Here is a 66,015-nt window from a genome sequence, read left to right as displayed (position 1 = left end):
GCAATTCTCCTGCCTCAGCCTCCTGAGTAGCTGGGATTACAGGCATGTACCACCATGCCCAGCTGATTTTTTGTATTTTTAGTAGAGACGGGGTTTCACCATGTTGACCAGGATGGTCTCGATCTCTTGACCTTGTGATCCACCCGCCTCGGCCTCCCAAAGTGCTGGGATTACAGGCGTGAGCCACCGCGCCCAGCTTTTTTTTTTTTTTTTAAACCAGTGGGAGAACAGTTTACCATGGGACTCTTGAGTCTACCTGGGACTTTTAGAATTCAGCAAAGGTGCAAAGCAGGGGATTTTTTTTTTTTTTTTTGGACAGAGTTTCGCTGTGTTGCCAGGTGCCAGGCTGGAGTGCAGTGGTGCGATCTCGGCTCACTGCAACCTCCACCTCTGGGGTTCAAGCAATTCTCATGCCTCAGCCACCCGAATAACTGGGACTACAGGCGCTTGCCACCACACCCAGCTAATTTTTGTATTTCTTTGGTAGATACGGGAGTTTCACCATGTTGGCCAGGATGGTCTCGATCTCTTGACCTCGTGATCCACCCACCTTGGACTCCCAAAGTGCTGGGATTACAAGTGTGAGCCACCACGCCCAGCCTAAAGCAGGGGATTTTAAAGATTTTTGACTCATACCTGTAATCCCAGCACTTTAGGATGCCCAGACTGGAGGATCTCTTGAGGCCAGGAGTTCAAGATCAGCCTAGGCAACATATCAAGAGCCTATCTCTACAAAAAATAAAAAACAATTAGCTGGGTGTGTTGGAGCATGCCTGTAGCCTCAGCGACTTAGGAGGCTGAGGTGGAAGGATCACTTGAGCCCAGGAGTTGGAGGCTGCAGTGAGCTATGACTGTGCCACTGCACTCCAGCCTGGGCAGCAAAGTGAGAGCCTGTCATTAAATTTGTATTTGTTTGTTTATTTATTTAGACAGGGTTTTGCTCTGTCTCCCAGGCTGGAGTGCAGTGGCACTATCTCAGCTCCCTGCAACCTCTGCCTCTCAGGTTCAAGTGTTTCTCCTGCCTCAGCCTCCCTAGAAGCTGGGATTACAGGTGCAGGCCATCACGCCTGGCTAATTTTTTTGTTTGTATTTTCGGTAGAGATGGGGTTTCACCATGTTGGCCAGACTGGTCTTGAACTCCTGACCTCAGGTGATCTGCACACTTTGGCCTTCCAAAGTGTTGGCATTACAGGTGTGAGCCACCGTGTCTGGCCAAAAACATTTTTTTTAAAAGAAAAAGTTTTTTTAATTCTCCAACTGACCCTGAAGGTAGCAAGCAGAATAGAGGGTATCTCATTTCCGTGTTTCCACAAAGCCACTGAAACAGGAATTTCATAAGGGTTCCTTCTGTCACCTATTTTCCATTTCTCTCCTTTGTCCCCAAACTTGCCCCTGTGCAGCAGCCAGCTCCTGTCACCATCTCTCTTTCAGAGGACTCCTGATGGATTTGACTCAGTGCCGCTGAAGACATCCTCAGGAGGCCCAGACATGGACCCGTGAAAGGCATCGCCTGCCTCGCCTGCCTCCTCACCTTGCATAGCACCTTTGCAAGTCTGCGGCGATTTGGGTGCCAGCGTCCTGCAACACCCACTGCTGGAAATCTCTTCATCGTGGCCTTATCAGAAGATGTTTGAATTTCAGATCTTTTTTTTATAGAGTACCCAAGCTCTCCTTTCTGCTTGCCTCAAACCTGCCAAATATACCCACACTTTGTTTGTAAATATGCCCTTGCTTGTATCTTGTTTCCCAAAATGGCCCATCCGCCAGAGCCATAGCTTCATCTGCTCATAATTCCTATAGCCCTGGAATGAAATTATTTCTGTCTTCTTAAGTATAGAAACTACTTCCTCTGTACTCTAACTTAAGGGCAGAAACAGCTTGGATATTTTTTCACATGCCCGGAGCTCATGATCTCTTTAGGAGAGAAGCTGGGTGAGGAGAGTATCGGGGTTCCCCAGGGGACAATCTTCATGGCAGCCTGGATCCATTTCTCCTGGATAATCAGCTCAACGGGAGTAAAATGGGTAATCTGAGGGCAAGGTGAGTAAGGCTTGGGGAAGAAAAGCTTTGAAAAGCACAGAGAGGCAACAAGGAACCGTTTTGTTTTTGAAACGGCCTCTCTGTCACCTAGGCTGGAGTGCAGCGGTGCAATCACTGTTCACTGCAGCCTCAAATCTCTTGGGCTTAAGTGATCCTCCCACCTCAACCTCTCAAGCAGCTAGGACTACAAGTGTGTACCACCCGGCCCACTAATTTTTATATTTTTTGTAGAGGCAGGGTTTCATCATGTTGCCCAGGCTGGTCTCCAACTCCTGGGCTCAAGTAGTCTGTCTGCCTCAGCCTCCCAAAGCACTGGGACTGCAGGCATAAGCCACTGCACTCAGCCTTTTATTTGTTTTTTAAACCAGGTAGCTCATTCCTTGTTTTAAGTAAATGATAAATATACTCACTAAAGCCAACGAAAAAAGTTCATCAAGAAAATGGCCGAAGCCTTGGTGGAAGCATCCTCCCTATTTATTTTAAACCTCCCACTATCACTCTATGACCCTGAAAAGAAGCCAGGTCAGCCCCGAACCCAGATGTTCCATCCTTTTCCTCTATTGGATTTACCCACAGAGATGGCAAACCCCTGTCAGTGAGGAAAATTCCCCATCTTTGAGTGCCTCCATCCTGGAAGTTTAGGTCATATTATGGAACAGGGGTCTCTTATTTGAAAAGAGCACAGGGAGGCCAAGATTTTTTTTTTTTTTTTTTTTTTTTTGAGATGGAGTTTCGCTCTTGTTACCCAGGCTGGAGTGCAATGGCGCGATCTCGGCTCACCGCAACCTCCGTCTCCTGGGTTCAGGCAATTCTCCTGCCTCAGCCTCCTGAGTAGCTGGGATTACAGGCATGCGCCACCATGCCCAGCTAATTTTTTGTAGTTTTAGTAGAGACGGGGTTTCACCATGTTGACCAGGATGGTCTCGATCTCTTGACCTTGTGATCCACCCGCCTCAGCCTCCCAAAGTGCTGGGATTACAGGCTTGAGCCACCGCGCCCGGCCTGAGGAGGCCAAGATTTTAATGGGGCACTTTTAGGGGATCCAGCCCACAATGACAGTGGCCTGAGGTAGCTGTGATGTCTGCTTCTAAGCTTAACCCATCTGCTCAGGCACAGAATAAATGTCTAGGCTAGCCGAAAATAGAACTAAATCCCAGGCCCATACCCCAGCAGCAGAATCAGACCAGTTTTCAAGGAAGGAAGGCTAGGAGAGTTTAAAGATGCTCACTGGGCCCAGCACGGTGGCTCACACCTGGAAACCCACGGCAGGATGGTCCCTTGAGCTCAGGAGTTCAAGACCAGCCTGGGCAACATAGTGAGACCCTGTCTCTAAAAAATTAAAAAATAGGCCGGGCGCGGTGGCTCAAGCCTGTAATCCCAGCACTTTGGGAGGCCGAGGCGGGTGGATCACGAGGTCAAGAGATCGAGACCATCCTGGTCAACACGGTGAAACCCCGTCTCTACTAAAAATACAAAACATTAGCTGGGCATGGTGGCGCGTGCCTGTAATCCCAGCTACGCAGGAAGCTGAGGCAGGAGAATTGCCTGAACCCAGGAGGCAGAGGTTGCGGTGAGCCGAGATCAGGCCATTGCACTCCAGCCTGGGTAACGAGAGCGAAACTCCGTCCCCAAAAAAAAAAAAAAAATTAAAAAATAAACAAGGTGTTCATCAAGCTGGGATACTTCTCACTGTCAAGCCCTTTCTTTTTTTTTTTTTTTCATTCTCATTTCTTTTTGTTCTAAAAAACTAAAGAGACTTCTGGTTCCATTTCTGGCAACATCCCTTCTGAAAAGTGAGTAGAGTAGGTGTCTTCTGTGCCCATTTTTCCTCAATTTTCTGTCAACTATTATCAATGAACTTTTAAGTACCTAGAACGGGTAAAACCAGAGCAAGACTTTAAATTACCTTCTTTTTTCTTCTACTGGTAATTCTGCCTCCATCACTATCAGGATAGGGTGACCTTCCCTTGGTCAAGCCCCAGTTGACCATGATTTGTGCCTGTGCCCTTTCTCCAGTGGCCATTTGGTGACCAGATGGTAGATACAGAAAGGGGATGGCATTTGCAAGTGATTTGTCTGCCACAAAATGGGTTGCTCATCTGATTAGCTACTGCTGCCCTGGCGATGGCTTTCTAAGAGTCAATGAGAACAAGAGCCATACTGTGGCCTCTGGCCATCAACAGTGTTGGTGATGGCAGGGAGTCCCTTTGGTCTAATAAATCCAGTTTTTCCTTAGGTATCCTAATTCTCCCTCCTTTTGTAGGAGTCAGGCTCTCAGAACCTGTGTCCATGTTGGAATTCCCCCTGTGTGGATGCAGATATGCAGCTCCTGAGCTCCAGCCTAAAATCTGCTGTAGCTCCAGCAATACCCAGACATGTGCCATCTCACTGAACAGCTTTCTTTTGTGACAAAGGCCACACACAGCCCTTAGACTATTCTGGGAACAGTAGGAAAAAGTGCATATGCTTTTGACTTCTTTATTCTGACTCCACTAATTTTAGCCATAATACTTTAAGTAGCTCCTTTTTTTTTTTTTTTTTTTTTGACAGAGTTTAACTCTTGTCACCCAGGCTATGGTGCAATGACACAATCTTGGCTCACCGCAACCTCTACCTCCTGAGTTCAAGCGATTCTCCTGCCTCAGCCTCCCGAGTAGTTGGGACTGCAGGTGCCCGCCACCATGCCTGGCTAATTTTTGTATTTTTAGTAGAGATGGAATTTCACCATGCTGGCCAGGCTAGTCTCGAACTCCTGACCTCAGGTCATCTGCCCGCCTCCACCTCCCAAAGTGCTGGGATTATGAGTTTGAGCCACCACACCCGGCAAGGAGCTCCTTTTTACTACCTCTTACTGTGCTGACTTCTACAGGTCTGCCCCGTGACCTGTCAGGAACTCCTGAGTTATGCTACCGGGGATACCTGTTGCTCCCCTAGCAAGTTGGACATGTCATATATTTTTAACAGCTTTATTGAGATCTAATTCACGTATCAAACAATTCAACTTTAAAACATAGGATTCAGCCGGGCGCGGTGGCTCAAGCCTGTAATCCCAGCACTTTGGGAGGCCGAGGCGGGTGAATCACGAGGTCAAGAGATCGAGACCATCCTGGTCAACATGGTGAAACCCCGTCTCTACTAAAAAAAAAATACAAAAATTAGCTGGGCATGGTGGCGCGCGCCTGTAGTCCCAGCTACTCGGGAGGCTGAGGCAGGAGAATTGCCTGAACCCAGGAGGTGGAGGTTGCGGTGAGCCGAGATCGCGACATTGCACTCCAGCCTGGGTAACAAGAGTGAAACTCCGTCTCAAAAAAAAAAAAAAAAAAAAAACATAGGATTCAATGGCTTTTAGCATACAGAGTTGTGCACCCATTTGAGAATAAAGACATGTTTAATTTCCTTTTCTTTTTTTTTTTTTTTTTTTTTGAGACAGAGTCTTGCTCTGTTGCCCAGGCTGGAGTGCAGTGGCACGATCTCAGCTCACTGCAGCCTCCCCGTCCTGGGGTTCAAGTGATCCTCCCTCCTCAGCCTCCCCGGTAGCTGAGATTACAAGTGTGCGCCACCACGCCCAACTAATTTTTGTGGTTTTAGTAGAGACAGGGTTTCACCATGTTGGCCATGCTGGTCTCGAACTTCTGGGCTCAAGTTATCCACCCACCTCGGCCTCCCAAAGTGCTGGGATTACAGGCATGAGCCACCGCATCTGGCCTACATGTTCAGTTTTCTCTGAACAAAGGCATTAGTCCTTGACCCAGGGCTATAGTGGTCTGTCTAGGCTGTTGCTAGAGGGGGTGAGATAAAATGTTTAAATCTCATTTGGCTACTCTGAGTCCTGGAACACGCAGTAACTCTCATCCCATAGTCATCACCTGTTTCTGGCTGGGAATACAAATGAAGATTGTGGTGTATTCAAGCAGCAGGGATTTTTTTTTTTTTATGCCAACAAACATTTTTTTGTCTGACTACATTAAAGATAAGACTGACTATATTTACACAACAGAGAGTTTGTAACAGATTTTTTCAGCTTTGTGAAATTGAATTTATGTCTCTTCAGGACCGGTTGGATTTCCTTTTTACTCTGTATTCCAAGCGGTAATAGTTTGTTAGGGGATGGGTATTGCATGTCACTTTTTTTTTTTTTTTTTTTTTTTGTAAAAAAAAAACATACCTTACAAGTTGTTTTTCTTGAACATGGGTCTGGTGACTGGAGGAGTGAGTGGGAAATGTAAGTGTCCTGGAAGCTTAAACTGAAGAGGAGGAGGATTCCACATTCGCAGAGAGGCAGAGAAAAGAGCACAGACTTCCCAACGAGATAGTCATAGACTAGAAGCCTCTCACTACTTGTTGAGGAATCAGTCACTGACCAAAGCCTCAGTTTCCACAGGATACCTAACCCCCAAGATTGAATGAGGTCAAAAGAGATAACTCATAAGCCACTTCGCATGTTACTTCCCTTCCCTTCTGCTCAGGTTTCTTTCGGGGAGCATGAGGACAGCCACATAATAATAAATCCACAAATAGAAGTAAAATTAGCTTCTTTGGGTATGAGGTAGATTATGACAAACTAGATGTGCAAAAAATCCTAGACAATAAATATCAAGGGCCTACCCTTTCCCTGGGTTGCTGGATTTTTGCTTTCTTTTTCTTTTCTTTCCTTTTTCTTTCTTTTTTTTTTTTTTTTTTTTTTGTCTCACTGTGTTGACCAGGCTGGAGTACAGTGGCACAATCTCAGCTCACTGTAGCTTCAACCTCCCGGGCTCAAGTGATTCTCTCACCTCAGCCTCCTGAGCAGCTGGGACTACAGGCATGCACCATCATACCTAGCTAATTTTTGTATTTTTTGGAGAGACAGGGTTTCACCATGTTGCTGGTCTCAAACTCCTGGGTTCTAGAGATTGCCCTCCTTGGCCTCCAAAGTGCTGGGATTACAGGTTGAGGCCAATGTGGATATTTCTGCTTCAGTACTTCATTCTAGTTGAGGGCACTTGATCCCCAAAAAGAAGTCTCTCAGGTATTAATAGACGAGTTGGGAACGTCACAGACTTTTCAGAACGAATGGCACTAATGCCAGATGTTCTTCATCAGGGTCCTTAGGTAATGTCTAGCTTTCAAATAGGCCTCTCCCTGCCAGTGCTTCCTATGCCAGTATGAACCCCCTGCTCTGTGGCCAGAGCCCTTTTTCTTTGTTCATGAAAAGTTTTCTGGTAAAAGCCAGAAAACCTGCTAAACAAATTCTAAAAGACGGTGTGGCAGCTCATGCCTGTAATCCCAGCACTTTGGGAGGGCCAGAAGGAGGACAGCTTGAGGCCAGGAGGCTGAGGTTACAGTGAGCTATGATCGTGGATTGCACAACTGCCCTCCAGCCTGGGTGACAGAAGCATACCCTGTCTTAAAAATAAATAAATAAATAAATAAATAAATAAAAATTCTACAAGAGCTGGAACACTCAAAGCCATTTTTCTAACACATCTGACAGCACTCGAATGTGCCATCTCTGATGGCTCTTTATTGCTGTCAGGCAGGAGCAATTGGCAGCAGGTACCCACCTACACTCCAAGGCTGATTGTTTATGGCCCACATCTACTTTGACTGGGTGGTACCCGGGTTGTACTAGTAGTTAAATATTTTGAACACTGCCCCTGCTTATAGCATAAAGTCAAAACTCTAAGAAGGAAAGTAGAAAGGAAAACACATTCATTTGGCAACTCTGTGTCAAGCCTGGACTTAATGCTTTCACAGCATTGCCTTTTTTTCATTTTTATTACAGCCCTACTATCCCCATTACAATAGAAAAAGAAACTGTGCCTCCAACAGATTGAGTAAAGTGGCCTACAAGGTCCCTAGCAGCCCACACTGCCCACCCTCCCAACAGTGTTTCTACTACAACCACACTGAGCTTTTGACGGGCTCTCCATCATAAGCACTTTCATGCCTCCAGCTTTGGTGTGTGCTCCCTCTCTGTCCCTCTGTATCCTTTTCACCTCACAGATCCCACTTAGCCTTCCACGTCACCCCACTGTGGGATGTAACAGGGAATAAACAATCCCATGGGAGTACTGCTATTAATCTTCATTAATTCAACTGTACAATGCAACAAACAAGGAACAGACACTGTGCAATGCAACAAACAAGTAACAGACACAAGCTTGTGCAAGGCAACAAACAAGAAACAGACACTGTACAATGCAACAAACTTGCAACCGACACAATCAAGTTTGAAACTGCAGGGCAATGCAACAAACAAGCAACAGGCACAAGCTTGAAATTGCAGGGCAGGGAGAGCCCTGAGTAATGATCTGGAAATATTTTTAAGGGTTTCCCAATCACTGACGAAGAAGTAAAATACATTATCAGCTGACCAGGCAAGAACAAACTTACTTGTCTAAATCTTAAAGAAGACAATTGATGAACACGGAAGCACAGAGCAACAGTGAATATTAAGAGATAGAGAAACTGATTTAGGGTTGCAATACAAAACTTTGTGAATAATTTAAGAGCTATTCAAGGGGAATTCGGAATATAAACTAATTTTGTCTCGGTGCCAAAGTTAACAATCCCACATAAAATGCAATTCCCTATCCAAGTAGTTCAGACTTAATAGTAATTTCACTTTCCACAGTTGCAGTTACCCAAAGTTAACTTAAGTCAAAAAATATTAAATGAAAAATTCAAAATAAACTATTCGTAAATTTTAGATTGTGTGCCATTATGGGTGGCATAATGAAATCTTGTGCCATCTCACTCCTTCCCACCCGGGACATGAATCATCCCTTTGTCCAGAGTATCCACGCTGTCTACACTATCCACCCATTACTCACTTAGCTGCCGTCTCAGTTACCAGATCGAAAAAACACAGAATATGTAGGGAAGACAGTATATGTAGGGATCCGTACTATCTGTGGATTCAGGCATCCACTGGGGACTACTGAATGATACAGTATGGTGGGAGAATTGATATCTTACCCCAACTCTATCAGATGGAGAGGCTGGATCAAAGTCCCCCCAGGTCCTGGCAGCTTTCCCTGACCCACGCTATTTTTAAACGATTCCTGCTTAGTTGCTGAAGGATAACAACATGGACTTCCTTTGTTACTGTGTCTCTCTGATAGAAGGGAGTGGGTAAGCCAGAGCTGGAGATTGGGTGGTCAGTTCCTCCTGAAACGGTATCATCAATACTACTGTACTGTGGGAAACCAGAAGGGTGCCTAACCAATTTGCGGGGAGGGGTAAAAAGGATGCCAGAGAAGGCTTCCAGGAGAAAGGAGGAATTAGCTAGGTTGGAGAAACAGAGAAGAGAAAGGGAGTTCCAGGAAGAAGGAACTTGTGCAAAGAAAGGCTCAGAGGCAAGGAAAGGGAGCCACAAGTAGTTTGGAATGGGGAATTTGAGGGGAGGGTGTTAAGAGATAAAGAGGGCCAGCTGAGGTGGCTCACGCCTGTAATCCCAGCACTTCCAGCACCTTAAGAGGCTAAAGTGGGAGGACTGCTCCACCCCAGGAGTTTGAGACCAGCTTGGACAACATGGCAAAGCCCTGTATCTACCAAAACAAAAACAAAAATCAGTTGGGCGTGGTGGCACACACCTGTAGTCTCAGCTACTCAGGAGGCTGAGGTGGCAGGATCCCTTGAAGCTGGAAAGGTCGAAGCTGCAGTGAGCCATGGTTGTACCACTGTTCTGCAGCTTGGGGAACAGAGTGGGACACACACACACACACACACACACACACACACACGAGATAAAGAGGGAATATGTTAGAGAAGCTGGGAGAGGGGACAGATCATAAATGGCATTGCCACCCGCGTTTGGATTCCCCTGAGGGTAACAGGTATCCACAGAATACCTCTAGCAAGGGAGTGACAGGATTAGAATTGTTCATTGAACACTGAGAAATCCTACTCAAAAAAAAAGAAAGGAAAGAAAGAAAGAAAAATAAATAAATAAATAAATAAAAAGAAAGAAAGAAAGAATCCAAGACAGGGGAATACAAAGGGCTGCTGTAGTGAGGCCTAAGAGAACCCTTCCAAGTTAGCCAGCTCCAAATTGGGAAAATTGAGGTAGGCAGCTTTGGTGGGGTGCCCCGCACCCTCTTTTCTTGCTCCCTCTCTGCAGTCATTCTTTCCCCCTAGGCTGCCTGCTAGCTGTTCAGGATCCCCAAGGCAGTATCTTCACCCAGGACTCTGCTTGCTGACCTGCAACAAGCTTCCACCTTCTCAGCCTACTCCCCCGGAACCCACTCACTCAGGGGGGATATACAAGCACTTACCATGGGTAAGGCAGTGTGCTAGGTCCCGTGGGGAGAAAAAAAGCAAATACCCAATGGTCTCTGCCCTATAAGATCAGGCCCCATAGCATAGTCAGGGCTCTCACTGCCTGTTTTCCGCTAAGGAATGCTAGTAAAAGGGCAAAGCCCAAACATTAGGCTATCTTAGGTATTTACCTGTGTCCTGGTTTTGATTACATCACTTACCTTCTCTGGGCCTGTTTCCTTACATAGAAAATGAAAGGGTTAGTCTGGCTGGCTTCTTTTCCAGTCGGGGCTTCTTGAGCCCTTCAGTCCTCAGAGGCAGTACCCAAGAACATTCTTGGTAGTTGGGTTAACAGAAATCTCATATCCAAAGGTGGCGAGGCTTCACACCATCACTCCATAACTAAAGTTTTTGCATTGATTTGTTATTGCATTAGCTTCTGGCAGGAGTTACCTAGTGCAGCAACACTGCTTATTTCCTGCTGATCAGAATTTTTAGTTGGCAGCCATATAGATCTGACTAATAAAAAAGCCAAATGAATTATTATTTTTAAAAATTACGTTAGTTGAAAAAAAATATTTTAAAACATGAGGGACAAATTGATGAAAAGATCAGGAATCATTAACAGATAGCTAAAGTTCCCCTCCAACTCTAAAAATCCTATGATTCTGAGCTGATGAAGTATGCTATTATGTTAATTTATTATACTCATCAGGTAACATGAAATTTTTTTTTGAGATGGAGTCTCACTCTGTCACCCAGGCTGGAGTGCAGTGGCTTGATCTTGGCTCACTGCAACCTCTGCCTCCTAGGTTCAAGCCATTTTCATGCCTCAGCCTCCCAGGTAGCTGGGATTACAGGCATGTGCCACCCCACCCAGCTAATTTTTGTATTTTTAGTAGAGATGGGGTTTCACCATGTTGGCCAGCTGGTCTCGAACCCCTGACCTCAGGTAATCCACCCACCTCAGCCTCCCAAAGTGTTAGGATTACAGCACCTGGCCACATGAACATTTTAAAGGGAGATGTTTGTAATCTAATAAGACTAACTGTGAAAATTCATGAATAAATTTGGAGAAACTAGAAAACCAGGATCACTCATCGAATGACACTGATGACCTCCTTAAAGGGTTGACCCAGGGCCACTGGGACCACTTCAGCCCCAGAAACACCTGTCACTGTTTTTGAAACTTAATGGACAATACACTTTAGCAGTGCCTTCAATGACATGAAAGCAGGCAGCACCCCCATCACAGACCTTCCCCTCAGGAGGTTTCAGAGAACCCAACACTTTGAGGAGAGTCTTCTTAGATGTTTTCCTCGAGACTGCAGCTCCTCACCCTTCCTTTCCACTGGTTTTAAATGTAACACTGTAGGCAGGTTGAACCAAGGGGAGCAAACCCAGGCAAGCCCCTTTCCACTGCCTCCCTTAGGGTCTCTACTTACCTCTATCACTGTTTTAGCCCTGAACTACACTTCAGGGTTGGCTTGGCAGAGGCTTTTTGGGGAGCAGGGATAGTGTAAGAGGCCAAAAAAAGAAATCAAAAAAACCAACCCTGTTTTTCTCCTTTTAGTCACACATTCAACACAGAACATTTCTGTGACCAGATACAGGGGTGAGGGGCCCTGGGGGGTAAGTTCCTCACACACCAAGCGATTGTCCAGTGGACATTGGCTCAGCATTCTATAATTCAATTCGATTCTGATTCCGACACTAGCTATCCGGAGATAGTGTCAGATTCCACAGGGTAAGGGCTTGATCCCACTAGACTGCCACCCTTCAGATGCCAATTGCAAGTAGTAGATTTCACCTATACTTCTGACTCACCACTTACAGACTGAGGCTCCTACTACTCCCTCCTTGGGTCTGATTAATTTGCTGAGAAGGCTCACAGACCTCAAGGAAACCTTTACCAGTTTATTATAAAGGCTAGTACAAAAGATACAAATGAACAGACAGATGAAGAGATGGATAGGGCAAGGTGTTGGGGTGCAGAGCTTCCATGCCTTCTCTGGGCAAGACACCCTCTTGGCATTTCCACATGTTCAGCAACCCTGAAGCCCATCAACTCTTGTTGTTCAGTGTTTGTAGAGCTTGATGTCCAGCACCTCCCCTCCCCCTTTCCTGGAGGTTGGAGAGTAGGGATAAAAGTTCTGATCCTCCAATCACTTGGTCTCTCTGGTGGCTGCCCCATTCTCAGGTTATCTAGGGCCCCCATCCTAAATCACCTCCTTATTATAAACTCAGGTGTTGTCAAAGGGGGCTTATTCAGGAAATCCAAGGGTTTTAGAGGCTATGACAGGAACGAAGGACCAAAGGCCAATTATATTTCATATTATAGATAATATGATAGCTATGTCACACCCTCATCTCAGAAGTCCATGATGGTGTAATAAGATCAAGAAGGTCTTAGCACATCTAGCTCTGAGTAGGCATTGGGAGTGAGGCTTTAAAGTTTCTGCAAAGTGGAAGGATTGGGGGTGGGGGTGGGGAAACAGACCATCTGTTCCCAAATCCTTCAGATAATCTCGTTATCAGTGAGATTCTTTGATAACTTTGGCTTCAGTCAGCAACCAGCATGTTTCATTGTAAAGGCCTGAACATTATAAAATCAAAGTATGATACAAATCGTTCTTCAAGCCGCTTTCAAATTGACCCAAGACATGACCTCAACACCTTATACTGCATTCAAATCTGCTAAATGTCCCTTCGCAAGTTTTCTCTTTTCTCTCTGAAAGGCAACCGCACTTTCCCAACCCTATGCTCTTAAGAGTTGGTAAAGGGAGAATTTGGTTTATCCAATAATCAGATTAAGAAAGGTATCCCATTTTTTTTTTTTATCCCCTCTAACACGCTCAGCATGAAGAAAGGTATCCCATTTCTAAGGTAGGAGAGCAGGAATCTTAAGTTGAGGTATCCCTGGTACTAAATATGCCATCCTCTGTGACAAGATGGAGATGACAGCCGAGCTTCAGGGTGGAAAGACCCAACCTAGTGAGAGGAAAACGGGCCTCTGGTGAAGGCACCGGGTTCTACGCTAGGGATGAGGGGACAGGCCTCTGCCTGGCCTGAGACAGGAGGAGGAAACTGAGGCATTCGCACTTTTATGGGGCGATCACAGTCCCTGCAGAGTGTGGCAGAGCCGGGAAGAAAGAACCGGAGGTAGAGTCCCACGCCCACCCACTCTCCCCTCCCCTCCCCTCCCCTCCCCTCCCTCCGCGGCCCCGCCTCCCACAAGCCGCTTCCGGCCGAGAGGGGGCGCCTGCGGGCTCCAGGCGCGCCTGCGCAGGGAGGGTGGGTCAGCGCGTTGCTTCTGGCCGGGAGGCGACGCCTGTGGGCTCCAGCCGCGCCTGCGCAGGGAGAGCGGGTCGGCGCGCCGGCGCAGTGCCGCCGTCACAGGCTGAGTGCTGCGGCGCGATCCTCGCTTCCCAGAGTGTTGGCCCGGGAGGAAAGAAGATGGTGCTGGATCTGGATTTGTTTCGGGTGGATAAAGGAGGGGACCCAGCCCTCATCCGAGAGACACAAGAGAAACGCTTCAAGGACCCGGGACTAGTGGACCAGCTGGTGAAGGCAGACAGCGAGTGGCGACGATGTAAGTACCGGGACGGGCGGGTTACTCCCTTGGTCCTAAACCCAATTTTATCTCTCAGCTCCAGCCACCGCTCCTGAGGCCACAGCTTCCACCCTTCGTCAGATCCCCTCCCAGGCTGCGGTGGCTCTGAGGTTCTCCCCATCCCCGAAAACAGCCGGGGATCCGAGGTTGTCCCCACTTTCTCCTCCACCCGGGCGGTGCGAGGTCCCTTACACGCGTGCTCAGTGCGGCTCGCTGCCTGTGTGCGCACGCGCATCGGATGCTGTCAAGTCTTCCTGCCCCACGGGTAGCCAGAGCTTGCCGGGGCGGGAGGTTGTGGGGTCGGGGCCGCTTTCCTAACACGAATCTTTGGTCGCTCCCAGTCTTTTTCTTATCTTCAGCAAGGCCAGAGTGGTCTTCCTTTGATTAGATAGGATCAAAGGCTCCTTCCTGAGGCTGTCACTTCTGCAGCACAGTAGATTGATTCCTTCCGTAAACGGAAGCATTTAGGGGCGTTGGAGGCCGCTCTTGGCCAAATTAAATGATCCTGAAGCTTTTGGGAAGGCCATCTCCCTGACCTGTGGGCATACCTTTAAGAATCGGAAAAGTCTTTTCCGTGGTAGATCAGAGGTGAGAGGAGTGGGGAGGAAAGAAAAAGATTGTAGTGACTGAGGTTGTTTAATTGTGATTTGTGGAAGTTTTCCTTTAAAGACATGGCAGAGTTGGGTTAGAACCTAGAACTGCCGGATCTTGGAGTCATTTCGGGCATCTTTATGAAGCTGAATAAAATCATAGAACCCTCTGCCCTTCAATCTCTGCCTGTATTAACTGGAGTGGTCACTGTTTGGGCAGATGCTGTCGAGTACATGTGATTCGATTTGTCTGATGCAATAGGTCTGCAACCGTCTGGGAGCCAGGTTGATGACAGAATACTACAGAGGCAGCCGCTTTCCAAGAGTGTGGTAGATTTCTACTAGGAAATTGATTTTCTCCTGTTTGTAAGGATCTTGGGTGTCAAAAGAGTATTTGCTAAACTTGAGTTGTGTGCTGATTCTGTATGTCTTAGGCCCACTATTGTAGTAGTTTGTTTGATTGTGAGATGCTACACTTGACCCGAAGTTTTGAGTTGAAATGAAATTTAATGTTGCCACATTCTTTGTTTAGGATAAAACTAGCCTGAGCACTGTTCTACTGAATCTGAAGTCAAGAGTATCATATTTTTGTGTCAGTCCAGCCCTGAGCCAGTGCCAAATGACTTTGAATGTGTTAGCTACTCTTTTGGGTACAATGTCCATATCTGAGGAATTTGTCCCTTATCTGACAAGTAGATAGGTAGTGAGTTCTTCAGGGACAAGGATTGAGTTTTATTCATCTGTATATCCCAGTTTTTAGGATATACATATACACATTTATACATAAAATCCCAGTAACTCCCACTGCACCTGATCCTTGGTAAAGCCTTGATAAAGATTTGTTTGGAGGAGTTCAGGGCACTTTACATTCTCTATGAAAAGTAGTTTATGTAGTTTATTTTCTTTTTTAAAAAACTTAATCCCAAATGTGAAGTTGTTTCTTTTCTTTTCTTTTTTGAGACAGAATCTCTGTTACTCAGGTTGGAGTGCAGTGGCACCATCTCAGCTCACTGCAACCTCTATTTCCTGGTTTCAAGAGATTTTTGTGCCTCAGTCTCCAAGTAGCTGGGACTGCAGGTGCACACCACCACACCAAGCTAATTTTTGTTTTTTGTTTTTTAGTAGAGATGGGGGTTTCACCATGTTGGCTAGGCTGGTCTCCAACTCCTGACCTCAAGTGATCCACCCACATCAGCCTCCCAAAGTGCCGAGATTACAGGTGTGAGCCACTGTGCCTGGCCAGTGGTTTATTTCCAGTGAATCTATTAATTGGATTCTTTTCTATTTGACAACCCTTTCCAATATTCTGTTTGCATCCAAATGGAGTTTATGTTTTTTCCCAAGTTCCCAACTGCCCAAGGTGGACATTGACAGATTTGTATCAAGGTTCTTTGTGTCTTTAACTTCAGATCAGAGGATAGAGTTCTTCTCTCATTGGCTTGAACAAGGGCTTATAATAACAAAGCCACATTAAGAACTCAGACCATGCTCCCTAATTGAAGACACACAGCAAGCTTCAAGTCCTCCACTACATCAATACCAATTTGTCTTTCTGTAGACTTCCAAGGTGCCATTAGAGTTCCTTGGAGAACACAGGAGTCCAATATAACTTGGAGTCATAATACCACATTGAAACTTATAACTCTTCTAACTCCAGAGATTTCAACTGTGGTTTCTTCTTTTTAATTCAGAGTAGTGTAATGACTCTACACTGGGGCATAATTGTCTTGGCCCACTCCCAAAGCAAATAGATTTCCACGTATCTGGAAATCTGCTGCAAACCACAAGAATTCTATCCTCCCTCAAAAAGTGCTATCCAGAGTGTTTTTTTTCTTTTTGCTATCAATTGAAAATTGAAGTTGTTGTTTCCTCTTTTTTTTTTTGAGACAAGGTCTCACCGTGTCACTCAGACACAATCACGGCTTGCTGCAGCCTCGATCTCCCCAGGTTCAGATGATCCTCCTGCCTTGACTTCCGAGTAGCTGAGACTACAGGTGCAATGCCACCGTTCCTGGCTAATTTTTGTGTTTTTTTGTAGAGATGGAGTTTTGCCATGTTGCCTAGGCTGGCCTCAAATTCCTGGCCTCAAGCAATCCTCCCACCTCTGTCTCCCAAAATGTTGGGATTACAGGCATGTAAAACAGGTCGTTATCATTGTTTTCCCCAGCAACTGGAATAGGAATAGCCTTCTAGCCGGGCGCGGTGGCTCACGCCTGTAATCCCAGCACTTTGGGGGGCCGAGGCGGGTGGATCACGAGGTCAAGAGATCGAGACCATCCTGGTCAACATGGTGAAACCCCGTCTCTACTAAAAAAGTACAAAAAATCAGCTGGGCATGGTGGCACGTGCCTGTAATCCCAGCTACTCAGGAGGCTGAGGCAGGAGAATTGCCTGAACCCAGGAGGCGGAGGTTGTGGTGAGCCGAGATCACGCCATTGCACTCCAGCCTGGGTAACAAGAGTGAAACTCCGTCTAAAAAAAAAAAAAAAAAAAGGAATAGCCTTCTATCTGCCTTCAATTTTACTCCCATCTCACCAGGGCATATAATTTTCTAGAATGTAAATCTGATCATTTTACTTGCAGGCTTAAGTTTTGCAGTGACACTCATACTTTAGAGCAGCACTGTCTGATAGGAATAGAATATTAGCTACATGTGTACAGATGCTCCTTGACTCAGGATGGTTTTATGTCCCAATAAATCCATCAGAAGTTGAAAATATTGTAAGTAAGAAATGCATGTATTAACACCTAGCCTTCTGAATATCATAGCTTAGCCAAGCCTACCTTATACGTGCTCAGAACACTGACATTAACCTACAGTTGAGCAAGATCATCTTACACAAACCCTATTTTATAATAAAGTGTTGAATATCTTAGGTAATTTATTACTATTTCATAAAGTTGAACCATCATAAGTTGGCGAAAGTGTCATTGTTAATTTGTTTGTATCCAATCTAAAAAATACAAAGAGCAACAGATGAAACTTAAAAATATATAAAATACATATATATTTTTAAAAAGGTGTGTGTGTGTGTGTGTGTGTGTGTGTGTGTGTGTGTGTGTGTGTATGTTTTTTAGACAGTGTCTCGTTCTGTTGCCCAGGCTGGAATGCAGTGGCATGATCACAGTTCATTGCAGCCTGGACCTCCTGGGTTCAAGTGGTCCTCCCACCTCAACCTCCTGAGTAGCTGAGGCCACAGGTGTGCACCACCACACCCGACTAAATTTTTAATTTTTTGTAGAGGCAGCGTCTCCCTTTGTTGCCCAGGCTGGTCTTGAACTCCTGGACTCAAGTGACCCGTTTCAACCTCCCACACTGCTAGGATTACAGGTGCGAACCACCACACCCAGCTCCCAAATTATATTTTCAATATATAATCAGAATTTTAAAATTACTAAAGCTACTGAGATACTTTATTTTTTGTGAGGGGGCAGGGGTACAAGTCCTCAAACTCCAAAAAGTATGTTTTAGATTTAAAGCACATCTCAGTTCAGGTGCTCATTTCAAATTTCAAATGCTCCTAGTCGCATGATATTAAAAGCTACTGTATTGGACAGTACAGCCTTAAAGCATAAAAATCTAAATTTCTGAACACAATTTACAAAGTCCCCCATGACTTCCTAGCCTCGCCTTCTACCACTCCCCAAATAGGGCCTCCGCCCTTTGCTCTAGCTTGTGATGCTACTCCTAGACTCTTTCACACTTCTGTGACTGTTGCCTCTTCCTGGCATGTTCCTTTTCAGGGTGTGCTGTTCCCCCTTCCATCAGCCCTCTTGGCCACTCAGCTGCTGCTGTAGTGCTACCTCACTTGTTGAGTGCTCTCCTTATATTATCTTACAAATCTCTTACAGCATTTATACTATTCCTGCATATACCCTTCAAAAACCTATTTTTATTGACATATATACAGTAAAGTACACAAATCTTAGTATACAGCTTGATAGGTTTATAAATCTGTACATACATGTGACATTCAGATCAAAATATAAGACATTTTCAGCACACCAACAGATTGCCGTATGCTGCCTCCCAGTCAGCCCCTCCTCCAAAAATAATAGTACTCTTACCTCTGTCACCATAAATTCCTTTGCCTGATTTTGAACTTCATATAAATGGACTTATGTAGTACATACTTTTGTATATGGCTTCTTTCAAGAGTATGTCTGTAAGATGCATCCACGTTGCTAACATGTAGCAGTAGTTGGTTCTCTTCATTGCTATATAATAGTCCACTATGTAAATATGCCAATCAATTCTACTGGTGTATTATGCCAGTCAATTCCACTGGCATATTTACTTCATGACATTTGGATAAACTGGGCTGTTAGCAGTTGAGGGCATTATGAACTAGCTTCTATGAGATTCTTTTTTAAAAAATTTTTGGCCAGATGTGGTGGCTCAAGCCTGTAATCCCAGCACTTTGGGAGGCCAAGGCGGGTGGATCACGAGGTCAGGAGATCAAGACCATCCCGGCTAACATAGTGAAACCCCGTCTCTACTAAAAACACAAAAAATTAGCCAGGCATGGTGGCACATGCCTGTAGTCCAAGCTACTCAGGATGTTGAGGCAGGAGAATTGCATGAACCCAGGAGGTGGAGGTTGCAGGGAGCCAAGATCAAGCCACTGCACTCCCGTCTGGGCAACAGAGTGAGACTTCGTCTCAAAAAAAATTCTGATTGTAAATTAACAAATTATACTTGTATACATATATATAGGGTACAATGTAATGTTATGAGTTACGAATACCATGTGGAATAAAAAAGCAAGCTAATTAACATATATATCACCTCTAATACTTATATTTTGTGATAAGAACATATGTGTATTCTTTTTTTTATTTTTATTTTTTTTAAGACGGGGTTTCACCATGTTGGTCAGGCTGGTCTTGAACTTCCAACCTCAGGTGATCCGCCCACCTTGGCCTCCAAAGTGCTTGGATTACAGGCGTGAGCCACTACACCCGGCCCATATGTGTATTCTTATATGTGTCTTTTGGTAGGCATAAACACTCATTTCTGCTGGGTATGTACCAAAGAGAACTGCTGGATCATAGGGTGGGCACATGTTTAGATTTAGTAGATAATACCAAGTAGTTTTCCAAAGTGGTTATAATGACCGATATTCCCATCAGCAATATCTAAGAGTTCTAGTTTCTCCACATTCTTGCCAGTACTTGACATTGGCAGTCCTTTTAATTTAGCCTTTCTGGTAGATATATAGTGGTGTCTCATTGTTATTTTAATTTGCATTTTCCTGATGACTAAAGATATTGAGCGCTTTTTCCTAAGTTGATGGCATTTGGATAGCCTATCTTGAGAAGCACCCGTTCAAGCCTTTTGACCAATTTTTATTTGTCTTCTTCTTAGTGGTTTTGTAGGAATTATTTATATAGTCTGTATAGAAGAATACCTGTGAGATACAGATACCTGACATCTGCTCTCCCATTTTGTGGCTTGCCTTTTCATTCTTTCAGTCTTGTGATGAATAGAAGTTCCTAATTTTAATGAAGTCTAATTTATTAACTTTTCTTCTGTGATTTATCTATTGTGTTTTGGAAATCATGTTATGTGTTAACCACCAGAAGAGATTCTCCAGTTTTTTGGGTTTTTTTTGTGGAAGTTTTATTTCTTTTTTTTTTTTTTTTTTTTTTTTTTGAGACGGAGTTTCGCTCTTGTTACCCAGGCTGGAGTGCAATGGCGCGATCTCGGCTCACCGCAACCTCCGCCTCCTGGGTTCAGGCAATTCTCCTGCCTCAGCCTCCTGAGTAGCTGGGATTACAGGCACACGCCACCATGCCCAGCTAATTTTTTGTATTTTTAGTAGAGACGGGGTTTCACCGTGTTGACTAGGATGGTCTTGATCTCTTGACCTCGTGATCCACCCGCCTCGGCCTCCCAAAGTGCTGGGATTACAGGCTTGAGCCACCGCGCCCGGCGGAAGTTTTATTTCTTTACCTTTCACATTTAGGTATAAGATTTATTTAATACTAATTGTGGTGTATTATGTGAGATAGATCAATTTTTTTTTTAATGTGGAGGGTCAATTGCTCATGATAAAAATGCAACAAACTAAAAATAGAAGGGAGCTTCTTAATCTGATAGTAGGTACTTATAGTAAAACCCATAGCTAACATTTTTCTTGATGAAATATTGAATGCGTTCCTCTTGAGGTTAGGAACAAGATAAGCATGTCTGTTATCACCTCTTCTAATCAACATTATGCCAGAGGTTCCAGGCAGTATGAATGAGGCAAGAAACGGAAATAAAAGCTTGAAATGGAAGAAACTGTCATTATTTGCAGATCACTTGTGTATGCAGAATCTGAACTATTAAAATTAAATAACTTTAACAAAATCACTGGATACAATACACAGAATCAAAGGTACTTCTATATACAAGTAACAGTTTAGAAGCATCAGGTACATAGAGATACACCTAATAAATAACATTTAAGACTCATACACTGAAAACTATAAAACATTGCTGAGAGAAATTAAAAATAATGAAGGGATATATTATATTCCTTGATTGAAACATTCAGCATTGTTACAATATTCAGTTTTCTTTTCTTTTTCTTTTCTGATATAGTCTTGCTCCGTCACCCAGGCTGGAGTACAGTGGAGTGATCTCGGCTCACTGCAGCCTCCGCCTCCTGGTATCAAGTGATCGTCCCACCCTAGCCTCCCAAGTAGCTGGGACTACAGGCACATGCCACCATGCCCAGCTAATTTTTATTTATTTATTTATTTATTTATTTATATTTTTGTAGAGACAGGGTTTTGTAGAGACTGCCACATTGCCCAGGCTGGTGTCAAATTCCGGGGCTCAAGCGATCCACCCACCTCAGCCTTCCAAAGTGCTGGAATTACAGGCATGAGCCACCGTGCTTTGCCTTCTTTCTTTTTTTTTTTTTTTTTATGCTCCCAGTACCTACTGTGGTGCCTTGCCAATAGGAAGGAATCTCAAAATCATTATAAATTTACAGGAAGTTGCAAAAATAATAGTGAGGTCTTGTTTTCCCCATTGATAACATCTTACATAACTAGTACAATATTAAAACCAAGAAATTGACATTGCTACAATCCACAAATCTTATTCAGATTTTGCCAGTTTTACACGTGTGTGTAGTTCTGTGTGGATCTTATCATGTGTAAATTTGTGTAAACACTGCCACGCTCAAGTTACAGAACTATTTTGTCACCACAAAGATCCTTCTTGCTATCTTCTTGTAGTCCATTCCATTTGGCCTCCATCTTACCGCAGCAACAACTAATCTATTATCTATCTCTATAATTTTATCAATGTTAATAAGTGAGAAAATAGTGATATCGTTTTGCATTGAAGTTTCGTTAAAGAGATATCAAAGAGAAAAACTTATTGGTAAACCCTTAAAGAATAGCTCTGTAGGTGCTATCTCATTTCTCGTCATCCATTTTGCCTCTTAAAAGCTTGAGTTTGGCTGGATTCGGTGGCTCATACCTGTAATCCTAGCACATCCTGGGTAGATCGCTTGAGCCCAAGAGTTTGACACCAACTTGGGCAACACAGCAAAATCCCATCTGTACGAAAATAAAAATAAAAAAATAGCTGGGTGTGGTGGTACAGACTGATAGTCCCAGCTGTCTGGGAAGCTGAGGTGGGAGGAGACAGAGGTTGCAGTAAGCTGAGGTTGTGCGACTGCACTCCAGCCTAGGTGACAGAGTGAGACCCTGTCTCAAAAAAACAAAAGCTTAAGTGCCTGAGTTTTACCATATTGCCCCTCACGTTTAGATTCAAGAGGTCCCACTTTTAGTAATCAGAGTTAGACTGATGATCCATGACACCAATGTATTCATTTGGGCCAATATGTTGACTAGTTAGTGCACTGTCTTCCCCCAAAAGAAACCAAATTATAAGAGACTAAATTATTCTCAAGGCTGCCAGATTAGCATTATATCAAAGCAAAAGGATAACGTTAGCCATTTCTAGTATGGAGAGATAGCAATCATGACTGTACTCTTTTTTTTTTTTTTTTTTTTGAGACGGAGTTTCACTCATGTTACCCAGGCTGGAGTGCAATGGCGCGATCTCGGCTCACCGCAACCTCCGCTTCCTGGGTTCAGGCAATTCTCCTGCCTCAGCCTCCTGAGTAGCTGGGATTACAGGCACGCACCACCATGCCCAGCTAATTTTTTGTATTTTTAGTAGAGACGGGGTTTCACCATGTTGACCAGGATGGTCTCGATCTCTTGACCTCGTGATCCACCCGCCTCAGCCTCCCAAAGTGCTGGGATTACAGGCTTGAGCCACCGCGCCCGGCCGCGACTGTACTCTTTATAGATTCCTGTTCATAGCACTTAGTATCCTTAAATGAGTTTTAAGATAATTGGGCAGGTTAGTTACTTGAATATCTTCCAAGTTTTTCAGATGTGTTAACTCTATAGTGGTGTCATACAGGTTATGATACTTTTTAATTTTAACCTCAGAATGGTCTTTTTCTTGTCACCAAATGCTGGGACACTCTATTATAGTCACCTATGTATGCCAACTAAATTTGGGGCTCTAAAGCTCTAAGATTAGGCCCAGTGTGGGGGCTCATACCTGTAATCTCAGCACTTTGGGAGGCCAAGGTGGGTGGATCACATGAGGTCAGGAGTTCGAGACTAGCCTGGCCAACATGGCGAAATCCTGTCTCTATGAAAAACACAAAAGTTAATCGGTGTGGTAGCAGACACCTGTACTCCTAGCTCCTCGGGAGGCTGAGGCAGGAGAATCGCTTGAACCTGGGAGGCGGAGGGTGCAGTGAGCCCAGATCGCACAACTGCATTCCAGCCTGGGCAACATGAGCAAGACTCTGTCTCAAAAAAAAAAAAAAAAAGCTCTAAGATTTTATGACATCATGAGGCAGATGTCAACTCTGCCGGCATTTAGGGCATATTTAGGCCTTAACCTGAGATCAGTATTAAGAAGTCATGATCAGGAGAAGGGAGTATCTTAATTATCGGCATTTCTTTGGTATATTCTTGGGTTCTTTATTCCTAGGTAGATTTCGGGCAGACAACTTGAACAAACTGAAGAACCTATGCAGCAAGACAATTGGAGAGAAAATGAAGGTAAGAGAACTGAGAAACAGCCATGAGAGCTTGAACGGAGATATTTGATCTTGCTCTTAGCTAGTGTTCACTGAAGTTCTAACTCAGTGTTTAAGTCTACAAGATGCTTAATTTCTGTAGGGGGAAATGTTTTAAAAAGAAAGAGAGGCAGGGAACTTAGAGGGGCTTTCAAATACTTTACCCCAAGTCTGTCTTCTGTGTTCAGGTAAGATTCTTATCTCACTAACCATTTGTTGTCTATTCTGTTCTTACGTTAGGAATATAAATTCCACCAGTCATCTTTTCCAGGCTCAACCTGTGGTGCCAGAAAGGATTTCTTATGGCACATTTCAGATTTTTCATCTCAGTACAGTCATGCTCCATGATGAAAATGGTACAGCCTCCCCCCCCCCAAAAAAAAAGAAAATAGTACAGATTCAGAGTTCAAATCTTGCTAAGTTACATGACTTTCAGGCAAGTTTATGTCTAAGCCTCAGTTTTCTCATCTGTAAAATGACGATACTAACACACCTATAGAATGGAATTGTTAGAACCTTTTCTTAAATTTAAATGCCAAGCAATGGTTATGGATAGAATTAAATTTCTTTTAAATGTAGAAAACTGGGCACGATGTCTAGAACATGTAGTTGGTCAGTAATTGTGAGTTAAAAGGAATGCCAAGTAATGTTACTGGACTTCGTCCAAAAAAAATCCTTCCTATGCTTGAAAAATACTAAGTTTCAGCTCAGCTCTTGCTTTGGTATCCAGAATAGTTCATGTTTTTTAACATTTCTTCAAAAATAACCTGTTTAGCCTCTCAATCATACTACATTACATATGATAGCTGGGTGTGGTAGCTCACGCCTGTAGTCCCAGCACTTTGGGAGGCCAAGGTGGGCAAATTGCTTGAGCTCAGGAATTCAACACCAGCCTGGGCAACATGGTGAAACCCTGTCTCTACAAAAATAAAATAAAATAATTAGCCAGGCATGGTGGCCCATGCCTGTGGTTCAGGAGGCTGAGGTGGGAGGATCACTTGAGCCCAGGTGGTAAAAGTTGCAGTGAGCCAGGATTGTGCTACTGAACTCCAGCCTGGGTTTCCAGCGAAACCCTGTCTCCCCTCCGCCAAACAAAAAACAAAAAATAAATTAAGTGAACTTTACAATCTAGATTACTTTTAAGTTGTAAACCTCAAAACTAAACAACAACAACAAAAATTATAAAACTTTGGAACCTACACCAGTAAAGAGCACAAAAAGATTGCCTTGGGATTCTGGCACCTTCCACTTGACTTCATGATAGTCTGCATCTTTCTTTCTTTTTTTTTTTTTTGAGACACAGTTTTTGCTCTTGTTACCCAGGCTGGAGTGCAATGGCGCAATCTCGGCTCACTGCAACCTCCGCCTCCTGGGTTCAGGCAATTCTCCTGCCTCAGCCTCCTGAGTAGCTGGGATTACAGGCACGTGCCACCATGCCCAGCTAATTTTTTGCATTTTTAGTAGAGACGGGGTTTCACCATGTTGACCAGGATGGTCTCGATCTCTTGACCTCGTGATCCACCCGCCTCGGCCTCCCAAAGTGCTGGGATTACAGGCTTGAGCCACCGCGCCCGGCTTTAGTCTGCATCTTTCTCTGACAACATTTTGTTACACTTTCAGCATGTAACACTTTTAGCTGTGAAAAGTGATATTGATAATCATGCAGTTGCTTTCTGTGGGACTTAATCATTCTCATGAGAGAGGCCCCATAATTATGTTAATTCCCATGTATACTCCTCCTTGGGTGTTCTTTGGGATCTATGTACAGTTAGTGCCAGCTGGGTATTTTTTGTAGCAAGAAGATGGGATTGTGAGTGTTGTCATTTACAATAACATTCTTAGATCTGATTTTGTTGCTAGCCATGCAGGGAGTGTTCACTCCCGCTGCCATTGAAATGGTAATAATAGTGCTTTAATTTGTAGAGCTCGAAAACATTCAGATACTTTCACAGACATCTCATTTTGGTTTTGATCCTTACTGCAAATAGAACATGGAGTGCAGATAGTACATTTATCAGCCCTATTTAAAGGGTAAGGGAATAGTCTTAGGAAATTATAAAGAGCTGATTTAAAATCATACCGTAATGTAGTTGCAGAGTCAAACCTTGAGCTCAGAACTTGAATTTGCCGCTCTGGGGGACTGTCAAACAGCAAGGGAGGCTGGTAACATATGCTCACTCTGCCTATGATGCCATTGTAAAAATCTTGAGATATTAGTCAATTTTTTTCCTACTTCTGTAGTCTGTGTTTGTTCTTATCTAGACTCATTATGATAGCTTCAGATTTTTCCAAGTTTTTTTCTTTTTTTAAGACAAAGTCCCATTTTGCTGCCCAGGCTGGAGTGCAGTGAGACAGTCATGGCTTACTGCTTTCTCAACCTCCTGAGCTTAAGTAGCCCTCCTGCCTCAGCCTCCCTAGTAGCGTGCCACCACACTCGGCTAATTTTTTTTTTGTAAAGACAGAGTTTCCCAATGTTGCCACTGGACCTGGCCAGATTTTTCCAACTTTTTAAGATGATTTTGCTCTGAGTCACTGAAGGGTGTGAGTGGAGTTATGGTTAGAATTTTGACTGTATGAGAATGTATAATGAACCTAAAGGATTTCCATGCTTTACATTTAGAAGATTTAGTGCTTTCGGTCTTTCTTTTCTTTTCTTTTTTTTGAGACAATGTCTTGCTTTATTGCCCAGGCTGGAGTGCAGTGGCATGATCATAGCTCACTGGAGCCTCCAACTCCTTGGCTCAAGCAGTCCTCCCACCTCAGCCTCTCAAGTAACTAGGACTGTAGGCACATGCCACTGTGCCTGGCTAATTTTTTAAAAAGCCAATGCTAGAGTGCATTGGCATAATCATAGCTCACCACAGCCACTAATTCTTGGGCTTAAGCAGCCTCCCATCTCAGCCTCCCAAGTAGCTGAAACTACAGGTGCACTCCACTATGCCTGCATGGTGGCTCACACCTGTAATCCCAGCACTTTGGGAGGCTGAGGAGGACAGATCATGAGGTCAAGAGATCGAGACCATCCTGGCTAACATGGTGAAACCTCGTCTCTGCTGAAAAAAAATGCAAAAATTAGCTGGGTGTGGTGGCGTGCGCCTGTAGTCTCAGCTACTCGGGTGGCTGAGGCAGGAGAATCGCTTGAACCCAGGAGGCGGAGATTGCAGTGAGCTGAGAGCATGCCACTGCACTCCAGTATGGGTGACAGAGTGAGACTCCATAAAACAAAAAAAGAATCCATACGCGGGTGTGTCTGCTCCAGGGCCTGCTCCTGAGCACTGCACTGTCTCTCCAATGCTTATAGCTCATGAGCATTTCAAATAAATTCTCTTCTGATTCCTGTGATGATCTATGTACAGGGAATGACATTCTTCTCATGTTCTTCAGGATGTTAATTCTCTGACCCAGACAGATTAATTGATTTTAGGATCAAAAAGCTATTCAGTGGCAGCACAGGGACTTGAAACTTTGACTTCTGGCCTCCAGTGTACTAATTTTTCTCCTACATGTTGAATCTTTTAGAAAAATTTATGTAAGAAGTCTGTGATTCCTTTATACAATATGTTAATTTGGTCTACACTTTATAAAACGCTAGAGATTTTCTTTTATTTAGTTGTGTTGGGTTTTTTTCCTTCCTGCAGAAAAAAGAGCCAGTGGGAGATGATGACTCCATCCCGGAGAATGTACTGAATTTCGATGACCTTACTGCAGACACTTTAGCTGTAAGTTACAGTCCTTTTTTAAGTTAGAATCTCTGCTATTTTGTCTTAATTTATTCCTAGACAGCAAGTGCTCACACTCTGCTCTACACAGCATTGTGGCATCCTTTAATTTCTGCTGCTAATTTCTGCTGCTGGGAAATGTCCCCACCCATTCTTGTTATATTCTAAACTTGAGTATTAGACAGCAGAGATGGAGACAGATGGAGTGGGAGAGTCAAGGGTAGGAAGAATAGAAAAAGGAAAGGGACTGTGTTTGGTTATATAACTCCATTTTCTACCCTTTGTTTCACAAAGGCAAGAAACCTCAGTTGACTATAATACAGTAAATATTCAGTACGCTGGGCAAGAACAGTAATTTTTGAGTTTTTTAGTCAATGAACCCTTTTTTGAAACCCTTAACATATAGAAGAACATAAACCAAAAAAGCAAAGTTGCTGTGCTTGAAGGGCTGGGGTTGGGGGCCTAAGCCTGCCTCGTCCACTGCTAAGGGCTCACCTCAAAGAAATAAGAGCACACTTTGGAACACTTGCAATACAAAATATAAAATATGCTTCAGACAAATCTCTTACTCCTAATGCATTTATAATCTTCCTAGGGAACAGTTAAATGCAGCACATCAATAGAGTGCTAAATTGGCTCAGTCAACAAAATCAGAAAGTGGAAATTAAGGAAAAGTCCTCTTGAGAGAGTGACAGTACTAAAATTCCTGAGATGTAAGGGAACAATAGGAGTGGCCAGAACTGTCCATCTCTGCCCTAAGCACCCCCAAAGAAAAATGCCAATGGATTGGTAGGGCAAGACTATATATCCGTGTGTGAAATAAATCTCAGTTCTTCAAAAGTCTTCATTTCCAGTTTTTAAAATGCTACCACAAGGGCTATCCTTAGAGCACAATAGGGTTAGGGCAACACAATCTTATTCCTGTGCTGTCCTTGCCTCACTGCCCTGCTTACGGGCCTGGCCTGTTCATCTACAGAACCTGAAAGTCTCACAAATCAAAAAAGTCCGACTCCTCATTGATGAAGCCATCCTGAAGTGTGACGCTGAGCGGATAAAGCTGGAAGCAGAGCGGTTTGAGAACCTTCGAGAGATCGGGAACCTTCTGCACCCTTCTGTGCCCATCAGTAACGATGAGGTAGGAGGCTGTGCCGCAGCAGGAGTCTGCCTCACATCGCTGCTGTCTCTGCTGAGGCGGGGACGGGAGGAGACATGTGGAATGTGGAACGCTGGCACTCCCTGTCAGAAGCAGGTTCTTTGTATATGCTCTCTGTCCACCAATTGAGAATTGCAGGAGTCAGATCCTTGTCTGATTGGGAAGTAGCAGAGACAGCAGGTAGGAGGAGACTCCTGGCACAGAAATCTCTTCTAAATAGGGCTGCTGTCCTCCACTGTGTGTTGCCTGTGGTAGCAGGCGTCTCGTGGGAGGGATCTGCTAAATCAACCTAACCCCCTCACCCACACCCTGCTGAGAAGCTGCAGGTTGAAGGGAAATCTGCATGATAAAAGTTTCCTGCTGAGCGGGAGCTTCCCCTGCACAAAGCTGCTCTGAGCCCAGCCTTTGTTCCCTGACACCCCAGCCGAAGCAGGGCCCATCTGTGCCTCTTTCATTCATTCCCTGGTGAACATTAAACTCACTGCAGGCTGGGGTATGCCGGAGGCTGCAGAGCACAGACCTTGAGCAGACTCCGGAGGTCAGGGCCGTGAGTCCGCCCTCCTGTGGCCCTGGGACCAATGAGAGCATGGAAAAAAAAAAAAAAATCTACATTCTCCTCTGCACCCCAGGCAATGTCAATTGTCTGGGAAGGGTTGTCCTTGTGCAGGATTTGAGGGGTAATTTAAAAGGGTAAAAAAAAAACAAAACAAACAGAATACTATAGAACTCTTGGAAAATTATCATTCCCAGTTTTATGGCTAGAATTACTTCTCTTTTTTTTTTTTCTTTTTCTTTTTTTAAGCAGTGAGATCTAAGTTTATCATGGCTAGAATTACTTCTCAAACTTTGTAAGTTATTACTTGTCCATTGAGTAGCAAGTTGCCTTCTCTAGTTATGATACACAGTAGTGTTTGAGTTAAGCAATGGCTTCACAAAGCTAAGTTGTTCTTGGAATAAAGTTGGAAAGATGGGGGTTGTAAAATTAAGAAATCATGTATCAGGCTTGGCACCGTGGCTCACCCCTGTAATCCCAGCACTTTGAGACGCCTAGGCACACAGATCGCTTGAGCCCAGGAGTTAGAGACCAGCCTGGGCAACATGGCAAAACCCTGTCTCTACAAAAAATACAAAAATGAGCCAAGCGTATTGTCGCACGGCTGTAGTCCCAGTGAGGCTGAAGTGGGAGGATCACTGGAGCCTGGAAGGTTGAGGCTGCAGTGAGCCAAGATTATGCCACTATACATCAGCCTGGATGACAGAGTAAGACCTTGTCTACACACACACACACACACACACACACACACACACACACACACACACACTCTATTAATTTAAAATATAATAAAACCATATGTCATGTATCTTTCTTTCTTGGTCTGTTTCCTTAGGATGCAGACAACAAAGTAGAGAGGATTTGGGGTGATTGTTCCGTCAGGAAGAAGTACTCTCATGTGGACCTGGTGGTGATGGTAGATGGCTTTGAAGGCGAAAAGGGGGCCGTGGTGGCTGGGAGTCGAGGGTACTTCTTGAAGGTAAGAGCTGGGAACCAGTGGGGATAGAATTAGGTGGAGAAACATAACCTACTTCCTACTTAAAGAGGCCCACAGATCTACCAGTTGTACTCGCCTTTCTGCAAATGTATTGGCAATTAGATGCAATTCTCTTTCTAAAGCAAGAGAGGGCTTATCAGGATTCCATAGAACAAAAGCCACTAAGTGGTCCTCCATAATGAATGTATGTTTTGCTGACTGAATCAGAACAGTCTCTGCCTTTAAGTAGCTCAGTATAATTGGACAGTCAGACAAGTAACAAAGAATCAAAATCTACTGTCATAAGCGCTGTGGTTTGTGTAGGCCCAAAGTGCTTTGAGAGCATAAAGAGAATTCTCTCAACGGCATGCCTGGATGATACGCTGTTACTTGCTTCGGTGTTTGGAATGAATCTCAAGGTTCAGAATGTCAGTTGTTGTAATCCGTGGCCTTTTTTGGCCTCCTGTGTGACCCTAGGTAGTCCTGTTCTCTTGCCCCAGGGTGTCAGCTGTAGCTGAACATGGTGGTAACAGGACCCAATCACACGGTACTGTGTCTCTGCTCCTCTAGGGGGTCCTGGTGTTCCTGGAACAGGCGCTCATTCAGTATGCTCTTCGCACCTTGGGAAGTCGGGGCTACACTCCCATTTATACCCCCTTTTTCATGAGGAAAGAGGTCATGCAGGAGGTGGCACAGCTCAGCCAGTTTGATGAAGAACTTTATAAGGTGAGTAGCCCGGGGCATGTGGCAGAATGACTTCTTTAGTTATGTAGCTTAACTTCATTGATACAGAGTGGCGCTGTCCAAAAGAACTTTCTGTGATGATGGAAACATTGTCTGTGACTCTTGAGCATTTAAAATGTGGGTGGTGCAACTGAGGAAGCACATTTTTAATTTTAATTAATTTTAACTTAAACATGTAGCTAATGACTACCATATTAGACAGTGCAGCTGCAGAGCCTCTTTTACCTTTTCCTGGGTAATCTGTATGATGTCTATAAATTCAGCATACTTGAACACCATGAGCTTAGAAAAGAAGCCCATTCAGGCCGGGCACAGTGGCTCACACCTGTAATCCCAGCACTTTGGGAGGCCAAGGCAGGCAGGTCACAAGGTCAGGAGATGGAGACCATCCTGGTCAACATGGTGAAACCCCATCTCTACTAAAATACAAAAAATTAGCCAGGCATAGAGGTGCACACCTGTAGTCCCAGCTACTTGGGAGGCTGAGGCAGGGGAATCACTTGAACCCAGGAGGCAAAGATTGCAGTGAGCTGAGATCATGCCACTACACTCCAGCCTGGCAACAGAGGGAGACTCTGTCTCAAAAAAAAAAGAAAAGAAGCCCATTACTGGGGGCTTGGACAAAAGGAAATTACAGTGGTGGCACTGATCTCCTAGTCCACTTCTCATGTCCTCCCATTCCAAACCCCAGACTGGAAGCTTCCACAGGGTGAGACATAACTTGCCTTGGGATGGAGGTGGCTTCCAGTCTGTGGCCCCTTCTCAACCATGGACCATGTCAGGGAGAGACAGACAATTCAAGTCAAGGTTCAAAAGGTCATTGTGATCAACTGGCTCTAACACCAATAACAACATCCTACTCTGTGTTGAGCACCAAGATTTCTAGCGCGTTTCTGCTAACAGCTGTCTATCAGCAGTGTCTACTATTTATCTGTCCCTCCCTTTCAACTCTTCTGTCAGAAATAGGAACTTAGTTCTTCTTTTTACATTTTTTTTTAAAGACGGGGTTTCACCATGTTGGTCAGGCTGGTCTTGAACTCCCGACCTCAGGTGATCCACCCGCCTTGGCCTCCCAGAGTGCTAGGATTACAGGCATGAGCCACTGCGCCCGGCGGGACTTAGTTCTTACTGGCTTATTTCCTCTCCAGACAGTGGAGGAAGAGTTAGACAACTGCTGTTGGGCTCATCTAATTTATATAGGGAGATAGTTCAATAATTAGAACAATCTTTCCATTGGTTCTGTTGATGAGGTCAAAGTTAAGTTTTCATTCAAGACGCACTGGGAAACAATGCTGTCTCTAAACCCTGAGCATTAGTATAACCTTGACTTCCTCCCTCTCTTCTTTCTTTTAATGAACGAAGGAATGTGTTTCTTTATCGACTAAAACCTGTTTTGCCTTTTCTTTCTTTTTCTAATTTCAACTCCTAAGATTAGATAATCACTAACAGAACATTGGAAATGTCCACTGCACAAGAATACAAAAAAAAAAAAAAATTAAAAATTAAAAAAAATTAAGTTAAAAAAAAAAAGAAAGAAAGAAATGTCCACTGCAGGTAACCAACCTGAGGGAGAAACCTATATGGAGTATTATGGAAACTATTAGGTAGCTGGTGTTCCCTGAGTCCTGCATTCTCCATCTCTTATCTCCAGATGCTTCTTGTACCCACAGGCAGGAAGAATCACAGGTTTCAATAGTGAAGAATTTGGCTGGCACTACCTCAGTTGTGGCTGGGCATGGTGGCTCACACCTGTAATCCTAACACTTCGGAAGGTTGAGGCAGGTGGATCATGAGGTCAGGAGTTCAAGACCAGCCTGGCCAAGATAGTGAAACCCTGTCTGTACTAAAAATAGAAAAATTAGCCCGGTGTGGTGGCAGGCACCTGTAATCTCAGCCACTCGGGAGACTGAAGCAGAGAATTGCTTGAACCCAGGAAGTGGAGGTTGCAGTGAGCCGAGATCACATCACTGTGCTCCAGCCTGGGAAGCAAAGCAAGACTCCGTATCATAAAAACAATCCTTGGTTCTGTAAGAATGAATATAGCGCTACCAAATAGAACTTTCTGCACTGTTGGAAATGTTCTCTAAGTCTGCATGATCCAGCGTGGCAGCCATCAGCCACATGTGACTTGAGCACTGAAAATGTGGCTGATGCAACTGAGGAACTAAATTTTAATTTTAATTTAATTTGTTTTTATTATTTTTAAAAATTAATTTCTTATATAGAGACAGGGTCTCACTATATTGCCCAGACTGATCTCAAACTCCTGGGCTCAAGCAATCCACCTGTCTCAGCCTTCCAAAATGTTGGAATTATGGAATTACAGATGTGAGCCACTGCGCCCAGCCCAATTTAATTTAATTTAAATAGTCGTATGTGGCCAGCTATACCGTATTAGGCCACACAGCCCTAGAGCTTTCCTGTGTTGTATGTGAATGACCCCACAAGTGGCTAAATTTCTTCTGCCAGGTAGCAAGGTAGTTTTCCAAACCTCTAAACACTGACCCAGGGGAACCTTTCTTCCTTACTTTTTTTTTTTTTTTTTTATTAAAATACTGCTACATGACAGAAAATTTAGAAATGGCAGGGGGAATTTTCTGCTTTTCCATGACCTACTGGGAAGCATTAGATGACCTAATATAACAACTGTCATCTTAAAATATTCATTTTGTGATTTTTTTCCATACATATGTTGTTTTCACATACTTATAATTGCCATGTACATAAATTGCCTTTTTACTTGGCATTATTTTTTATTTTTATTTTTGTTTATGTATTTATTTTTGGAGACAGAGTCTAACTCTATTGCCCATGCTGGAGTGCAGTGGCACGATCTTGGCTCACTGTAACCTCCACCTCCCAGGTTCAAGTGATTTTCGTGCCTCAGCCTCCCGAGTAGCTGGGATTACAGATGTATGCTACCACACCTGGCTAATTTTTGTATTTTTAGTAGGGAAGGTATTTCACCGTATTGGCCAGGCTGATCTTGAACTCCTGACCTCACATGATCTGCCCGCCTCGGCCTCCCAAAGTGCTGGGATTACAGGCATGAGCCACCGTGCTCATCTGCCTTTTTACATAGCATATCAAAAGTGTTCTTCTGTGTTACTGCATGGTCGTCATTGTTATGGTTGTATAATATTCCATAAATAATGTTTCAGTGAACTTTGTCCTGTCCGAACTTTTTTTGTTTTTTGGTGTTTTTTTTTTTTGCATTATTTTCTTCGGCTGAACAGCAAAGTATATTCTTTAAGGATTATAACCACTAGACTAACCCTTAAGCACCAAGAAAGCAGAGGCTGGTGTCCCTTTTTGCTCCATGTTGGTGTTTAGTAAATGCCTCACAAATACTAATTTATGTAGCTACCGGCCGGGCACGGTGGCTCACACCTATAATCCCAGCACTTTGGGAGGCCAAGGCGGGTGGATCACAAGGTCAGAAGTTCGAAACCAGCCTGACCAACATGGTGAAACCCCATCTCTACTAACAATAGAAAAATTAGCCAGGCATGATGGCACGTGCCTGTAGTCCCAGCTATTCAGAAGGCTGAGGCAGGAGAATCCCTTGAACCCAGGAGGCAGAGGTTGCAGTGAGCCAAGATCCCGCCATTGCACTTCCAGCCTGGGCAACAGAGTGAGAGTCCATCTCCCAAAAAAAAAAAAAAGAGGAGTGGAAAATATTCTCTCCTCTTAATTTACATTTTTTTTGTCTCTGTCAGGAACCCCATTTTGGACTGACCCATTCCCTCATCTTTTTGGTATTCTCTCCCCACTCCCAGGCAGGGATTAAAGGAAATTTTTCCTGTATTATCATTGCTATCTTTCTTGTGGTTTCTTATTCTAGCCAAGGTCCTCCACTCTTCCTCTTAACTGGTATAGGTCCTTCCTTCCATAGGTGATTGGCAAAGGCAGTGAAAAGTCTGATGACAACTCCTATGATGAGAAGTACCTGATTGCCACCTCAGAGCAGCCCATTGCGGCTCTGCACCGGGATGAGTGGCTCCGGCCGGAGGACCTGCCCATCAAGTACGCTGGTCTGTCCACCTGCTTCCGCCAGGAGGTGGGCTCCCATGGCCGTGACACCCGTGGCATCTTCCGAGTCCATCAGTTTGAGAAGGTGAGTAGATGGGTCAGGGTAAGGAGTGGAACTTTCTCTCTAGGATGGTTAGACGAGAGACAGGATCTGTGCTGCTGAGGCCCAGCCTGGCTCCAGCTTTTCCTCTCATCGCTTCCATCTGTGGATCTGGGGAAACGCATGGTGGAGTGGCTTGGAATATGGACTCTGAAACCAGACTGCGGCTCTACCACTTACCAGCTGTGTAACGTTGGGCAAAATGCATAGGCCCCCAGTGCTCCGTTTCTGCCTTTGTGCGAGGAGGAAAACTGTAACAGTGCCTGCTCACCAGGCCTGTTGTGGCCTATTGTGAGGATTATCCCAGTCAGTAGACGTAAAGCACACAGAGTAGTGGCTGACGTGCACATGGGAAGCTCGTGCCATAAGTATTTGCTCTTGTTGTGGTCCAGTCCCAGTTGCTGGGGTCCCAGCTTTGCCTGCCTCGCAGTGGTATGGAAATGGGCCTTCACTGTAAGGATATCTCCTGCTTCAGTCCTTTATTCACCCTATACTGCTATCACCCTCTCCTTGGGTCCCTCTCTGCAGATTGAACAGTTTGTATACTCATCACCCCATGACAACAAGTCCTGGGAGATGTTTGAAGAGATGATTACCACCGCAGAGGAGTTCTACCAGTCCCTGGGGATTCCTTACCACATTGTGAATATTGTCTCAGGTATGGGACCCAGCCTCTTCTCACCCTCCCTTTCCTGCATCCTGCAGACGCCACCCTCCCCTGAGCCCCCACACAGAGAAACAGCTCACAATTCAAGTCATGGCTCACATTAATTAAAATATTACACGCTTCTCACTTGGGAGTATTTGGTGATAAGAATATCTGGATGTGATTTCACTTCTGGAGACAGGACATGAATTAAAGAATTCTTCAGGCTTGCTAAAGGTTAGGCTTCTGAAATACCATCCCTCCTTCATGAGTTGGAGGGGTTTTTCCTTACAGGTTCTTTGAATCACGCTGCCAGTAAGAAGCTTGACCTGGAGGCCTGGTTTCCGGGCTCAGGAGCCTTCCGTGAGTTGGTCTCGTGTTCTAATTGCACGGATTACCAGGCTCGCCGGCTTCGAATCCGATATGGGCAAACCAAGAAGATGATGGACAAGGTAGATGGCCCCCAGGGAGGTGGGAAGCAGAGCCTTCAGTACACAGCCTGTCTGTCTTATTTCTCAGCCTTTGGGGTGCATTGGTCCCCAGCATCATGGGAAAATCTGAGCTTCTCAATCTAGACCAAAAAGGGAATCTGAAAATGCCTTCTGAGTCAGGACTGAGTTCTTTTAGCTAGAAACCTGAATCTAGCTCTCTTCTATAAGGTAATTCTAGCTTTTCTCTTTCTGGCTTTGTTTTTCTTAACTCCAGAGAAAGGATAATCTCCATTTATCTACACAGAACAAGTTGGAGGCTTCCCACTTCTCACCCAAGAAGGTCTGGGTTGTAAGCTCTCTCTTTAAACCCAATTTTCAGGCCCTACTCTTTTCCAAGTCAGGGGCTTGAAAGGGGTGAAAAGGAGAGGCCACAGTAGTAGTTTCTTCCTTCCCTCAAAGGGCCCAACTCCTCAAAATACCAGAACCTACCGTGTGTCACTCATGGAGACATGAGGGATCTTTCTGCAGTTACCTAATAGGCAGTAAACACCAAATAATTCAGGTTTGGAAAAAAGTTGCTAAGGGGTAGAACCCATCACTTTGATCTGACAGTTACGGTTGGGGAAGTCTCGTTGAATGGATGGTTCCTGGCCATCAGTAAGACCAGCTGAGAGTTGAGCCCAACGTTCCCTCTGGGACCCTGTCTTCCCAGGTGGAGTTTGTCCATATGCTCAATGCTACCATGTGCGCCACTACCCGTACCATCTGCGCCATCCTGGAGAACTACCAGACAGAGAAGGGCATCACTGTGCCTGAGAAATTGAAGGAGTTCATGCCACCAGGTAAAACTCCCAGCTTAGCTCATCATCATCCTCTTTTCTGTCTTCACACTCCTCTAAATAGCAGGCCACTTTCAGGAGGTACCAGGTTTTTTTGTTCAGACACAGCCCCTGAAACTGCCCTCTAGGGCTGGGAAGGGCAGGGGGCCTGGTTGAGAAAATAACCCGTGCAGTTATGATACTGAAATGCTACTAAAATTCAGACTAGGGAAGAAAAGAATAAAGGAAACCGGTGCCTATCAAAGGGACCCCTCTGTTCAAAGGGATCATCATCTTGTTGAATTCTCCCCAGAGGTCTTAGGGCTTTAACTCCCTGAGAAACAATAGGTCATCTGGTTGGCTCTTCCCTCCCAGGACTGCAAGAACTGATCCCCTTTGTGAAGCCTGCGCCCATTGACCAGGAGCCATCAAAGAAACAGAAGAAGCAACATGAGGGCAGCAAAAAGAAAGCAAGAGACGTCACCCTGGAAAACCGGCTTCAGAACATGGAGGTCACCGACGCCTGAACATTCCTGCCTCCCTGTTTGCCAGGCTTTCATTTCTGTCTGCCGAGATCTCAGAGCCTGCCCAAGAGCAGGGAAGCCACGCACCCATTCATCGCCCTGCCCCCATCTGATTATGTAGCTAAGAGGGGAACAGTGCCACGTACCGCACAGATGTTCCTGTCTCCTCGCATGGACATAGGAACCCATCACCGATGACTGATGAAACCGTGTAATAAAGCATCTCTGGGGAGGGCTTAGGACTTTTCCTCAGTCTTCTTCCTGGGACTTGAACCCTGCCTCTGATGGTTCTCCCTGATACTCATTTCTGCTTTTCCTTCCAAATTTGGCTGCTCCCTCTAGTTAGCAACTCACAGAGCCTTTAAATAAGTAGGTGAAGGGACGGGTATACTTAGAAGAGGCTCAAGGGGAAGGTGGAAAATGGAGTCTGAAACACACAAGCTTGCAGGGCAAGGGCCAGGATCCTCCTTTACGAATATGTTCCTGCTTGAAATCATTGAGGTAGGACTAGTTTAGACAAGAACTGATGTAAAAGCCTCTTAGCACTTCTGTTCCCTATCAAGGGCTCCATGGAAAGGAGGAGGCTGTATTTAATCCAGAAGAGCCCCTAGCTTCTATCCCGAGCACGGCAGTTTCTCTCTTTACAGCATCCCCACATGGGGAGACCAACTAACTGCATAGCATCTTGCTGCTGCGACTCCAAAGGACTGAGATAGCCAGCAGAGCAGAAGGGAGGAGAAAAATGCTGCAGTCCCTTCCCTGGAGCTCCCACTGTTGCCCTAATAGCCAGTTCCTTTCTCAGGGGAAGGTGATACTTAGGCTCTTTATTTACCTGCTGCCTTTCATCTGCAATCTACAAACCCTTTACTTTAATAACAGCTTCTGTTAGTTTAGTGCCTCTCTCTTGGGAGGTTAAAATACTCCCTATAGATGATCTCTTTTATCTTTGTGATGGTCCCAGAAGGTAGGGTGGGGACATGATTATATGATTATGCCTGTTCCATCCTTTCGAAGACAGAAATACTAGGACGGTAAGGGAGATGAGGCAACATGGCCTCGTGGAGGTTGGAAGTCCCAACTCCTTGGCAGTGCTTCATGTTTTTTGGGAGGTTGAGAGCTGGAATGTGAACTGGACTGTCACTTAGGAGCCTTTATCTCACCTCAGCTTCCTTAGTCCCTGAGCAGCAACTTCCCTGGGCCTGCTGGAGCACAGTACCAAGGAAAGGGGTCATGTGCTCTATTTTCCACTGGGGGCTTTGGATTGATCCTATTAATCTTGCTACTGGAAACCCTGTCAAAACTGGGCTGGGTGTGTGAAAGGGTGACACAGTGGCTTTCTTGCCTTGCCTGGCCATGCCAGCTGGGGGCCCACAGGCAGGCCGAAGCAGCCTGCCTGGACTGTAGCCCACTGCCCCCAACTCTGGGATAACAAAGCTGGGGCAAGGGGATAAACGGCAAGCTGCTCCTATTTGTAATTCAGAAGGACCAGAAACTCACATTACTGTGGCCCCAACTGTTTGGTTTGAAGAAATGCAGCTTACACAGTGAGCAGGAGGCTAGCTTTTCCCCACCCCCACCCCATTCCAGAAACCCACTGGGAACTCTCACATGGCCCTGAACACTCCGGCGCTACCTTAGAGGTCCCTATAGCTGCATGCTCTGCTCCCCATGCCTACCTGCTTTGGCTCCTGGTGCCCATGACCGTCCTACCAGTAGGAGGCTCTGTTTTTTTGTTTGTTTGTTTGTTTGTTTGTTTGTTTGTTTGAGACGGGTTTCGCTCTCATTACCCAGGCTGGAGTGCAATGGCACGATCTCAGCTCACCGCAACCTCCGCCTCCTGGGTTCAGGCAATTCTCCTGCCTCAGCCTCCCGAGTAGCTGGGATTACAGGCACGCACCACCATGCCCAGCTAATTTTTTTTGTATTTTTAGTAGAGACGGGGTTTCACCATGTTGACCAGGATGGTCTCGATCTCTTGACCTTGTGATCCACCCGCCTCGGCCTCCCAAAGTGCTGGGATTACAGGCTTGAGCCACCGCGCCCGGCTGGAGGCTCTGTTTTTAACCATTGCTCTGAAAGCTCTGGGCAGAAGCTGGGGCTCTTAGCCCCTGGGGACCCAGCTGACTTACCTGCTGGAGCTGGCTGCCTGGACTCCTCTCTGCTTTGTGCAGAGACCCTCCTGCCCTGGACAGCCCAGATTCCCCTGCCAGCCTTCTGGCTGGCTAGGAAGACAGCTGTATGGACCAACTGACCTGTTAGCAGAAAGTAACTGTAAGGGACCCCATGCTTCCAGAAGCAGGGACCCAGTGCTTCCCTAAGCCAGAGGAGAGAAAGCCAATGGTAATGAAGGCAAGGATGACTATAGCTGAGGTCTCTGCCCGCAGGCCATACACCTGGAAAGCACAACAGCAGGAGGGCAAACACAGTCACCAAGTGCTTACCCTGTGCCAGGTACCATTAGGAGCAGTGTCTACAGAAAATGCAAGAGTCCTTGCTCTCAAATAACTGTTGGGACAGGTGTGGTTCACCTTCCTCCAGAGAGAGGGAAAACCAGACTCTCCCGCCCGGAGGCAGTGGAATGGGGCTGATGCAAGCTTCATTTAGGAGGGGCTGACCCACCTGGAAGCTGAGCAGTTGGGAACAGGCCCAGATAGCCTAGACTCCACCCTGGTAGTTGCCTCCGCAACCCACGCCTGATGCCCTCATCCCTGGCACCTTGACCTGCCCCATCTCCAACCTCAGCTACCCGGGTTACCTCAGTTAGCAAACACCCTCCAGAAGCCTAGTGGAGTGAGTCAGAGCCCTGGGTCCCTCACCAACCCTGGGTTCCCACACCCAGGTATTCAGGCCCAAGATGCAGGTCTGGGTGCTTTAGGCAGGGAGTGAGGAAACTGGGATCAACTCTCTGGCCTCTCCACCAAGACAGACAACCATAAAAGCCAGGCTTCTAGAAACTAAAGAGGCAGGTAACTGGGGACCCACGTAAGACCAAGGGACCGCCTGTGCTCACAGTTCAGGCTGGGCAGGGCAGCTTGTTAGCCAAACACTGAAACCTCACTCCTGGGAACTGACATTCTCCTAGCCACCTGTCCTGCTTTTCCTCCCCTAAAGCTTTTCCGGTTTACCCCAGATCCTGAGAATGCCTCCTCTTCCCCAGCCCCCATCTCCAGGGAGGTGGGGAATAGTGTTGGGGCGGCCCTGGCTGCACTCCCAGGATGAGTCTGACAGACAGAGCCGGGATGGGCCCCAGAGAAATGTGCTACATGTCCCAGCCTGTGTCAGGATGCTTGGCTCCCCCACTTACCTCCCAGCATGGGGTTCCCCAGCAGCTCCTCCCAAGTACAAAAGGAGAGTGCATCCATGCAGCCTGGACTTGGCCAGGTCCTGGTGGGGCTGATGCCTTAGCCTCTGACATCGCCCTTTTAAGATCCCTCCCCGGCAAGGCACTGTGGCCCACTCCTGTAATCCCTGCATTTTGGGAGACCGAGGCAGGCAGATTGCCTGAGGTCAGGAGTTCAAGACCATCCTGGCTAGCATGATGAAACTGTTTCTACTAAAAATAAAAAAATTAGTGGAGCGTAGTGGTGCTTGACTAGCTACTTGGGAGGCTGGGGCAGGAGAATCACTTGAACCCAGGAGGCGGGAGCTGGAGATTGCAGTAAACCGAGATCATGCCATTGTACTCCAGCTTAGGCAACAAAAGGGAAATTCTGTCTCAAAAAAAAAGCCCTCCCCATGGGGGTGGGGTGGGGGTGCACCCAGCAATGTGCAGATAGCTCCCCATCCACCTGCCAGGAAAGAAGCCCTGAACTCCAGGTCTTTACCTCTCTGAGACCTTTGGGTGGAGGTAGGGTGTCCCAGCAACCTCCGAGAGAACCTCTTGTTCTGGAGGGCAGGTCCTCTCCTGCTGCTTTGACTGGCTGGTTCACGAGCCCTGCATTTAGACTGGTCCCCATCCCTCCATAGGACTTGGTTTCCTTCCCCAGACTACACAAGCCTGCTGTCAAAATGGCCTGGGAGTTTATTTTCATTGAAGTGTAAATTGCTGATAAGACGGTGTGACCTTCTGGGACAAGTGGTTTTTCAACCCTGCAGAAACTGAAGAATGAAGCTCCCATTTGGAATAGCCTTCATCCTTGCCTCCCTCCATCTTGTCTCAGAGAAAACCTTTTTTTTACTCGTCCAAAACCAGGTCTCATCTACTGTCCCGCTTCCCCTCAGTCCCGACCTGCTTACGTATTCCCCATCTGAAAACAGCCCTCCCGCAGTCTTGCCACTCCTGTCAAATTGCGATCCCATCTGGCTCCTCTCCCTCAAAGATTAATGAACAGTGGACACTTGCAGGCTCTGCTACCTCATTAACATTCCTGGCCCTCCTTCACCCCACCCTCTTCAGAGGGAAGGTGGAATGTTCCAGAGGGAACTGCACGAGGGGACAGGAAGAAGGCCTGAATGGCTGACAGTCTGACGCACAGAGTAAGGGTGATCCTGACTGGAGGCTGGAGACGTGGGCAGGGTCAGGAGCTGGTGCCTGACCCTAAATGCTGGCCTCCGCCTGCGCTTTCTGTGCTGCTCTGTGACCTCCACATGCAGGGCTCTCAAATCCATCATCTCTCATCTGAGCATCTCCAGCCACCCCCAGCATACATGTTGGGCATCTCCTCTTAGTTCAGGCACCCCAACACATACCTGAGACTCACCCTGGACAACTCCCCCCTGCTTCATCCCCAGGGGCCAGTCTGTTTCGCAGCCCCATTGAGTCTTCATCGCTCGGGTCTGCCCCCTTGACAGCCTGCTCCCTGGCCCCAGCACAGGCCCTCCTCCTGGACTATAACAGCCGCCTCCTTGCTGGTCTGCTGGACCTCAGCCCCTTCTTCCGGTGCAGCCTCCTCACTGTGCTAGAGTAGCCTGCCAGATGGCAGAGCCATGATCATCCCTCCCCTGCCAAAACACTTCAGATGGTTCCCCTCAACTTATAAGGTCCAGACTCCTCAGCTGGAGTCCCAGCTCACCAAATTGTAGTCCCAGTTCAGATTAGCGGCTCTCTGCTCCTGGTCCCCACTGCCCCCTCGGTTGCTTCCGTCCCGGCAATGACCGTGCGTTGTGCTTCTCCATGCTTGCTCACACTGTTCCCTCTGCCCCAATGCCTTTTCCTCCTGCCTACTTGTGGAATTTTTCCTTCCTCTTCAAGACAGCCAAATGTCACCTTCTTTAAAAAGCCCTCCCTAACACCTTCACCCCCACACAAAAATATTAGTGACTATAGCTCTGTGACAGCTTTTGTTTCTATCCAAGGGACTGGCTGTCCCTTGAGGCCCTAGCTCATCTGTGCACCTCTCACACTTAGCTACCTATCCCCATGGCTGGAGCCTGGCTCGGGCCAGACAGGGTCCCTCCTCGGCCAGCTGTGACAGCCTGAACAGGCATGTTATTCAGACGGTACTTGGGGATTTGCCGCTCAGAGCTCAGCCCCAGGTTCCATCTCTTCCTGTCCTGTGCTCAGAGGCTGAAAGTATGCTCAGCTGGATCGCAGATGGCTCTATATCCTTACGGAATGGTGGGAGTATTAAGCCACCCTTGACAAAGAACACTGGCTCTGTGGGTTGAACCTTTCAGTAGGATAAGCCATCCAATATCACCTTTTAACAAGCCCCAAAGAAGGTCTATCTCACAGGGCTGGGATATCAAAAACCTCTCCCCCTGGCTGCAGCAGGCATGGGGAATGCAGTTTTGTGGTTAAAGTGAATGAGTTCAGTGCTGCCCTTAAAACAGCCTAGAGACCCAGCTGGCCTACCAGATGGTGGCTCCAGGCATAAAAGGACACCTGGTCGTCCCTCTCTGCTGCCATCCACCCATCCATCCATCCATCCTCCATGTGTGTATTCATTTTTTCTTTCTTTTTTTTTTTTTTTTTGAGACAGAGTCTTTCTCTGTCATCCAGGCTGGAGTCCAGTGGCATGATCTTGGCTCACTGCAACCTCCACCTCCTGGGTTCAAGCGATTCTCATGTCTCAGTCTCCTGAGTAGCTGGGATTACAGGCACATGCTACCACACCCAGCTAATTTTTTACTTTTTGTAGAGACAGAGTTTTGCCATGTTAGCCAGGCTAGTCTCAAACTCCTGACCTCAAGTGATCCACCTGCCTTGGCCTCTCAAAGTGCTGGGACGCAGACATGAGCCACTGCACCCTGCCCATGTATTCATTTTTTGACCAATATTTTTCACATGCCTACTGTGTGTGTCAGTCCTGAGCTAGGTGCTGGGTACTCAAGACATATGTGTTCTTGCTGGTCCTGGAGCTCAATGCCAGTGAGTAAGACAGATGTGAGCCAAGTAAATACTTCATATAATTACAAGTTGTCATATGTGCCAGGAAAGTGGGGGCATTTAAGACAGCCATGTTCAACAGCTGGAAGGGAGCCAGCATGTCCCGAACAGAGTGAAAGGGAAGGAATGAGAAGAGGCTGGGCCACTCCACACTGAACTTTGTGGATAAATAGAGGGAAGCTGGATTTTATTCAAGGTACAACAGAGGCCCAGGGCAGGGTTTTCAGAAGGGGAGTGACGTGCTCAAATCTAAGGCTATGCAATAGTACCCTGTCCTTTAATCAAATAAATCCAGAATGTGGCATTTCAACAAGAAAACTGAACTGGACTCTTCAGGCAATGTCACCAAAAAAGGAAAGAAAGAGAAAGAGAGAGAGATAGAGACAGAGAGAGAGAGAGAGAGGTAGGGAGAGAGACAGACAGAGAGAGAGAGAGAGAGATTAAAAAAAATAATAAAAGAAAATAAGAAAATAAAAGTGACATATGACCAAATGTAATCCACAAACTTGAAGGCAGCAGCTGTCTAAGACCTTTGGGAGACAGTAAGGAATTTGGATTGGACTGCATATTAGATGATACCAGGAATTCCCCTTCATGTTCCTAGTTGAAGCAGCAGTCCTGTGGGTGTGCAAGAAAGGGAAGAAGGGGAGGCAATTGGAAAATATTGGTCAAAAAAGGAATACATGAAAGGAGGAAAGCTGGATGGATGGATGGATGGTTGGATAAATGGATGGATGGGTGCATGGATGGATGGATGGATGGATGGATGCATAGATGCATGGATGGATAGATGGATGGATGGATGGAGATGGATGAATGGATGGATGGATGAATGGATGGATGGATGGACAGATAGATGGATGCATGCATGCATCAATGGATGGATGGATGGATGGATGCATTCATGGATGGGTGGATGCATTCATGGATGGATGGATGGATAGATGGGTGGATGGAAGGCTGGCTGGCTGGATGGATGGGTAGATACATGGATAGATAGATGGATAGATGAATGAATGAATGGATGGATGGATGCATTCATGGATGGATGCATGGATGAGTAGATGAATGGATGGATGAGATGGATGGAAGGCTGGATGGATGGATGGATGGCAGAGAGGGCTGACCAGGTATCCCTTTACTCCTGGAGCCACCATCTGGCAGGCCAGCAGGATCTCTAGGCTACTCCAAGGGCAGCTCTACATTTATTCACTTTAACCAGAAAACTGCATTCCCTGACTCTCGGAAGCTACCTGTGGAGGGGCCCATGGCTCAGGCACCTCATTTTCTTCTCATTCTTCAAAAATTGAGAGAGATAAAGCAGAGAGTCAACAATTATTGAATCCAGACACCAGACACAGTCACTCATACATGTAATCCCACTTGAGACCAGGAGTTTGAGAACAGCATGTGCAACACAGTAAAGCTCCATCTCTAAGAAAATATAATGAGGCAGGGCACAGTCGCCCACACCTGTAATCCCAGCACTTTGGGAGGCCGAGGTGGGCAGATCAGCTGAGGTTGGGAGTTTGAGACCAGGCTGACCAACATGGAGAAACCTCATCTCTACTAAAAATACAAAAATTAGCCAGGCATGGTGGCGCATGCCTATAATCCCAGCTACCGGGGAAGCTAAGGCAGGAGAATCAGTTGAACCCAGGAGGCGGAGGTTGCCGTGAGCCATGATCGCGCCATTGCACTCCAGCCTGGGCAACAAGAGCAAAAAACCATCTAAAAAAAAAGAAAAAAAGGTGGGCATAGTGGCCTGCGCCTGTAGTCCCAGCTAGCTACTCAGGAGGCTGAGGTGGGAGGATGGCTTGGGGCTGCTCTCAAGTGGTGGAGGCTGCCATGAGCTATGATCACACCATTGCACTCCAGCCAGGGTGACAGAGTGAGAAATAAAATTGTTGAATCTAGCAGGTATTCATTATACCACTATACCATTCTTTCAATTTCTCTGAATGCTTGAAATTTTCCCAAATAAAAAACTTGGGGAGATTTTTTAAACCTAAGAACATGTTTATTAGTTTTTTTAAAAATCACTTTGGCTGTGAGCAGAGACTGGTTTGGAGGGGAAGTGACCACATGAAGAATTCGTAAAACCCTGACTGGGTATCTGTGACAGACTTAAAGCGGGGGGCTGAGAAACAACAGAGCCCCCCACAAGGAGTGCACCCTCCAGCCTTGAAGAAAGTGGGGGGCAGTGGGCGGGGCATGGCAGGCAAGTGTGGACCAAAGGATGCTGAGGTTTCTGCCGCCCCCAACCTCCAAGTCTGCTGGTTCCTGGTCCCTTCAAGCCACCCAATGTCCAGGAGCCCCCCCATGGCCAGGTTCTTTTTGTGCCCTTTCTTTTTGTTTTCGTTTTTTTTAAGAAGGAGTCTCGCTCTCTGAGACTCTCTGCCAGGCTGGAGTGCAGTGGCGCAATCTCAGCTTACTGCAACCTCCACATCCCAGGTTCAAACGATTCTGCTGCCTCAGCCTCCTGAGTGGCTGGGACTACAGGCACGCCCCACAATGCCAGGCTGATTTTTTTGTATTTTTAGTAGAGATGGTGTTTCACTGTGTTAGCCAGGATGGTCTCAATCTCCTAACCTCATGATCCGCCCGCCTCGGCCTCCCAAAGTACTGGAATTACAGGCATGAGCCACTGCGCCCAGCCTTCTGTGCCCTTTCTAAAGCAGCATGGAGCCCAGAAATGAGATCAGGTGCCAGGGCCTCTTCCCCATTCTCTCCTTCCAGAGAAGGTACCCTGACCACCCACGGAAGGTCACCATGACCTTACCCATCAGCAGCCTCCCTCCCCAATCCTCCTTCCCAGCAGGCCATTGGCTTTAGAATTTCAGCCCACAAGAATCTGCCCAAGGCAGAGCTCACCTTGTTCTTCCCAATGTGGCCCCTGTCTGCCCCTCATGTGCTGGGCCACAGCAGAGCCACCCCGATCTCAGCTCCAGCCAAGCTGATGCTTGCATTTCATTCATTTCTTTCATTCATTCATAGTATACTGCTTAAGAGCGTGGGCTCTGGGGCCAGATTGCCTGGGTCCAAATCCTAGCTCTTCCCTTACTAGCTATATAATCATGGAGAAGACATTTAATTTGTAGGTTAAGTGACTTAACTGATGAATTCCTCTTCTAGGAATGCTGTTCCTGATTCTTCAAGATGCAGCCCAAGTCCCATCTCCTCCAGGAGGCCCTCTGAGATTTCCTCTACCCTCACTGCTCTCTCCTCTGAATTCCTTTAGTCTTTTCTGTCTCAGTTGCTCCTGGAGCACTTCAACCATACAACCCTGTTGAGTTGAGAATCAGGGCCATGCCTTATCCAGGGGACCCTCAGGAAGCAGCCTGAGTGAGGAAATCCCAGGAGAGCTAAAAGACAGCTCCAAGGCTAGCCAAGCAGCTCTCCTTCCTTCCCAGAGCCTCCACTGTGAAGCAGAAGGTTTGGACTAGAACAATAAATTCTCTTTTAACAGACCCAAAGCCCTTGCTGCCCTTTGATAGCACCTAGAAGCTATGCAGAAAGGAGGCCTAATATTCCTTACATGTAGGAGGGAGGTCCATAGGTTCTTTACAACCGGAAAGCTCCATGAAGCAGGCAGCCCTTCCCTGGGGATCAGGGAGGCCGCCACCAGGGCAAACGCTCCCTCATTTGAGATTTCCAGTGATGCATGTGAAACTCGGAAGTTTCCTTTCTGCTTTTGGGAGGTGGAAGTATCTGAGGAAGTAATGGGGAGAGAGCGTTGTCCCGTGCCCCTGGAGGGAGGGCCAGGGAGGATTAAGGACTACTTGGCAAACATGCTCAGGGATGAAGGGAAGGGTTCCTTGGATCCCCCAACCTGTCTGCCCTTGGGTGGAGAGGCCACCCACCTGGAGGGGGCTCCTGTGCTCATGCTTTCCCTGGCAACCCCCGCCTCAGCTCGAGGCTCCAGAACCACATTCCGAGATCCAGAGCAGGGCTACTCTTCCCTACCACCCAGAAAGCTTATTTTAGCAACAAAAGGAGAGAGGTGAATGGAGCTTCTCCATGGGTTGGCTTGGGCCTTCACCAGAAATGAGAGTCTCATTACTCAACCCCAATTCAAAGGATAATTAACAGATGGCATAATTTCCAAGCATTCTCTGCACCACATGGCTATTAGGTGAAGAACAAAATGCCCACGCAGTGCCTAGATCTTCCCCAACTCCAGAGTCTGAGGAAGTCTGGAGAGGCAAAACCTGCGGAGCTGCCCTTGGCCTTGCTGGGAGGAAGAAAGCTCCTGTTTGGCCAATGGCAGGGCATTTCCCTGAGCCACGGGTGCTCCTTCTCCCTACTTCTCTCCATCCTGCCACAAGCACAGTCTAACCCTAATCTTTCTTGCTGCACCCAAGGCCCATCTCCTTTCCTATTTCCCCAGGGAAAAAGAGAAAAGCTGATTTCTCATCCTGGCCTCACTGTGTGGTCACACAGACACTCCTTGGGCCTGGGGCTGTGGGGTCCTCTGCTGTGACCCACTGAAAGTGGCACCACAAGTTCCACAGAGCAGTCCAGGGGTTTCTTGATTGAGGGAGTGGTGGAGAGGGGCAAGGCCCCGACAGGCTGGAGTGCAACGGCATGATCTCGGCTCACCGCAACCTCCACCTCCCGGGTTCAAGCAATTCTCCTGCCTCAGCCTCCCGAGTAGCTGGATTACAGGCATGCACCGCGCGCACCTGGCTAATTTTGTATTTTTAGTAGAGACGGGGGTTCTCCATGTTGGTCAGGCTGGTCTCGAACTCCTGACCTCAGGTGATCTGCCCACCTCAGCCTTCCAAAGTGTCGGGATTACAGGCATGAGTCACCGCACCCAGTTCACTTCACATTTCTTTCAAAGAAAAGGATTCTACTGCGAAATAAACATTTGAGAACCATTCACCTTATTCAATCTCCTCATTTTACAAAAAGGGACATTGAGGCACAGAATTTGAGCAAGGTCACACAGCTGTGGGGCTGAAGGCTGGGACCTAGGCCTAAGACTCCCCTCAGGCCAGCTCTCTACCACCTGACTGGGTCCCTGGCTGCCCAGGGTGTGGGGTAGCTTTTTCTGGGCTGCTTGCATGGTTCCTACCTGGCTCTCCTGGTCCAGCTTCATGTTTGGACCTCTCCGAGGACCCCTGGAATCCCGCACAGCCTCTCAAGTGAAGCTGCCATGAAGAGGGTCAGGAGCCCGTGTATGTGGCAGGTCTGCTCGCTGGACACAAAGCCGTGCTGGAAGAAGGGGGTACCTGCTGGACACCAACAGGGAGGCAGGAGGGGGTGAGAGGCTGCTTCTCCAGACAGGACTTCAGAGGGCAGTGCAAGCCCCTTGTCTAGGACCCAGGAAGCCTGTGTTAAAGCTAGGCTCCACAGCAGCCAGCCTCCGAATGTGGCAATAGTGTATTTACACCTGGTGGCTTCCACCTGCTCTGACCCTTCTAGTTTATCTCCCTGGAAAAGCCCAAGTGGTGTCCAAGATGAGGCTGGGGTCATTCTTCCAGCAGGTGGACCCCAAGGGGCATGCTGGTCAGACCACAGCCTCGGTTGGTGGGGGAGGGGGAGTGGGGGCACGGTAGGGAGGGGGCGGGCTCCGTAGCTCATGGTGGGTGCTTCTCGGGGATTTTGGAGGCTTTGTAGTGTTGCTCAGAGCCCTTTTAGCGCAGTCTGACCCGGGACCTATGGGAGGAGACAGCAATGAGGGCTCTCATGATTGGCATGAAGTGGGAACTTGGCCTCTGAGAGCCCTTGAAATGTTTTGGAAACCTCTGGGCATACTTAGGGTACTACCACCATGACTATCATTGGCTGTGTGGCTTCCAATCGCTAATTCTCACCGGGCATCTGGCGGGGCCGGCTAGGGAGAACTGGGATGGAGGGTCCTGCTGGCGGGAATCCTGGCGCGTTGGCATGGAGGAGTGCGCTGGGTGGGGCCCACCTCCTCCGGCGCGGCCGGCGTCGCCGCTTTAAGGCGGCCGCGGCGCGAGCAGGTCTATGGTAATGAGCCGCCGCCGCCGCTCTGCAGAGCTCGCCCGCCCGCCGGGGAGGCGAGGAGCGCGGGGCTGGGCCCGGGGCCGCGGCGACAGGCAGCAGCCGCGGCGGCGACGCGGGGCGCGAGCGGGCGGCGCGGGACCGTCGGGGGCGGCCGGGGCCGGGCCGGGGTCGGGGCTCGCGGCTGCGCGGGCGCAGGTGGGCGATCCCACCGGGGCGGAGGGGGCACCCCGGCTCCGGAACCCGGCAAGGCCAGGGGCGCCGCGGGGCCCGCGGGCGCAGGTGGTGAGTGCCCGGAGCGCAGGTGGAGGCGCGGCGGCTGCCCGCGGTGCTCAGGGTGACCCGGGAGCGGGTCCGGCTCCGGGGGCGGTGGGAGCCTGGGGGCATCGGAGGGCGCAGCGCGGGGCTCCTCCGAGCCATCCAGGCGCAGGCCCCGCGGGGCGCGCGGGGGGCCCCCGGGGACTGGCGCCCAGGCCCGGGCATGAGGCCCGGCGGGGCCGGCAGGAGCCGGAGGAGGAGCCGCTGCCGCTGTTGACCCGGCCGGCCGGGAGCGGGGAGAGATGCGGAGCCCGGCCACCGGCGCCCCCCTCCCAACGCCGCCGCCGCCGCTGCTGCTGTTGCTGCTGCTGCTGCCACTGCCGCGGCTATTGGGAGACCAAGTGGGGCCCTGTCGTTCCTTGGGGTCCAGGGGACGCGGCTCCTCGGGGGCCTGCGCCCCCATGGGCTGGCTCTGTCCAGGCTCAGCGTCGAACCTCTGGCTCTACACCAGCCGCTGCAGGGATGCAGGCACTGAGCTGAGTGGCCACCTGGTACCCCACCACGATGGCCTGAGGGTTTGGTGTCCAGAACCCGGGGCCCATATTCCCCTGCCACCAGCCCCTGAAGGCTGCCCCTGGAGCTGTCGCCTCCTGGGCATTGGAGGCCACCTTTCTCCACAAGGCAAGCTCACGCTGCCCCAGGAGCATCCGTGCTTAAAGGCCCCACGGCTCAGATGCCAGTCCTGCAAGCTGGCACAGGCCCCGGGGCTTATGGCAGGGGAAGGGCCCCCAGAAGAGTCCATGGGTGGGCGTCGGAAAAGGAATGTAAATACAGCTCCCCAGTTCCAGCCCCCCAGCTACCAGGCCACAGTGCCAGAGAACCAGCCAGCAGGCACCCCTGTTGCATCCCTGCGGGCCATCGACCCAGATGAGGGTGAGGCAGGTCGACTTGAGTACACCATGGATGCCCTCTTTGATAGCCGCTCCAACCAGTTCTTCTCCCTGGACCCAATCACTGGTGCAGTAACCACAGCCGAGGAGCTGGATCGTGAGACCAAGAGCACCCACGTCTTCAGGGTCACGGCGCAGGACCATGGCATGCCCCGACGAAGTGCCCTAGCCACGCTCACCATCTTGGTTACTGACACCAATGATCATGACCCTGTGTTTGAGCAGCAGGAGTATAAGGAGAGCCTCAGGGAGAACCTGGAGGTTGGCTATGAGGTGCTCACTGTCAGGGCCACGGATGGGGATGCCCCTCCCAATGCCAATATTCTGTACCGCCTGCTGGAGGGGCCTGGGGGAAGCCCCTCTGAAGTCTTTGAGATCGACCCTCGCTCTGGGGTGATCCGAACCCGTGGCCCTGTGGATCGGGAAGAGGTGGAGTCTTACCAGTTGACGGTGGAGGCGAGTGACCAGGGTCGGGACCCGGGTCCTCGGAGTACCACAGCCGCTGTTTTCCTTTCTGTGGAGGATGACAATGACAATGCCCCCCAGTTTAGTGAGAAGCGCTATGTGGTCCAGGTGAGGGAGGATGTGACTCCCGGGGCCCCAGTACTCCGAGTCACAGCCTCAGATCGAGACAAGGGCAGCAATGCCCTGGTGCACTATAGCATCATGAGTGGCAACGCTCGGGGACAGTTTTATCTGGATGCCCAGACTGGAGCTCTGGATGTGGTGAGCCCTCTTGACTATGAGACGACCAAGGAGTACACCCTACGGGTGCGAGCACAGGATGGTGGCCGTCCCCCGCTCTCTAATGTCTCTGGCTTGGTGACAGTGCAGGTTCTGGATATCAACGACAATGCCCCCATCTTCGTTAGCACCCCTTTCCAGGCTACTGTCCTGGAGAGCGTCCCCTTAGGCTACCTGGTTCTCCACGTCCAGGCTATCGATGCTGATGCTGGTGACAATGCCCGCCTGGAATACCGCCTTGCTGGGGTGGGACATGACTTCCCTTTCACCATCAACAACGGCACAGGCTGGATCTCTGTGGCTGCTGAACTGGACCGGGAGGAAGTTGATTTCTACAGTTTTGGGGTAGAAGCCCGAGACCATGGCACTCCAGCACTCACTGCCTCGGCCAGTGTCAGCGTGACTGTCCTGGATGTCAATGACAATAATCCAACCTTTACCCAACCAGAGTACACAGTGCGGCTCAATGAGGATGCAGCTGTGGGCACCAGCGTGGTGACGGTGTCAGCTGTGGACCGTGATGCCCATAGTGTCATCACCTACCAGATCACCAGTGGCAATACCCGAAACCGCTTCTCCATCACCAGCCAGAGTGGTGGTGGGCTGGTATCCCTTGCCCTTCCACTGGACTACAAACTTGAGCGGCAGTATGTGTTGGCTGTTACTGCCTCCGATGGCACGAGGCAGGACACAGCACAGATTGTGGTGAATGTCACCGACGCCAACACCCATCGTCCCGTCTTTCAGAGCTCCCACTATACAGTGAATGTTAATGAGGACCGGCCCGCAGGCACCACGGTGGTGCTGATCAGTGCCACAGACGAGGACACAGGTGAGAATGCCCGCATCACCTACTTCATGGAGGACAGCATCCCCCAGTTCCGCATTGACGCAGACACGGGGGCTGTCACAACCCAGGCTGAGCTGGACTATGAAGACCAAGTATCTTACACCCTGGCCATTACCGCTCGGGACAACGGCATTCCCCAGAAGTCTGACACCACCTACCTGGAGATCCTGGTGAACGATGTGAATGACAATGCTCCTCAGTTCCTGCGTGACTCCTACCAGGGCAGCGTCTATGAGGATGTGCCACCCTTCACCAGCGTCCTGCAGATTTCAGCCACTGATCGTGATTCTGGCCTTAATGGCAGGGTTTTTTACACCTTCCAAGGAGGTGATGATGGAGATGGTGACTTTATTGTCGAGTCCACGTCAGGCATCGTGCGAACACTACGGAGGCTGGATCGGGAGAATGTGGCCCAGTATGTCTTGCGGGCATATGCAGTGGACAAGGGGATGCCCCCAGCCCGCACACCCATGGAAGTGACAGTCACTGTGTTGGATGTGAATGACAATCCCCCTGTCTTTGAGCAGGACGAGTTTGATGTGTTTGTGGAAGAGAACAGCCCCATTGGGCTAGCCGTGGCCCGGGTCACGGCCACTGACCCCGATGAAGGCACCAATGCCCAGATCATGTACCAGATTGTGGAGGGCAACATCCCTGAGGTCTTCCAGCTGGACATCTTCTCTGGAGAGCTGACAGCCCTGGTAGACTTAGACTACGAGGACCGGCCTGAGTACGTCCTGGTCATCCAGGCCACGTCAGCTCCTCTGGTGAGCCGGGCTACGGTCCATGTCCGCCTCCTTGACCGAAATGACAACCCACCAGTGCTGGGCAACTTTGAGATCCTTTTCAACAACTATGTCACCAACCGCTCAAGCAGCTTCCCTGGTGGTGCCATTGGCCGAGTACCTGCCCATGATCCTGACATCTCAGATAGCCTGACATACAGCTTTGAGAGGGGAAACGAGCTCAGCCTGGTCCTGCTCAATGCCTCCACGGGTGAGCTGAGGCTGAGCCGCGCACTGGACAACAACCGGCCTCTGGAGGCCATCATGAGCGTGCTGGTGTCAGGTAAGGAAGGGCCCAGGTGGCACTAGGGGTAGCCTGCGGGGAGGGTCTGGGCAGCCACTGGAGGTAGGGCATGATCCAGGAAGAAGCTATGGACCCATGTCCCTGCCTGGTGCCTGGCAGAGAGAGGGAGGGGGCAAGAGCCAGCTTGGGAAGAAGCCCCAGGAATCCTGGCAGCCGGTGCAGGCCCCGCCTTCCGCCGGGGCTGGGCTGGGCTGCTTCGGTTGGCTGCCCCCACCGTCTACCAGCCTGTGACATGGTTGGGGAAGTGTTGTGAGGCTGCCCCAGCTATGGCTGCCAAGAATGGTGAGAAAAGGCGCTTGGAAGCCTGGGGGGCCAGGAGAGCTGGGGGAAGGGTAGAGAGGACTGTGGCCCAAGAGAGGAGGTGAGGTCAGGGCCCCCTCATCCCTATCAAGATATTCCTGCAGTCTCATACAGCCTTTGGCAGAGCTGAGAGCCATGGGCGCACAGGGCTGCCGCCACCCAGAGGTCAGGACCCTGCAGTCCTCTTCTGGCCCCTTCTGACTTCTGGCTGAGCTGCAGAATCGGCTGACACGGACTTTGTCTAGCGCATTCTTTTCCCTCCAGGCAGAAGGAGCCCAGCCTGGCTCCCCCTTCAGAGCTCCCGCAGGAAGTGAGGCCACAGCTCATTGTCTGTCCAAACAGACCCCACTTTCAGAATCCTTGGTTTGGGTCTGGCTTGGAGGAGGGGCTGCAATGAAGCTGGGGGGCAGGCTGAGGCCTCCTGGGCCCCCTTACCACCCCACGGGCTGTTCTTAGGGTGCCCGGCCTTCCTTTGCTGCTGGCTGTGAGCAGCCCAGCCTCCAGGAATCGGGTGTAGGGAGCAGGCCAGGCCAGGGGACTGATGGGCTTTGAGAGCAGAGACCCCAAGGCACCTGATCTGAGGAGAGAACAGAGTCCCAGGGCGTGGGAGCCTGGCGGGAACCCAGGCCGGGGCATTCCTGCTGCTTGGCCAAGCGCTCAGCCTACAGACTCCCTGGACAGCAGGGCTGGGGGAGGAGAGTTGGAGGGGGTTGGTGACAGTATTCTGTCTTTTTTTATCAGCTGTGGGGAGCCAGAGGTAGCAGCAGGGAGAGAACCGCACCGAGTTGCTGAGTGCCTCCCCCAAGCCTGGGAACGACTGAGACCCTCTTGAGGAGCTGCTGTTAGCTGCACCCCAGGGGTGGGTCGGGTCACACCCCCTTTAGGCAGCCTTCAGACCCATTTGGGAAGGGAGGAAAAGAAGAGGCTGGCAGGCCCCTATTCCCACCCCAGGAAGTCTGGTCCGAAGGGGAGGGAGGGGCATGCAAGAGTCAGGGCGTGGCCTCACTCAGGGTCCCTGCTGGACAGATACCTCCCTGCCCCATGCCTCAAGGTGGTCACAGGAACCAGGAAGCAGGAGGTTTTCAGGGGCTGTGGCTGAGGTTCTGAGGCTCCTGAGGCTTCAGTTTCCCCTCCAGGGGAGGAAGTTGGAGGCTGGAGCTCCTGTGTCCTGATGTGTGCCTGGGCACTCGAGACAGTGGGAAAGAGGGCCTCTCCCTCTGGTTTCCACACCCAGCCTTCCCTTGTTGAGTGTGGCCAGACACTGAGTGATGGGGGCAGAGACACGCCCCTACCCAGCCTTCAGTCTCCGACCTGGGCAGAGCCCCAGACCTTGGTTCCCTAGTCTAGAGGAGAGGGCTGGGGCAACACTCAGGACGGCCCCTCCTGGCCCCCTCCTGGCCCCCTCCTGGCCCAGCAGTGCCGGCCCCGCCTTCTCCCCTCGGCCCTGACCCTTGGAGGCAGTCACCACGGCAACCCCAAAGTTCAGGGAGGCCGGGGTGAGGGGGTTTGACTCCCACTGCCCCTTTGTTTTCCTCCCCTTGTTCTTTGTCTCTTCTTTCTTTCCCGCCCTGCCCATGCGGGGCCTGCAGCACTGCCTCTCTCCCGCGCCCTCTTCCTGCTCCTGTGGCTCTCCTGCTCTCCCACTCGCCCATTGCTGGCTGTTCTCCTGGGACTTTGTCTCCTCCTATTTGATCTCTGTGTTTCTGTCTCCCCTCTCTTCTTCCCTGTGGCTTAGCCTGGGCTGGATGGCTCTCCTGGAGTCTCAGTTCCCCTCACCTCTTTCTTCCTCTGCTCAGACACACAGCAGCTCCTGTCCATGGTCTGGGCAGCTGCCAGAATAGCAGAGCCCTCCTGGCCTCCAGCCTCCGCTGGTACATGTGCCAGGGGAAGAGAAGGTGGGAGGCTGATCAGGACCTGGTGCTTTTCTGGGTGTGCCTAGCTAAGTTTGAGGCACAGGTGGCATTTCCTGGGGTCAGAGGCCATCCCAGCCCTTTCTTTTCTGTCCAGGAAGACAGCTCAGGCAGTGTACCTCCCACCCCCATTCCCAGTCTGCCTTTGCACCTGAGGGTGACCTGGGTCAAGGCAGGGGAGAGTGACATAGAAAGGAGAGAGCAATGGGTTGACTGTTGGGGACAGGGGACAATAGCAGAGGGGGGCAGGTGGCCACAGATGGTGGACCAGATGGGAAGCAACAGAGACATGCTGGGAGGGGGCCCACGCGGAGCCTAAGACGATGGTGGTGGGGAGCACAGGGAGGAGTGTTTGTTCCCAGGGCTGAGGGGTGGCAAAGTTTCTCCCTCCTGTCCTCTCTTAATCAGTTATGGGCACTGTATGTGGAGTCTCCAGCTGCTTTCCGCCTGGAGGAAATATCCCGTCAAGGAATCATTAGGCAGATGCACCAGGTACACAAGAGCCCTGTGCCAGCTGAGCACCTGAGTTTGGGGAAGTCTGAAACAGAAAGGAAAGTAGAGCCTCATGCCATAAATCTGGGCAGGCTTCCTGGAGCAGGTGAGATCAGGGCAGGTTAGAAGAGTCGGAGGACTGTGGGCTGGTGTCTGGGTGGGAAGGAACAGCCTGTGCAGCAGCTTCGGATGAGAGCGGGAGGAACAGAAGTGGGTGATGACAGGCAGGCTTGCTGCTGAGAGCTGCTGAGAACGAGCAAGTGAAGTGGCTGGAGGGTAGGTGGGCAGTGGGCCGGGGACACGGCCGAGATGGGGGTCTGCCTTCAGCCTTCCCGGCTTCAAGTGAGCCACGGCTGTCACAGTCCGCCACCGCAAGTAGGTACAACACAGACAAGGAATCTGTTCCCATGTCCCTCGCCTACTCCCACCCCACCCCAGAAACATGGGTTCCTGCCCCATTACTGCTAGGGTAAGCATTCACTTTTTATAGGTAGCTGGGCTCCACCTGCTTTTTTTGGTTTTTGTTTCTGTTTTTGAGATGGAGTCTCTCTCTGTCACCCAGGCTGGAATACAATAGGGTGATCTCGGCTCACTGCAACCTCCACCTCCCGGGTTCAAGCAATTCTTCTGCCTCAGTCTCCTGAGTAGCTCAGATTACAGGTGCCCACCACCAGGCCCGGCTAATTGTTGTATTTTTAGTAGAAACGGGGTTTCACCATGTTGGTCAGGCTGGTCTCGAACTCCTGATCTCGTGATCTGCCCAACTCAGCCTCCCAAAGTGCTGGGATTACAGGCGTGAAACACTGCGCCCCACCTCCTGCTATGTTTTAAAGACCATTTTTTCTTTACGACGACTGAATAGATTGTCATCCACATCTTGGTGTTTACTGAACACCTACTATGTGTAAGGCATTGTAATAAATGAAAATGTGGATATGCTGGTAGCTCATGCCTGTAATCCTAGTGCTCTAGAAGGCTGAGATGGAGGATAACTTGAGGCCAGGAATTTGAGACCAGCCCGCACAACAAAGCAAGACCTCATCTCTACACACAAACAAAAATTAGCTGGACATAGTTGTGAGCACCTGTGGTCTCAGCTATTTGGGAGGCTGAGCCCAGGAGTTGGAGGCCACAGTGAGCTATGTTCATGCCACTGCACTCTAGCATAGGCGACAGAGTGAGAGCCTATCTCTTAAAAAAAAAAAAAAAAAAAAAAAGACTAGGCCGGGTGTGGTGGCTCACACCTGTAATCCACGCACTTTGGAGGCCAAGGTGGGCTGATCACCTGAGGTTGGGAGTTCAAGACCAGCCTGACCAACATGGTGAAACCCCGTCTTTAAAAAAATAAATAAATAAATAAAAATAAAAAAAAGACTATCTCCCTTATAGCCCTGCAAAGCCATTTCCTCCTCCAGGCCCTCAGCTTTCATTTTTGAACTAAATAAAAATTCATTCCCATGTGTATGTGCATTCAGGTGTGTATGGTATTTCTGGGCTTAGGGTGTGTGGGTGGAGTGAGACACCAGCAAGTGTGTGTTAGTACTTAGCTGTTTATAAGTGAGTGTGTTGCCTGGAGGTATGGCAGGCATTTGGGTGTAATGCGCTAGCCAAGTGGGCGATGAGTAGCTAGAGGCCCTAGGGCCAGAGAAGAGACTGGCCCAGTGGGGCTCTGGGGTCTTGGAGTGGAGAGCTGCCCAGGCCCTTCTATCTCTGACCCCCCGGTCCCCCACCCCCAATCACCCTGTCGCCAGCATGGGGCAGTGGGTGATGTTGTCACTGGTTAACCTGGGTCAACTGTATTTCATGGGGTGGGGCTCCCCAGGCTACCCACAGCAGCCCAGGGAGTTGGGCGGGAATGCTTTGTGTTAGGTGTTGCCATGGGGATAGCAAGTCTGCGCCCAAGCAGCCACAGGGCTCAGTGGGAGGGGGACAAGGTGGCCCACTGACCCAGTTTACCCCCCCCACTCTCTGCTGCAGTTGGGGAGTGGGGAACACAGCCATGGTTGTGATTATTGTGGTGTTGAGGTGTAGAGGCTGAGGGGGCAGGGAGATGATTTTTGTGGGTCTCAGGATGCTCTGGACCCTGTAGAAAAGTATGAAAGAGACAACATAGGGTTTCTGTGCGAGGCAGTGCAGAGTCTGGTGGAAGGGAGTAGGAGCATGGCTTGGGCAGGGAAAGGCGCAGGAACGTTAAGAGGTGTGCCCTGCATCCACCACGGAAGGTTTTGGGAAAGGATGCAAAGAGAACTTCTGCAAATTTCACCCTTGATCCCTGAAGGAGGGACCGGCCCACAGGTGACATACCTGGCTCAGCACCCTTATGCCAGTTGGAGAGGAGAGCCTTTCCTGGAGGGTGATGCAGAAATATGCAGGCTAAATTTCAGCCCTGGCTCCTGTGGAGGGCCTTCTCCACGCACCTGCACGGGTCTGTGACTGGGCCCCCCACCCCAGGCTGAGTCCTGACCAGTGTCCCTCTCCACAGACGGCGTGCACAGCGTGACGGCCCAGTGCGCCCTGCGTGTGACCATCATCACGGATGAGATGCTCACCCACAGCATCACGCTGCGCCTGGAGGACATGTCACCCGAGCGCTTCCTGTCACCACTGCTGGGCCTCTTCATCCAGGCGGTGGCCGCCACGCTGGCCACACCACCGGACCACGTGGTGGTCTTCAACGTGCAGCGGGACACCGACGCCCCCGGCGGCCACATCCTCAACGTGAGCCTGTCGGTGGGCCAGCCGCCAGGGCCTGGGGGCGGGCCGCCCTTCCTGCCCTCCGAGGACCTGCAGGAGCGCCTGTACCTCAACCGCAGCCTGCTGACGGCCATCTCGGCGCAGCGCGTGCTGCCCTTCGACGACAACATCTGCCTGCGCGAGCCCTGCGAGAACTACATGCGCTGCGTGTCGGTGCTGCGCTTCGACTCCTCCGCGCCCTTCATCGCCTCCTCCTCCGTGCTCTTCCGGCCCATCCACCCCGTCGGGGGGCTGCGCTGCCGCTGCCCGCCCGGCTTCACGGGTGACTACTGCGAGACCGAGGTGGACCTCTGCTACTCGCGGCCCTGCGGCCCCCACGGGCGCTGCCGCAGCCGCGAGGGCGGCTACACCTGCCTCTGTCGTGATGGCTACACGGGTAAGCCAAGGGAGGGGACCCATGGGGCAGCCTCAGAAGGCTGACTCATTCTCTTCCCCAGTGAGGTGCAGTGACACTGGGCGATCATAAATCCCACCCACTCCCTGACAGCAGCCCACTGAGGAAGGCAGTGCAAGGAGTGCTTCTCCCTGCTGTGTACAGGACTTACAGGCAGTGTCACTTCGGACAGAGCTGTGTCCAGAGCCAGTCGGCCTGGCTTCGGGTCTCAGCTTTGCCACTATTAGAAGCTGTGTGACCTTGAACAAGTTACTTAACCTCTCTGGCCCTAAGTAATTTGAAATGGAGGTAATGAATGTACTTAGGTCATAAGTTAGTTGTGAGGATTAATGTAATTAATTTGATACTTGGAAAGAGCTGGTTCGTGGAAGGTGTTGGCTTTAAGGGAACACTGAGATTGGGTGACTTGCTCCTGGTCTCATGTCACAGCTGGTTTCGAGGTGAGGCTGGGGCTAGAACCTGGCCTCCCCACGGCTAGGCCAGTTCCCTTTCTGAGCTGCAGCAAATGCTTTTCTCCCCAGGCATTAAGGGGAAGACTTAGAAGGACTGAGGGAACTGGAGGGAGTTGGGTTCTGAGATGGGGTGCTCCAGAAGATCACTACATCTGGGTGGACCTGGGCAGGATGGCTCCACCTCTGCCCAGGTGTGGGTAAAAGAGGGCCCTGGCTAGATGGCTTCCCTGTTGGCCTGTCAGCTGAAGTCTATGCTCACTGCCTCTGCTCTGTGCTCCTGACCCCTCCCTTCAGGCTCCTGCTTCTTCTCAGGATACTCCTTGCTCCTCTTCCCTATGGGCCCTTCCTTCCTAGATGCTGAGGCCCTGCTCCCTGTCCTCCAGGGTCATGCCCACTGGCTCTGCCAGCGGCCATAGGCAGGCCCCACTCCCTTCCCCGCTGCATCTTCCTGCCCAGAACTTGCCAGACTTGACTTCTCTCTGCCGCTGCTAGGGGTGGGGGGAAGGGGAGGGGCAGGCTTGGGGGAGGGGAGAGGAGTCTTTGTCCAGGAGGATGGTGGGGTGGTTGGGGGGGGGTTAGAGTAGGCGAACAACAGTTTCCATGGAAACAAGGGCCAGTCACTAGGCACAGGAGCTGAGAACCTATCTGTAGAATCTGGGAATGGGGAGGGAGAGAAAGGGGTGGTTCCCATCTGATGTTGGAGTTTTCAGCTCCACTGTCGAATCCTTGTCTGCTCCCAGGGCTCAGTTTCCCACTCTCAGCATCTCCCGGGTGCAGAGAGGTCCTCAGTCTGGACCCCAGGGCTCAAGGTGGGAGTCCTCTGTCCCATTCCTGGGGACTCCCCAGCTTCTCTTTCCTACTCCCCCATAACCCAGACAAATCTAAGTGGAAGCCTGGTCCCATCCCCAGGGAGGAAAACTGATCTCAGTGCAAGAGAGGGACAAAAGCACCAGTGGGAGGGAGGGAGGGAAGAAGGAGGGAGAAAGGTGGGAGGAGGGAGGAGGGTGGAGGGTGGCTCCCAGCCCTCTCACCGTCCTGCAGGCTCATGCATTTACCCTCTTGGGGGCCAGGACACCCCAGGCGTGCTTGATGGGTGACACCGAAGGCTCCCAGGATCCTGGCCTTACAACCAGGGGCCCCAGCAGACCTGTGCTTATGAAACCTAAATAGGCATAGGGAAGGGGCTGCGAACTCCGAGGAACTTGCAGGGGAGCCGTGTGTGGAGCTGTGGTGGGAGTGGCTCAGTGAGCCAAACAGGGTGCCCAGGAAGGGCTGGGGACTGTAGGTCCCAGAGAAGATGGCACCAAGAGGAAGTGGGGATGCCTGGGAAGTTTGGGGAGTATGACGAGGGTCATGGGAGGCCATGGGAGCTATCACTGGGTTCGGGGGTCTCAGTTCCACTCCTGTCCTCAGGTCCTTGGTACTCACCGGCCTTTCCTCTTGTCCAGGTGAGCACTGTGAGGTGAGTGCTCGCTCAGGCCGTTGCACCCCGGGTGTCTGCAAGAATGGGGGCACCTGTGTCAATCTGCTGGTGGGCGGTTTCAAGTGTGATTGCCCATCTGGAGACTTCGAGAAGCCCTACTGCCAGGTGACCACGCGCAGCTTCCCCGCCCGCTCCTTCATCACCTTTCGTGGCCTGCGCCAGCGTTTCCACTTCACCCTGGCCCTCTCGTGAGTGGCCGGGCGCTGGGGGTGGGGATCGGGCCTGGTGGGCGTCTGAGGAGCCTCCTGTTCTGTGAGTGAAGTGAGAGGTCACGCAGTGAAAGAGCGTGGAGCAGGCTGCTGGCAGAGCCAGGTCTGCTCTTGGAGTTGCCTGTGGTTCTGCCCACAGATCTCCTTCCCCTGTGCTGGTTAGGTGGCTGGGGTGCTGGCACTCAGGTGGATGCTCCATTCCCTGCCCCCGTCCCCGACTCCTGTTCAGGTTTGCCACAAAAGAGCGCGACGGGTTGCTGTTGTACAATGGGCGTTTCAATGAGAAGCATGACTTTGTGGCCCTTGAGGTGATCCAGGAGCAGGTCCAGCTCACCTTCTCTGCAGGTGATTGCAGTTGTCCCCCGGCCATGCCTATCTTCCAAAGGCCCCAAGTCTCCCAGCCCTTGACCCCAAGCCACATACTCTCTCAGCCAAAGCTGGGCCCAGCCTCAGCCATTGGCACCCCCAACACCATCATTCCCAGTGCTCATCTGGCGTGCCAACTCACCTAGTCCTTTCCCCAGGGGAGTCAACCACCACAGTGTCCCCATTCATACCTGGAGGGGTCAGTGACGGCCAGTGGCACACGGTGCAGCTGAAATACTACAATAAGGTGGGTGCGGAGGGCAAGAGGGTGGGGGTTCTATTCTTGGCTCGGGTGCTTGCCCAGCCCTGAGTGGCACTGCCTTCAGGCTTGGGTGGGCTGGTCAGGGCATTTCTGGCTGAGAGGAAGGGAGTGGCTGGGAAGGTGCCACCTTGCTGGGCATTCCCGCCCCAGCTCCTCAGGGAGCTCCATGCTCCCTGTTCCACTAGGCGGGTGCAGACTCAGACACTGAGGAAGGTAGTTACGTGTATAAACCACATGAACACACGTGTGTATGTGCGTGTGTGTGCATGTGTCTGGGTGTGTGGGTACACAGAGGTGCCCAGTGTGTGCTGGCCATGAACCTAGTGGGCCCCCTGCCCAGTGTCTCCCTTCTCTGCTCTTTTTGTCCACAGCCACTGTTGGGTCAGACAGGGCTCCCGCAGGGCCCATCTGAGCAGAAGGTGGCCGTGGTGACCGTGGATGGCTGTGACACAGGGGTGGCCCTGCGCTTTGGATCTGTGCTGGGCAACTACTCCTGTGCTGCCCAGGGCACCCAGGGTGGCAGCAAGAAGTGAGCAGGGGAAAGGGCCAGGGATGGGGTGAAGCGAGGGCAGGGCCAGGCAGGGAGGGAAGGTGGAAAGGGTAGGCTTTTGGGGGCTCCCTCCCTTTACCTCCCTTAGCCCCTGTTCAGCCCTGGGGGTGGGGGTCGAGTTGAGGGAATCAGAGCTAGACCCTGTGGGGCAGTCTGGGGAGGGGTGGGGTGTTCAAGAGCAGTTCCAGGTGGGGGTGACCCCTTTCCTGAGCGCTGCTCTGCAGGACCCCTTGGACACTTGCTAGGTCCTTCCTGTCTTTGGCCTGGTGACGGGGTGAGTGGAGGAATGGAAGCTCCCAGCCCACCCTTTTGCTGCCACTGTCTTTGCTCCCCCAGGTCTCTGGATCTGACGGGTCCTCTGCTGCTAGGTGGGGTGCCTGACCTGCCCGAGAGCTTCCCAGTCCGAATGCGGCACTTTGTGGGCTGCATGCGGAACCTGCAGGTGGACAGCCGGCACATAGACATGGCTGACTTCATTGCCAACAATGGCACTGTGCCTGGTATGGGGGCCCAGGGTGGAGCCAGGCTGGGATCCCAGTGCCGAGAGGAGAGGCCATGCCTGGTGTGAGGATGCTGGAATGGAGGGTCTCAGAGGCCTCTCTAGCCACTGCCACAGGCTTCCTCTTGAGAACCCCACAGTCTTCCTCTTGAGGTCCCCAGTTCGGGGCCACTGAGCCACCTTCTTTCCATTCCAGGCTGCCCTGCCAAGAAGAACGTGTGTGACAGCAACACTTGCCACAATGGGGGCACCTGTGTGAACCAGTGGGACGCGTTCAGCTGCGAGTGCCCCCTGGGCTTCGGGGGCAAGAGCTGCGCTCAGGGTAGGAGGCTGTCAGAGGCCGAGGCCTGGGTGCCATCAACAATCTGGGAACTGGCAGGGTGGGGGCAGGCACTGGGCAGGGCTCTGCTGAGCCGGGCTGTGGGTGGAAAAGCGTGTCTGGGCAGAGCCCTGAGAGGGCAGCAATGGAGACAAAGGGGCCAGTCAGAGGCAGGCCTGGGCACAGCGTGGGGCTGGCCCAGGGCAGGTACGTACTCTGGAGGGCGGGGCTGATGAGGGGAGTGGGTGCTGCCTCTGTGCAGTCACCTCCGCTAAGCATCACATCCCCAGGGCCCTCTGTGGCTCCGCCCATCACAGGCTGCCTTTTTCTGCCTCCCCAGAAATGGCCAATCCACAGCACTTCCTGGGCAGCAGCCTGGTGGCCTGGCATGGCCTCTCGCTGCCCATCTCCCAGCCCTGGCACCTCAGCCTCATGTTCCGCACGCGCCAGGCCGATGGTGTCCTGCTGCAGGCCGTCACCAGGGGGCGCAGCACCATCACCCTACAGGTGATGCAGGGAGGGGTGGGCCGGCCCAGGCCTGCTAGCCTCTGGGGGCTGGACAGAAATGGCTGGGCAGGTCCTGGGCAGAGGTGGGGACATACAGAGGCTGCTGGATTCGTTGGGTCAGTGCTGCCACCTGTTGGGCCTGAGGGAAATAAATACGCTTTCCTCTCGATGGCCTCAGTGGGGCAGCAGGATGGGTTTGGTGGTCCAGAAAGGGGAACTGTGGGCTGGAGAAGAGTGATTATGGCCGTCTGCTGACCCTGCTTTCTTTCCTCCTGGTGTCAGCTGTGGGAGGGCCATGTGGTGCTGAGCGTGGAGGGCACAGGGCTCCAGGCCTCCTCTGTCCGTCTGGAGCCAGGCCGGGCCAATGACGGTGACTGGCACCATGCACAGCTGGCACTGGGAGCCAGTGGGGGACCTGGCCATGCCATTCTGTCCTTCGACTATGGGCAGCAGAGAGCAGAGGGCAACCTGGGCCCCCGGCTGCATGGTCTGCACCTGAGCAACATAACAGTGGGCGGAGTACCTGGGCCAGCCGGCGGTGTTGTCCGTGGCTTTCGGGGCTGTTTGCAGGTGAGTGTCCTGCCCTGCCCTCCCCTCCCACTCCCCCACCACCTGCAGCCCCACTCCACTGAGGGCAACGCTGCTTCTGTCCCTCCCAGGGTGTGCGGGTGAGCGACACGCCGGAGGGGGTTAACAGCCTGGACCCCAGCCGTGGGGAGAGCATCAACGTGGAGCAAGGCTGCAGCCTCCCTGATCCCTGTGACTCAAACCCGTGTCCTGCCAACAGCTATTGCAGCAACGACTGGGACAGCTTCTCCTGCAGCTGTGATCCAGGTGTGCTAAGGTTCCGAGGCAGTGGGCAGGTTATCGGATGCCTGGGGCCATGTGCTGGCTGCTGTGTGACCTGGGGCATCACATCACCCCTCTGAGCCTTAGTCACCTACACAACAAAGCCATAGCCAGCCAATAGGATGCTCAGAGGGGAAGAAACAGATGAAGGTGGGTGTGATGGAAGGTGGCGCCAGGGAAGGGTGGGGAATGAGCCTCTCTGGTCCTTCTGGTGCCAGGTTACTATGGTGACAACTGTACTAATGTGTGTGACCTGAACCCGTGTGAGCACCAGTCCGTGTGTACCCGCAAGCCCAGTGCACCCCATGGCTATACCTGCGAGTGTCCCCCAAATTACCTTGGGCCATACTGTGAGACCAGGTAAGTGGACCAGGGCGTGAGGCAGCAGGTCACAGTGTCTGCTCCTCCTCTCTGGTGTGTCCCTCAGAGCCCTGAAAGCCTGGCTGACCCGCAGCCAGGGTCAGAAGGGCCACGCGGGGCTCACCTAGGTTAGGTGGGAGTGGCAGGGGGAGCTCATGCCTGCCCGGGTCCCTCTCTGCAGGATTGACCAGCCTTGTCCCCGTGGCTGGTGGGGACATCCCACGTGTGGCCCATGCAACTGTGACGTCAGCAAAGGCTTTGACCCAGATTGCAACAAGACCAGCGGCGAGTGCCACTGCAAGGTGACAGCCCCAAGCAAGCCTCCACTGAGGCCACTTGGGCCTCTGTCCACATCTCCGGGCCCTTCGAGGGGAGGCTATAGAGATGGGTCTTCCTGCAGAGCTGAGCACCACGTGCCTTTGCTCTCAAGGGCAGGGTGGTTGGTTGCTTACCTTCATGTGTCAGAGGCACTGGGGACCCTGGGCCGACGTGTAACCCGTGAGCTCTGGTCCTGGTGTGGTGGTGGTTTGTAGTCTATTCTGATTGTGACATCTTGCCAATAGGCTCAACTCCAAAGCACTGCTTGTGTTAATTATTTTGAATACTACTCCTGAGGGGACCTGAGGTTGGGACCCTCTCCAGAGGGGCCACAGCTGTGTATCCTGGGAAGAGAGCCTGGCCAGTGATGCCTTTCCTCCCTCCTTTCTCAGGAGAACCACTACCGGCCCCCGGGCAGCCCCACCTGCCTCTTGTGTGACTGCTACCCCACAGGCTCTTTGTCCCGAGTCTGTGACCCTGAGGACGGCCAGTGTCCATGCAAGCCA

At 49.9% G+C, this 66,015-nt stretch overlaps 3 protein-coding genes and 1 pseudogene across 9 annotated transcripts in view; 3 read left to right on the top strand and 1 right to left on the bottom strand.

Annotated features, from left to right (window-relative positions):
• Positions 1-1,723, top strand: part of KIAA1324 (KIAA1324 ortholog) — a 99,988-nt gene extending 98,265 nt beyond the window's left edge. The window contains exon 22 of one of the 4 annotated variants that reach the window (XM_032249882.1): positions 1,432-1,723. In XM_032249882.1, the coding sequence (XP_032105773.1) occupies positions 1,432-1,500 (69 nt within the window). In that variant the 3' untranslated portion in view covers positions 1,501-1,723. Of the gene's footprint in view, positions 1-1,400 lie in introns of all 4 variants that reach the window. The other 3 variants (XM_032249885.1, XM_032249886.1, XM_032249883.1) reach the window with 3 other exon arrangements.
• A 5,506-nt stretch (positions 1,724-7,229) lies between these two features.
• On the bottom strand, positions 7,230-7,279 carry LOC116531239 (annotated as a pseudogene).
• A 6,348-nt stretch (positions 7,280-13,627) lies between these two features.
• On the top strand, positions 13,628-37,568 carry SARS1 (seryl-tRNA synthetase 1). 2 transcript variants are annotated; one of them, XM_032249880.1, is made up of 12 exons: positions 13,628-13,873; positions 23,507-23,577; positions 27,233-27,313; positions 28,290-28,448; positions 29,855-29,998; positions 30,566-30,721; positions 34,635-34,856; positions 35,400-35,529; positions 35,812-35,969; positions 36,223-36,288; positions 36,661-36,790; positions 37,142-37,568. In XM_032249880.1, exons 1-12 carry the CDS (start codon positions 13,738-13,740, stop codon positions 37,291-37,293), a joined length of 1,605 nt encoding a protein of 534 aa, XP_032105771.1. In that variant the 5' UTR covers positions 13,628-13,737; the 3' UTR covers positions 37,294-37,568. The 2 variants fall into 2 exon arrangements, with proteins under 2 accessions (XP_032105771.1, XP_032105772.1); XM_032249881.1 differs by lacking the exon at positions 36,223-36,288 and having other exon boundaries at positions 13,629-13,873.
• Positions 37,569-49,624: 12,056 nt separating this feature from the next.
• Positions 49,625-66,015, top strand: part of CELSR2 (cadherin EGF LAG seven-pass G-type receptor 2) — a 25,971-nt gene continuing 9,580 nt past the window's right edge. For 2 of the 3 annotated variants that reach the window (XM_032249874.1, XM_032249873.1), the window contains exons 1-14: positions 50,077-53,464; positions 58,670-59,317; positions 61,236-61,458; positions 61,709-61,824; positions 62,004-62,092; positions 62,479-62,636; positions 62,994-63,157; positions 63,353-63,478; positions 63,816-63,982; positions 64,265-64,552; positions 64,642-64,816; positions 65,050-65,191; positions 65,373-65,493; positions 65,902-66,015. The exon at positions 65,902-66,015 is cut by the window's right edge and continues 70 nt beyond it. In XM_032249874.1, the coding sequence (XP_032105765.1) occupies positions 50,155-53,464; positions 58,670-59,317; positions 61,236-61,458; positions 61,709-61,824; positions 62,004-62,092; positions 62,479-62,636; positions 62,994-63,157; positions 63,353-63,478; positions 63,816-63,982; positions 64,265-64,552; positions 64,642-64,816; positions 65,050-65,191; positions 65,373-65,493; positions 65,902-66,015 (5,841 nt within the window). In that variant the 5' untranslated portion in view covers positions 50,077-50,154. Of the gene's footprint in view, positions 53,465-58,669; positions 59,318-61,235; positions 61,459-61,708; positions 61,825-62,003; positions 62,093-62,478; positions 62,637-62,993; positions 63,158-63,352; positions 63,479-63,815; positions 63,983-64,264; positions 64,553-64,641; positions 64,817-65,049; positions 65,192-65,372; positions 65,494-65,901 lie in introns of all 3 variants that reach the window. The other variant, XM_032249875.1, reaches the window with a different exon arrangement.

This window comes from Sapajus apella, unplaced genomic scaffold (assembly GCF_009761245.1).
Source record: "Sapajus apella isolate SASKATOON/1434 unplaced genomic scaffold, GSC_monkey_1.0 scaffold69, whole genome shotgun sequence".
Classification (NCBI taxonomy): Eukaryota; Metazoa; Chordata; class Mammalia; order Primates; family Cebidae; genus Sapajus; species Sapajus apella.
Note: the sequence above shows the minus strand (reverse complement) of the source record. Positions and strands in the feature narration are given on the sequence as shown.

Coding starts and splice junctions, on each gene's coding strand:
- SARS1 (XM_032249880.1), top strand. CDS start 13,738: ATGGTGCTGGATCTGGATTTGTTTCGGGTGGATAAAGGAGGGGACCCA. Junction 30,722..34,634: donor TTGATGAAGAACTTTATAAG/GTGAGTAGCCCG, acceptor TTCCTTCCATAG/GTGATTGGCAAAGGCAGTGA. Junction 35,530..35,811: donor CATTGTGAATATTGTCTCAG/GTATGGGACCCA, acceptor TTTTCCTTACAG/GTTCTTTGAATCACGCTGCC.